The 67,500-nt window shown below is 39.3% G+C and overlaps 7 protein-coding genes across 7 annotated transcripts; all 7 read left to right on the top strand.

Annotated features, from left to right (window-relative positions):
* Positions 1–3,459: 3,459 nt before the first annotated feature.
* LOC113051229 (uncharacterized) lies at positions 3,460–13,103 on the top strand. Its single transcript, XM_026214778.1, has 2 exons — positions 3,460–3,476; positions 11,106–13,103. The coding sequence occupies exon 2, from the start codon at positions 11,107–11,109 to the stop codon at positions 12,871–12,873; it is 1,767 nt and encodes a 588-aa protein (XP_026070563.1). The 5' UTR covers positions 3,460–3,476; position 11,106; the 3' UTR covers positions 12,874–13,103.
* A 4,329-nt stretch (positions 13,104–17,432) lies between these two features.
* LOC113052459 (stonustoxin subunit alpha-like) lies at positions 17,433–19,218 on the top strand. The gene is made up of 4 exons (XM_026216891.1): positions 17,433–17,583; positions 17,883–18,056; positions 18,330–18,376; positions 18,456–19,218. The coding sequence occupies exons 2-4, from the start codon at positions 17,884–17,886 to the stop codon at positions 19,076–19,078; spliced, it is 843 nt and encodes a 280-aa protein (XP_026072676.1). The 5' UTR covers positions 17,433–17,583; position 17,883; the 3' UTR covers positions 19,079–19,218.
* A 12,388-nt stretch (positions 19,219–31,606) lies between these two features.
* LOC113051235 (histone H1-like) lies at positions 31,607–32,727 on the top strand. Its single transcript, XM_026214789.1, has one exon. The coding sequence runs from the start codon at positions 31,660–31,662 to the stop codon at positions 32,272–32,274; it is 615 nt and encodes a 204-aa protein (XP_026070574.1). The 5' UTR covers positions 31,607–31,659; the 3' UTR covers positions 32,275–32,727.
* A 621-nt stretch (positions 32,728–33,348) lies between these two features.
* On the top strand, positions 33,349–33,933 carry LOC113051243 (histone H2A-like). Its single transcript, XM_026214797.1, has one exon. The coding sequence runs from the start codon at positions 33,377–33,379 to the stop codon at positions 33,761–33,763; it is 387 nt and encodes a 128-aa protein (XP_026070582.1). The 5' UTR covers positions 33,349–33,376; the 3' UTR covers positions 33,764–33,933.
* Positions 33,934–34,418: 485 nt separating this feature from the next.
* Positions 34,419–35,043, top strand: LOC113051240 (histone H3-like). Its single transcript, XM_026214794.1, has one exon. It carries the CDS (start codon positions 34,473–34,475, stop codon positions 34,881–34,883), a length of 411 nt encoding a protein of 136 aa, XP_026070579.1. The 5' UTR covers positions 34,419–34,472; the 3' UTR covers positions 34,884–35,043.
* A 2,808-nt stretch (positions 35,044–37,851) lies between these two features.
* On the top strand, positions 37,852–38,245 carry LOC113051251 (histone H4). Its single transcript, XM_026214805.1, has one exon. The coding sequence runs from the start codon at positions 37,892–37,894 to the stop codon at positions 38,201–38,203; it is 312 nt and encodes a 103-aa protein (XP_026070590.1). The 5' UTR covers positions 37,852–37,891; the 3' UTR covers positions 38,204–38,245.
* A 785-nt stretch (positions 38,246–39,030) lies between these two features.
* Positions 39,031–40,026, top strand: LOC113051236 (histone H2B-like). Its single transcript, XM_026214790.1, has one exon. It carries the CDS (start codon positions 39,046–39,048, stop codon positions 39,478–39,480), a length of 435 nt encoding a protein of 144 aa, XP_026070575.1. The 5' UTR covers positions 39,031–39,045; the 3' UTR covers positions 39,481–40,026.
* Positions 40,027–67,500: the final 27,474 nt, after the last annotated feature.

The raw sequence follows: 67,500 nt of genomic DNA on the forward strand, positions 1-67,500 counted from the left end.
CAAAGTTTACCTTCGCGTTAACCATCGAGCTCGCGCATCATTGCTCTGGAAAGAACCACGCTGAGGCCGCACAGACCGGACAATTTGAGCGCAGCTACGCACAAGAGCCAGATCAAAGCAAGTACTTTCTTATATCGCAACTAAAATTGCTGTTTAAGGTTGTCTAGGCTATTCCATGTTTGTGAAATCATTCAATGACTTGGGGTCTCTTGCAAAGTTAACTGTTTGAAATTGCCACGCTGAGATTGTTTCACTTTCACTTTCACTTTCTCTCCTCTCTCTTTCTCTCTCTCTCTCTCTCTCTCTCTCTTATCTCTCTCTCATTTATCTCATTATATATTCTTGTTCATTTACCTTGTTTAAATTGTATTTTCGTTTTGCTATATACTCATATTTACTCCGTGTGAATTGTAGTTATGTACTCTTTAGTCTGTTTTTATTAAATCCTATAATTTGCTTGAATTGAATTTTTTTGCTCATTGAGATCGAAGTCCCTGAATCGTGTGATCTACGCTACGAGCTTTGTTTTATATGAATTAATTTTCAGTAATCTTAGTAGTACAGACACAGAAAATATTGTTTTTTCCTGATCAGAAGATTAATATTTCTTGGAGTTTGTAAGAAGGGTATTTTTATTGAATTTTGATAAGGAAGTCTAGCTTCCAGTTCGCTGGACGAACAGATTGTCTAGAGTAACTTAAATTAATTCTAGTAAAGGTTACCTTTAAATGATTAAATATTCCCTCTTTGGGTAATTTAATATTTGTAAGCAATAAGCACGTTATATTCATAGACTCATGAATATTCACTTCATTTGAGTTAATTATTCCCCAGAAAGTGATTGTTGCTACATTAAATGGTGGAGTTAAATTTGGGCAGCGTTCAAACTTTGTTTTTGTGAGCAATATTCATTTTCATTTTCATGAGCATTTTTGGATGTTAATATTATGTATGCGCATTTTTGAATTGTGAGTTAAGTCGCGCTTCGAGCGAACTCATTTGGCACAAAGGCAACTGTTCAGCACAGCAGCCTAACAGTTTCTAAAAATACCTATAGTCACTGTTATTTTAATAAAAATAAACTGCAGTAAATGTTAAAAGTCTCCTGTCAAGAGAAGACCAACATTTTCATATGAATAATTAAAAGATGAAGAAATCTTTTATTAATTGTAATATGTAAATCTGAACCTGAGCGATGTTCCTCTGATTCAGTTAAAAAGGCCTTGCATATTAAGTATCGTTATTGAATTTCGTGGTGAGCCACAGTGATATTCAAAATTTAAACGATAAAAAACTGGTCTAAATTGGCTTAGCTACCCGATTTTAAACCTAAAACATTTAAATCATAAGTGCTGTTTTGTTAAATGTTTATGGGAGGTAAACAGATGGACAAAATCTGTTATTAACAGTCTTGTGTTGGTTAGAGAAAAGCTCCGGCCTCACGCGCTGTTTAATTTAGCACCTCAAGGGTCATAAAACCTTTGTCTGTTTGTGAGTTGCGATTTTGATGCAGAGAATCAGCGCTGATGAGCGCACAGAGATTAGATCATAGTGTAACTGACTGTCATTCCGCTATCTAAACACCAGAGGGAATTTTAGACGTTTCAAGTTGCCCTGTCTTCTGATTCCAGCTTGCATGAGTGCCATCTCTGGCCGTTTCAGATAAGGCTCTCGAATTACTAACCTCTATTTCTCTCTGTGATTTATTGAATTAGCTGTCTAAATTATCAATAATTATTTGCATTAACAGCTTTGCTCGTGCGAATATTATTTCAGCATTAGACAATTTTTGCCTGTTTTTGTTCACATTTACTTTGAATTTGGTTCAAACATGATTTGAATTAGAATTTAATTGTTTAATAGTGCAAATTAAGTGTCTCAGCCCAACCACTGATTAACCCATTTAGAAGGAAGTAAGCCATCTAGTGGCAGTAACCTGTTAAGTCAGTTCACAGCTTGCATCTCTCTGATCTCTTTCTTTCGGTTCTGTTTTTGAATTGCTTCATCTACTTTTACCCTTTCTGATTAATTTCATAATTATTAATGATACATTACTGTTATCGTTGGGTATTATAGGGCATTTATTCCGATTTTTCCAATAATTCTCTCACTTGCTTATTTTAAATTTAGATTTAAACCAGTTTTGAATTTTTTAATTTGAATTAAGTTTTCTGCCCACCAGGTTAAGCCACAGAGAGTGAATACGCCCTTTGTGGTGAAAACCAGCTTCTTCTTCTCCCGTGCTCATTCCTGTCTTTTGTTATTTATTTTTATTATTATTTATTTTTTTTTTATTATTATTATTATTATTTTTTTTTTTTATTATTTTTTTTTCCTCTTAATTTTTTTTTTATATTAATTTTATTATTATTATTATTTTTTTTTTATAGTTTTATTCAACTTTTTATTTTATTTTATTCTATATAGCCCTTTTGTTGTTTATCTTTCCTCTCTCTTTTTGCTTAGATATTTTGATAATTACCATCATTATCATAAGCTTTTGGTTTTTGTTTTATCATCATTAGGTAAAGCTGTTTACCTCTCATTTTACATATATATTTACTCAGTTGATGATTAAACAAACCAAACCTTAATTCACTTTAAGCTTCCTTTGTTCATCCTTTGTGTATTTGATTGTAGAACTCCTTTGGTGATAGGACAGTCATCTCAGGTTTCCAGTGAGCAAGGGGGCCAACCGGCGTTGCCAACACTGGCCGTGAGTGAAACTCGGTCCCTCTTATCTCTGTTCGTTTGCGCCACGCAGTGGAAGACATCAGCCAATTTGCACTCCAACGGTTGATCAATCAGTCCAGCTGACACACGACGCAATCTCTGGGAACCAGTACCTAAAACCGGGGGCTAAATCGGGGCCCACTTTCTTTTCTAAAGAGAGGGTTCTGGGGAACAGCCCAATTTTGTAGTGCTGTCTGGCGGTTGACATCTTGGTGTTGCCGGTTGTGTTAAAAGTCACAAGCTGTTGAGAGGGCGCAACGTCAGAGTAACGAGGGCCAGGGACACTGCGGTTTGAGTGTTTGGGAGCGCCAGGGAGGCTGACCGTGCCGCTGGATTCCACCAGGTGAACCAAAAGTGATAAAACCTATCCACTTATTATAAGGCGCAGGAATATTAGATATTCCCCCTGATATTTATGTTAAGTGTTTGGTCCATTTTCCTCTGTAAGCCACACCCTTTTCCTAGGTCTCTTACTCCCCTAGCCGCACGTGCTGTAGGCCCCTAGCAGAAACTCTTGTGAAAACAGCAGGCTTAATTTTTTTTTTTATCTCTACCTAACACTTCTAGCGTTCTTATTCATTCCATTTTCATTGCAGACCAATTTATTTGGTGTTTTTGTTTTCACGGTGCTCTTTCCTATCTTCACCTTTTGCATCTGTTGTGATTCTGTTTCTTGCAGTTCACCGAGAGACCCCAAGGAGAGCTAAGTAGTAGAGCGACAACCGAGCAGCCGGTGTCACCAGGTGACCCACGAGGCTATCCCCTGTCAAGTCTCTATTTTTGGGCCGACCCTAATTGGACCCGCCTCCCTGTCTAACTGTCTGCATCAGTTAGCCCAAAATTCCTTAGAGACGGCATAGCCGTACGATAGCTCGTTAACCAGAGAACGAACTTGCATTGGCGCTCTTTGTGTGTGTGTTGTGCTTCTCTTGTCCGCAGTGAGCCAAGATGTCGCGGTGCATCCAGTCCCGCAGTCCCTTGGGAATCAAGCTAGCGACATGGCTGGAGACGATGACGACCTCCTTCCTGCCAAAGGACACCAGTGACCTGCAGCACTTGAGCCAGGGACAACTGGATACTGAGATGGACCAGCTGATGGCGAACGATCCGACGCAGAGTTACACCCCACAAAAGAACTTGCCAGGATCACAGGGACCCTAGCTCACCTCCTCATCGCCCAGGCAAGGATCAGCGAAAGAGAGCAACCACGACTTGGAGCAGGAAGCCGCGGCTCTGAGACTTCGAGTGGAGGAAGCCCTACAGCATCAGGCCCACACCCAGAGTCGTCTAGATAAGCTACTTCTCGAGACCCAAGACCAGCACGAGAAAGAGAACGCTACAGATCCAGAACTACAGAAAGAAGTGGAAAGACTTCAAAATGCCCTGGAGAATCTTCGTCTGGACACAGACCAAAGAGAACATTTGGAGAGAGAAACCCGAGAGAGACTCGAGGCAAAGCTCCGACAAGGTGACGCTCTCCTTGAAAGGGCTGAAATCGAACTGAAAGAAAGAGATGCTAAAGTGAAGGCCTATGAAAATCACCTGGAAATGGCCCGAGCTGAAATCCACGACCTTACACAGCGTAAGACTCTCTAATAGATGAACTTGACATGGTTCACAGAGAACTGAAACATTCTTATAGCCTGCAACGTGAACAGAAAGAGGAAAACACACTCCACAGAGTTTCCCCTGGCCAGTGAACCCCAGCGTGTCAGCCAAGAACTTCGAGCTGGAAAGGGGGTGAAAGCCTGCTTTTCAAAATGTCACCAGCCAGCCTCCACGAACCCCTGTCAGCAGTGGGGGAAGGAAAACCCTTCCAGAAAGTCCGGGTCACCAGCCACGGACACATAACTCCAAAAGAACTGGACAAGCTGGCTAGAAACATCCCTACGTTCAACCCAGATCCTGCAGGAGGCCACGACATTCACGCTTATTTACAAGATATAGACTTTCACTTGCAAACTGTCACCAACGTAACCACTTGGGACAAATTGTACCTGCTCAGAATTACGTCCAGTCGTGAGGTACGCAGTTTCTTAGACCGTCAACCAGAGACTGTCAAAATGGACTACCAGCAACTGCGAAAAGCTTTGGTGCGTGAATTCTCTGATCCAGAATCAGACCAAGGGCTAGTAACCGCAATGGACCTCAAGCAAGGTCGACTTGAAACCCCACCAAATTTCTACAACCGACTGCGACGTGCCTACTTCGGAGCAAGGAATGAACCAGGCATGGAGGAAGACGTCAACTTCCGAACTTTGTTTCTGCGAAACCTCCATCCTACTGTCAGCCACCATTTGGGAGTGTTAGCGTGCCCGCGTAGCATGTCAACGCAACAGTTACGTGATTTAGCACATAAGGCCTACACCAAACAAAAGACTGTGTCAGAAAAGACTGTAAAACACCCAACTATTTGCTCTGTCTCTGAGTCCCATTCAGAGTTGACCCTAGAGGGCGCCCAACAGTACCCCAGTTATACACCCATCAACCGAGAGAAAAGACCGTTCCAAGCCAGCAGAGGGCAGCGCGGTCGCGGTGGTGGTGCCCGTCCGAAGCACCAGAACGACCGCTCTGGAATATCCTGGGACCGGCCTCGCCCTCCCATAACCAAAAGGGGGGGCCACCTGGGAAGCCGGCCGGCGACCCAGAACTAGCCAACCTCCAGCCTCCAGAACACCAAGCCCAGGGAGGCGGGAGGGGGAACACTCTCGACGTGATACTTGGAAACTCAAGGCTGAGCCCACATCTAAAAAGGAAAGTGCAGCCACATCTGAAGCTGCAGAACTTCTGAGAATACTGAGAGAGTTCCTTCAACAGAAACCTCACAAGGAGGACAAGAAGGATAAACCAGACACCGCATGACTAAACCTTATGCCTGAAACCAGCACCACTCCCAACGTCTCCACAACTGAACCAAGCACACAGAACACTGTTTGTCAACCACGAACTATTGAACTAGCTGTTGCCTCATCAAACAATAGCAACACCCACTCAGTCCAGCGGACGTCTGCACCTCCTGACCAAGAAAGCATCATCCCACACACTGAGGTGCCAGAAAGTGCTGTTTTGGTTATCTGTACCCACAACGAAACACACAAAACATACCCTAACTGCTTATCGATCAACACACAAGCCCCAACACCAAAACTCCTGGGGAACCTGATCGAGAAGGGAGTGGCTCGGGAAACTCTACCTAACCATCACTTTAGAAAAGGAAATGAGACTCGAAGCCCTTGTGGACACAGGCTCAGACCTCACGTTGATTTCGGCTCAACTATTTGATAAGCTCAAATTTGAAGCTCAGAGACAGAATCGAACTCTAAATTTTCACACTTGCAAGCTGAATGTGCAGTCATACAGCCAAAATGACATCCAGCTCAGAAATGTAGCTCCCATCCACCTGACGATCGGACCTATGAGCCTAGTACATCCTATTTATGTCTCACCAATGAACAATTATTCATTTCTCATCGGGAAAGACCTGCTTGATCGCCTTGAGCCTTTACTAGATTTCAAACAGCTGAAAGTCTGGGCTCAAGTGCGAGAACCTCTTCCCTCCAACCACACAGGTCGCCGGTGCCAGACGTCAGGTCACAGAGGTCACGAGAATTCCCACGGTGCCAGACGGTCAGGTCACAGAGGTCACGAGAATTCCCACAGAGCCAGACTGTCAGGGTCACAGAGGTCACGGGAACCCCAGCAGCCAGCCATAGGTATCCAGCCTCAACAACAAACCAAGGCTCAAGTTCGATCCTCTGTACCTTCAAGGCCACTAAATACTCTGATACCTACTGCCCCAAGGTCAAAACCGAACTGCAGCTGCATGATATAACAACAACGGACAGTATTCTGGCCATATGGGCAGACAACTCAGCCATTAGTCTGTCACTGTACAATGCAATCACTGAGAAGACACCTGACCTCCCTTATGCCAGCAAGCGCACTCGTTTCCCTTTGAACTCACACCCATCCTCAATGGTTTCTGCTAGAGGAATCTGCGCTTTGCATGTGAAATGGAATTATCGGTGCCTGACTCATTATTTCCTGGTCCTTCCGGACCTGCCACACGATGTTTACATTGGAGCAGACCTCTTGATTCGCCTCAAGGCTCATGTGGACACTTTTAATGAAGTTGTATGGGCCCCATTGACTTTGCAGCCACACGTTTCCATCAACCATGACAACCTCATATCAGGGCAGACCATCCCAGAAGTCTGCACTTTAGTCAACGAACAGGAAACGGTGGTACCAGCTTACACCAAAGGGGTCGCTATTCGGCTCAACATGCGATGGGGTCAAACCTTAAACCACACCCTGGGTTTCTTCCAACCCCTCACCTGAATGTGTGGAACTCGGACTCACACTGGAAGCCACACCCCTCACTGAAGTATCATCTCGTGTAGTCTACATCCTGTTCAACAACTGCACGGCAACTGACATCAACATTCCCAAGGCCTACCGGCTGGGATGGCTAGTAAGCCATGACTTTCATGATTTTGAACTTGTACTACCTGTCATTGGTCCCATTCCACCCGCACTGATACCCGAAGGGAGTACAGACAGTACATTGTTCACTGCACCCTTCAAACTCATTGCCATCACATCTGTTATGTCGGTGCCTAAAGACCAAGTGTGCAGAACGGAGCTGACCGAGGACGAACACCTCACAATATACACAGTCTCCCACAAGAACGTCGATGAGGCTCATGAACCTACTACACCTCTCAATGCCAACCCGACTGATGACACACCGATGGAGGAGCCTTACCCAGGTTTTGAATCTCAAGTGCAGCAAATTCTACAAGACGCTAATGCACTTCAAAGCGATACGGATCGTCAAGGACTCAGACAAGTTCTGTATAAGTTCAAGGAATCCTTTGCCAAAGACTCTCTAGACTGTGGTCTCACCAACCTCCACACGGTGCGCATCCCTACGCACCCTGATGCTCCTCCCACTTTTGTCAGACAGTACAAGATTCCCATCGCCTCACACGAACCAGTGCAGGAGATCATCGAATCTATGCTTGAAAAGGGGGTCATCCGTCCATGCAACAGCACCTACTCAGCCCCCATCTGGCCCGTCCTCAAACCTAACGGCAAATGGCGACCCACCATTGACTACAGGAAGCTGAATAAACAGGTGCCGCTGTCACGATGGCCCATGACCCAGCTAGAACAAGAACTACCCCGAATCAGAGGAGCCACAATCTTCTCTACACTTGATGTGGCCTCTGGATTCTGGACCATTCCGGTGCACCCGGAAGACCAACACAAGTTGGCATTCACATTTGGCAACAGACAGTTCACCTTCAACAGGTGTCCGTTCGGCTACGCCAACTCACCAGCTGAATTCAACATCTTTCTGAACAAAGCCTGCCCAGACGCTAGAATGAGAGGCAACCTGATCTATGTAGACGATGTTCTCATGAAGAGCACAACGGTGGCCGACCACCTGAAAGAAATAGACTATGTTTGAACCAACTATCCACCGCCGGAGCCAAGATCGCCCTCCACAAAGGACAGTGGTGCCGAACTAAGGTTAACTACGTGGGCCTGCTCATCGGATCCCAAGGCATTGAACCTCAGTCAAACCGCATTCATGCCATTCAAAACATCAAGCCTCCCACCAACGTCTCTGAGCTGCGGAGTTTTCTAGGGGTATGCAATTACTCTCGACAGTTCATCGAAAACTACTCGGACATTGCCAGACCTCTGACAGCTCTGCTAAAAAAGGACTGCCCTTTCGTCTGGTCAGAGGCTCAAGAACACGCCATGAAAGAACTAAAAAGACATTTATGCACAGCTCCGTGTCTTGCTTACCCCGATCCACAAAAGGAATTCTACCTGGAAGCTGGGTTCTCCAACCAATGTCTCAGTGCTGGCCTGTACCAACGGCATGATCAAGACAAGAAAGTAGTTGCCTATGCCAGCAAGACACTGCTTCCACCAGAGTGTAAGTTCTCAGACTGTGAAAAAGCTCTGCTCTGCACTGTATGGGCCATTCAGCGATTCTCCAATTACATTGGGGCACAGAAAGTTATCATAGAGACTTGCCACCAGCCAGTAATGTTCCTCAACAGCCAGCGAATCCGAGATGGCGTGGTCACCAATTCACGCATAGCCACATGGTTAATGGCTCTCCAAGGACGCAATGTTGAGGCACGGTATGCACAGAATCACAAGTCTGCCCTGGGCAATGGACTGGCCGCATGCCAAAACTGTTCTGATAACATATCTGCAGAAGAAATGGGCGTGCAAGAACCCCAACAGCAACAACCGACCTGTCACAGGTACTTTGAAGAGAATGCGTGTCAGGGCATGCTCACAGCCTACGTCGATGGATGCTCCTACAACCACGATGGCATCCTCAAGGCAGGTGCAGGAGTGCTGTGGGTCAACGACCAGCCATGTTCCCCACAACACTTCAAGTTAGGTCCCCAGTCATCACAATATGCAGAAATAGCAGCCATTCTCATAACTCTGCAGATCGCATCAGCCCATGACATCAGAGAAATCCTCATCTGTACAGACTCTAACTATGCCAGACTCAGTTTTGTGTGCCACCTTACCGGCTGGAAACAGAATGGTTTCAAAACGGCAAACAACAAGCCAGTCAAACACCAACACCTGTTCCAAGAATGTGATAACATCACCGAAATGCACAATATGACTGTGTACTGGAAGAAGGTAAAAGGACACTCTAAGCTACCAGGGCTGGACAAAGACTTAAATGATAAAACCGACGCCCTCGCCAAAACAGGCGCACTACACGGGGAGGTGTGGTCACCCCCAGAACCCACACCCAGCCCCGATATTGCAGTATTAACCCGCAGCAAACGACCTTCACCTGTGGCAGTGCCCGCCTCACAGTCGCTATCGCTAACTCCGCAGATCTCCAACAACGACATTGCGGATATGCAAGCCTCTGACACTGCCATAAAGACAATTCTTAACCACCTCTCTGACCCCTCCAACCACCCTATCACTGAAGCTGAGCTCAATGATGACTCGTGCCTCCGACACCTGTATAACACCAGACACATGCTACGTGTACAAGACGACATTCTGTGGTTTGCACCTGATGACAGCACATCGCCACGGCTCGTGGTGCCACGATGCCAAAAGGGGGTAATGCTAATGTACGCCCACGACACACCATGTGCTGGACACCACGGTGCCAGAGCCACGTATGACACACTGAGACAGGTGGCATTCTGGCCCGGCATGCAACAAGATGTGGCAGAGTACGTCAGAGAATGTCTTGTGTGCTGCCAGTTCACACCAGCAAACCCAAACCACAGAGCCCCACTGCAACGCAGAGGGATCACGTTCCCGTGGTCAGACCTCCAAATCGACTGGGTAGGGCCCCTGCCCAGATCAACAAGAGGCAACAAGTACTTCCTCACGGTGGTGTGCCAGTTTACCAAGTGGGTAGAGTGTCTGCCAGCACCCAATGACACTGCCCAAACCACTGCATACCTCCTGATGAACCATATCTTCTCCCGGTTCGGATTGCCACTGAGAGTCAACTCAGACAGAGGTACTCACTTCACGGCCGAGATCATGCAACAGATCTGGAAATGCCTAGGGGTACAAGCTAAACTACACATCAGCCACCATCCAATTGCATCCGGCCAGGTAGAGAGATCGAACAGAGCGGTGGTCGCCATGCTGAAAAAGTATGTGTCTGCTAATCAGAAAGACTGGGATGTGAAACTACCCCTTGTGTTGATGGCCATCAGAGCCACCCCACAGGAATCAACACGGGTGTCCCCTTTTGAACTCATGACTGGGCGGCAGATGACCCTGCCACTACACTTGCTGTATCAACCAGGAGACTCCAACCTTGTCACTGCTTACACCACATTCCAGTACCTTGACGAGCTCCATAGACACTTGAAAACAACGTTTGCTTTTGCCCAGCAACACCTGCAAAAAAGCGCTGAAGGCCAGAAAGCATACTATGATCGGAAAGCGTCACACCAGGAACTGAATGTGGGCGACAGGGTCTTGTATTACCGCTTCACCCCGCCAACTCAGACAGGCCCCCAGCGGCTGTCAAAGAAATTCCTGCCACACTGGACGGGACCTCATGAGATTATGAACAAACTCTCCCCAGTTGCGTACCAAATCCAGCTAAGTCGGGGATCGAGAGAACCAGTTCTCAAATGGGTCCACCGTAACCAGATTAAGAGACATGTGGCCACTAGCAGAGAAAGACAGGGAGGGGCCAATGCAAGCTAAACACCAACCGCCGCCATCGAAGCGAAAAGACTGTCCCATCCAACCCGGGACAAACCTCACTGACCTGTTCCCTCTCTCTCTTTTCCCTTTTCCTCCCCATCTCTCTCTCTCTCTCTGGCCTGTAACAGGATGCTGCTGTGGATTCTCATCCTGTGCTTCCAGTCAACCAGAGGCCAGCCGTCATCAGACATTATCACACCGGGTCCTGCCTCGGGCATTGTATTGAGAGAGCAACCGGGACTCCTGATCACGAATTGTCGGACGTACACCCAGAAAGTATACGTTCGACTCGACCCCCGCAACGTCTACAGAGCACACTACCCCCGCGCAGTAGCCCAGTACAGCTGGGCCGGTGCCCGTTGGACAGAGGATTCCCTCCAGCACGCCGAGGCCGATGTCAAGCACATGCTCAACCAACTTGAGAAGATGACTGTTACCCAGGCGGAACTAGGTGGACACAACCGCCGCCCCAAACGTTTCCTGGGAGCGCTGCTCGGAGCCGCCGCTGCTGTTGGAACTCTGTTCAACATCGGTATGTCCAGTGTCAATGCAGTAAATATAGCCACTGTGAGACGGCATGTGGCTGAAATTCAGACTGAACTTCCACAGCTAAAAGAGCAACTCACTACACAGAGTGCATCCTTGCAAACCATTGGAAAGACTTTGAAAGGAACGGTGGTCATTCTCAACACCCACAGCGTGCTTTTGAACCAGACCATGAACTCCATGAAACAGCTGTTCACTGTGTTCCAGAATGACTTTGCCCAAACGCAGCTGGTCACAGCATTAATGACTGACATGCTACGGGAAGTGAGTTCTTCCATCGACAGTCTAGCCATGGGAAGAATTCCACCATACCTGATACCCCTAAGCTTGGTGCAAAATGTGCTGGCTTCCGCCATCACCACACCCACTGATCCTATGCAAATCCACCTTGCCTACTCTCTAGGTAGTGCTATTCCCCTTTACGTGGATCCTGAGCAGAAGGAGATGAGTTTCCTCCTGAACTTACCCATCATAGAGTCAAGCCGAATCTACAGACTCAAAGACATTGTTAATGTGGGGTTCTGGAAGGATAACACTCATATCAAGATACGTACCCCTGAGGTGGTGGCGTACCATGACAGCAACACCCAGCTGTACTTAGCCCCAAACCTGCACATGTGCACCCTAACTAAAGACATTCACTACCTCTGCCCCAGCAAGCCATTTCTCAGAGACAATACTGATGGAATCTGCGGGTTGCAACCCATGATCAGCGACACGCGTTGCCCTGCCGATGCCCAGCCTCGCAGCCACGTCACCGAGACGCAAGCTGAGATTGTAGGTGATAGATGGCTCGTTAACACTCCAGTACGTACCGCTACACTGACCTACGACCAGCATGACACAGCCACCCGTGTCAATCTGCTCGACCAGAGCATGTGGATTCAAGTCCCACGAGGGGCCATCCTCCACCTCGACGATCTGGCCTTATACCATCTTCCGAGTGAAGAGTACCAATCAGAACTAGAAATCCCATCCTTCTTCAAGAACTACAACTTCACCCTAGGTCCGGAGTTGGAACTGTGGATTGAAAAAGGCGGGCCTCAGCTCATTGACATTGCTCCCGTCGACGCAGCCCTCCAAGCCTTGTCTCGATTACCCATCCTGAACACCTCACCTGTTGTCCAAGCCTGGACTGCAGCTGACACAGCACTGTGCATCTCCATGGTCGTCGGCCACACCCTGACCCTTGGCGTGGCCTTAGTCCTATACAGGAAACTCAACGAGATGCGAATCTCTGCAGCTAAACTCAAGACAACTAGGATTGGAAGTCTCCGATGGAAACCCCGAAGGGAAGGTAACACACCAGAGACGGATAAGGACCTCATCGAGTTGAGTCCTCAGCCCTAACAAACACCTGCTACCCGACTGTCAGGATTCACCTGCCATCCGACCATGGTGGTGGGTGTTGTCCGATAATGACCACAGGGCATCATCCGACCACAAAGGGGGAATGTAACACCAATGAGCGGATGGTATTCAACCATCTGTTCCATGTTAATGAACCCTGACCCCTTTTGACACATTCTACACTCAAAGACCAGAACGTGAGTTAAAGAAAAAACAAGGACTTTCGTTTTACAACCCTCTTACAACATAACTCACCACCCTGGGCGCCGCCATGACGGCAATGTCCTGGCGGGGATGAGAGTTATAACACCTTGGAGACTATCCAGAGATGCGATATCGAACTTCAAAAGGGAAGACAAACAACCCCCCTTCTTGATCGCACATTCCAGTGAAACAGACGCACATACACTCAAAAACAGGCACAAGCATTTTTGCTGGCCCATGGACCTTATTTTACTTAAACTACCTCTAAATGTATTTTAATGTCTCCCTTTTTGTGCTCAAATGTATGTATGCGGCATAATGGAATATATGAATGTTACTGTGTGTTTAATGCAAACTTTAGATGCATTTAGTTAATAGTAAGTCTGTATCTTTTGATACGGGACTGGTAAAAGCCTAGTTCTTAGTGTCTGGATAATCGTAAAAACACGACTTTAACGAATCTTGATAGTAAATTACAAAAAGATGCATTGTGTCAGAGGAACGATCTTGCTTAAGAAAAGTGTTTAACTTTGACATCGCCATAAATTAGACCAGTGGGCGGAGATCAGCAAACAAAGAAGATTTTTCCCGCCTTAGTTTGTTTACACTTCATTGGCTCATACTAAAAAAATAGGTGTAAACCTAGATTTACTTAAAAGCTCAGGGAAACCTGTATTCTGGGCATTCCGCCAGAGAGAAAAGAGGATTCCCAGCTTTGCAACCGGACTTCAAGAAGTTCTCCGTTATTCTTCTTTACTTTTCGTTTCATTCTAGTTTTTCTTTATTGTCTGCTGATATTTGACTTCGTTCAATTGCCTTCACGAGCCAAACGAACTTAAGTCTAGTCATCTTTTGGCAAAGTTTACCTTCGCGTTAACCATCGAGCTCGCGTATCATCTGCTCTGGAAAGAACCACGCTGAGGCCGCACAGACCGGACAATTTGAGCGCAGCTACGCACAAGAGCCAAATCAAAGCAAGTACTTTCTTATATCGCAACTAAAATTGCTGTTTAAGGTTGTCTAGGCTATTCCATGTTTGTGAAATCATTCAATGACTTGGGGTCTCTTGCAAAGTTAACTGTTTGAAATTGCCACGCTGAGATTGCTTTCACTTTCACTTTCCCTCTCTCTCTCTCTCTCTCTCTCTCTCTCTCTCTCTCTCTCTCTCTCTTTATCTCTATCTCTCATTTATCTCATTATTATTCTTGTTCATTTACCTTGTTTAAATTGTATTTTCGTTTTGCTATATACTCATATTTACTCCGTGTGAATTGTAGTTATGTACTCTTTAGTCTGTTTTTATTAAATCCTATAATTTGCTTGAATTGAATTGTTTTATTGCTCATTGAGATCGAAGTCCCTGAATCGTGTGATCTACGCTACGAGCTTTGTTTTATATGAATTAATTTCAGTAATCTTAGTAGTACAGACACAGAAAATATTGTTTTTTCCTGATCAGAAGATTAATATTTCTTGGAGTTTGTAAGAAGGGTATTTTTATTGAATTTTGATAAGGAAGTCTAGCTTCCAGTTCGCTGGACGAACAGATTGTCTAGATTAACTTAAATTAATTCTAGTAAAGGTTACCTTTAAATGATTAAATATTCCCTCTTTGGGTAATTTAATATTTGTAAGCAATAAGCACGTTATATTCATAGACTCATGAATATTCACTTCATTTGAGTTAATTATTCCCCAGAAAGTGATTGTTGCTACACAGGTGTGTTTGTTTAGGGTCAGAGCTAAACTCTGCAGGAAAGTGGATCTCGAGGTGCAGATTTGGGGATCCCTGAACTAGGAAAAGATGGGACCCTGAGAACGCTACAGGCTAGCCCAGGGGTACCCAACCCTGCTCCTGGCGATTGACTGTCCTGCAAAGTTTAGCTCCAATCCTAATCAAACACACCTGAATCAACTAATTAAGGTCTTGGGATCACTTAAAAATGAAAGGCAGGTGTGTGTGATTAGGGTTGGAGCTAAACTTTGGTGGACAGATGATCACCAGGAGCAGGGCTGATCATCCCTGGGGTAGACAATACTGAGCAATCTGTGTGAGAGTGCAACCTTTATAGTACTTCTAATTGGAAACATGTGGAGACTGATAACATGTTCCTAGGCAGAGGGTTATGGGAAATGGAGTCTGGGGTTGAGTGGCATGAAAGGGAAAGGGATGAAGTGTACTCTAGCGGACCTCATGGAGACCCCATCTGGTGATCAACAACACTATGAATACAATAAAACTAGACCTAAATCTGTAGAATAACTTTCATCATCATTTATATCATTTCACCATGCTAAAACTTGCTCTACGGTAAAGCACTAAAGCACAAAAGCATTATCGATATAACAGTATGACTTTCTGTAAAGCTGCTTTAAAAAACATGAAACTGCTGTTCAGCCACCTGGAATGAGCTGGGCTGTAAATCAATTTAGCCAAGAGGACCCTGTCTCCCATCCAAAAATTTGTCTTCCTGGGGACAGTTATCATTTCGGCCCAGATGTTGGCCTGGATTACACCGTAACAATCTCCTCTCTGACACTTCAGTGGCTTGCAGCATCATTCAGATTTGGGACTTCTCATCCCCTCTGAGTTTTGCAGAGAATTATTAGCCAAAAACAACCTTGTTGATAAGTTCTTGAAGGGGAAGCTCGAAGATTGAATCCACCTCGTTCTCATACTATGGGCCCTATGAGGGCCTCCCTTTGAGCCCTTGTCACTTAAGACCACCCTCGTTTTGGCTTTAATGTTGGTCAAACAAGTGGACAAGATACAAGCACTGTTAGAAAGTGATGCATTTCCCGAGTCTAAAGTGTTCTCAGCTTAATTCAAAGCACAAGTTATCACCCTTCTAGCTCTTCCCAGAGGATGAGCAGGGTCCCAATTCACTATGCCCAGTTCAGGCTTTTAAGAGTGTATTTAAAGTGCTCTAACCACTTCTGGCATTCAGAGCAGCTCTTTGTTTGTTTCGGAGACCAGTCTAAAGGACTGCCAGTCACAACGCAGAGACTCTCTGAATAGTTGACACTATAACCCTGGCTTACACCTCAGTGGGCTTATAAAGTCCTATCAGAGTGAGGGCCCATTCCACCAGAGTAATAGCCTTATCCTGGGCTTTGTCTAGCTTAGTTTCTGCCAGTGATATCTGTGCGGCTGGTGGTTGGTCTACACGAAGGCCAGCCAGCAGTTTCACCAGGTTTTTATAACTTGGATGTCCCTGCCCTTAAAGGGATAGTTCACCCAAAAATGAAAATTCTGTAATTCATTTCTCACCGTAATGTTGTCTCAAACTCGTAAGATCTTAGTTAATCTTCGAAGCCCAAATTAAGATATTTTTGATGAAATCAGAGAGCTCTCCTACCCTCCATAGACTGCCACACAACTGTAATGTTACCAGGTCCAGAAACATAATAAAGAGATCAGTAAAACATTCCATGTTACATCAGCGACTCAACTTCAGTTTTGCGAAGCTACGAGAATGCTTTTTGTGCTCAAAGAAAACAAAAATAACATAATTTATTCAACAATTCTTCTCCGCCAAAATTTCGTCTGCTTCCATTTTGCAGAGTAGCCTATCCAAGAATGTATAAGACATAATCATTATTGTTTAAAGCTGCGGTAGGGAATTTTTGACGCTCTAGCGGTTAATAAACATAACTGCTTGTGTCTTGCGGAAGAACATCGTAGCACATAAATGTATGTTGGAAATGTGTGTACAAATCCATCCTGTAATAATAAAAATCTGTTCTGAGATTCCTGTCAGAATCACGTAGTTCTATACAGGCCCCTCCCACGATAGTTGATTGGCAGTTGCGTATCAGCACAGACTGGACTGGTGTCTTACATTAGACCTGCCCTGATTGAGCTGTCATCCGTCCACCATTGTGTCGATTATGGTGCAAGAATGTCTTCGATTAAGCGATTAAGGTGTTTGACATCTGATCCACTGAAGACGCAGAGGATTTATGTTACTTTCATTTTGAAATGAATTCACCGATTTCTCTGTTCAAGCGAATCATTTGTGATCCAGCTTCATCTACAGTAGTTTTTTTAATGAATCTTCGCAAATCAAATTTCATAATAACATGCTAGTTAGCAATGTTCCGTGGTTAAAGTAAACATCATGAGATAGTTTTCGCCTGTGCTGTTAGGAGATTACACACACCTGATTGTGTTGTTCATAATGGAAGTGTGCCGGCTGTCCCTTAGTGTGAGTGTCCGATGAATCACCATGTCATTACATATCATATAAACACTGATGAGATGGGAAGTGAGCTGAGAATGTCTACGGCTGAAAAAGACACCTAACAATGTAATGTAATCACATTTTTTTTTTTTTTTTTTTGTCTCAGTCGAATACAGGTTGATTCTCTTGTAACTCTGGCTTCAGTTCTTGGATGTTGCAGCCTCAGATCTCTGGATCTCAGCACGTGTGGTCTGACAGATTCTTCTGTTGAGCTGCTCTCTGCTGGACTGAGTAACCCTGGCTGTAAACTGGAGATACTCAGGTGTGTCTAAACATGAAAAGATGAAAATAGACTAGAATAATAACTGTTTTCATTAAAACCTTTTTACTTATCTTAAATATTTCACATATACAAGATTTACAAGATAGATCATGGAACGACACAAGGGAGAGACAACTCGTTTATCAAAGTGGATACACAGATATCAGTGAATGCTAGTATTCTCAATATTATTGAAACGTTAATGGCAAATTGACTAATTGACATCTTATAACTAATACATATAACTTATTTAAAACCGATAACAGTATTTAATCATTATAAGCTCCTTTTCCCTGAAGGATGACACACTGCAAAATCACAGAAGTAGGAGCTGCTTGTTTGGCGAGGGCTCTCTCTTCCAACCCATCACACATGCGGGAAATAGACTTGAGCATCAATCCTGTTAAAGGCCCAGGATTTGACCAGCTCAGATCCGTTTTGGAAGATCCAGCAACCCGATTAGAGAAATTAATGTGAGTCTAGCAAAATAATAGATATGTGTTTTTTTTTTTTTTTTTTTTTTTTTTCTGTTCATAATATTAATGGACCTGAGCTAACATGAACAGTTGCATTTTATTAACTAAGAGTAAAAAATAGTAAAAAATAATGTAACAAATGTATTGTTCATTAATATAAGCTGGTGCATTAACTAACATTAATCAATGAGACTTTATTATAAAGTGTTACCACATTTATTTTATGAATTAATTTCTCTTCGAATTTGACTCTTCAACATTTATCGACAGTGTGGACGGCCTAGAGGAGCAGCATGACATGGAAACTCTTCAGCAATGTTAGTCAGCCGTTTTCATCTGAAATTTGATATTATGAAATCATATAGTGCGTTCATAACACTTTATTTAAATTTTTAGATACGTGCAAGCTGACTTGGGATAGAAACACCGCTTCTTCAAGTGTGCAGGTGTCAGAGGAAGATGAGGCTCTTGTGAAACGTCGCAGAAACCCAGAACCTGATTCGCATCATCCAGAAAGTTTCAAAAATCAAAACCAAATCATGAGTCGGGAAGGTCTGATCAGCCGTCATTTCTTCCAGCTGGAGTGGTTTGGCAGGTGGGCCACTATTGGAATGGCTTATAAAGATATAAGCAGGAAGGGAAGTTCTACAGCCTGTAAGATTGGACTTAATAATAAATCCTGGGGCATTTTGGTGAGTAACCCCTCTTCTCTCTGTAATGCTCTTCATGGAGGAGTAGAAATCCGTCTTCCTAACTGCTCACCCTGGAGAGTTGGAGTCTATCTAGACTGGCCGGCAGGAACTCTGTCCTTTTACAACACCACACGTGACAAGGCTGAGCTCATCCACACCTTCCATGCTAAGTTCACCAAGCCTCTCTTTCTGCTGGTCAGTATTAGTGCTGGAGTGAAGATCTTACCAGACGTGCCTCCTCCTGTCTGTGTCCATGACCACGATCCTTGGGATGTGTTCAGGGGCTACAAGGAATGTAAGGGATGTAACGGATCAAAGGCTTGCTAGATAAACCAATGTGCTCTCCTTTTGTGAAATATCTGATGGTAGTGTTTTTATCCATGATCATTTGGATTTCAAGGACATATCAGGAAAGGATTCATTAAAGGGTTAGTTCATCGAAAAATCAAAATTATGTCATTAATGACTCGCCCTCATGTCGTTCCAAACCCGTGAGACCTCCGTTCATCTTCTGAACACAGTTTAAGATATTTTAGATTTAGTCCGAGAGCTCTCAGTCCCTCCATTGGAGCTGTGTGTACGGTATACTGTCCATGTCCAGAAAGGTAAGAAAATCATCATCAAAGTAGTCCATGTGACATCAGAGGGTCCGTTAGAATATTTTAAAAAATCGAAAATACATTTTGGTAAAAAAAATAGCAAAAAACTACAACTTTATTCATCATTGTCTTCTCTTCCGTGTCTGTTGTGAGAGAGTTCAAAACAAAGTGTAGGGGAATTTACAGTTAAAACCCAAGGACCAGATATGTCGCAATGAAGACCAGGAGTCAGAGATGAGTTCAATTAATAATAATAATTTTACTTGAAGAAAATAGTTTGCAATTTCATCAGCAGAAGTCAGCTTCAACACTCTCGAAGGAGTTCACAGGCCGCCCCCAGTACAATACAAAATCAACCACAGTTATACCCTGACAGAGGATACTAATTGCGTCAATACATGAGTCAACAAAATTCTGATCGGTTCCAAAACCTAGATGAACTCTCCAAAGACGTATATCTGATATGCTGGACACTGGCAGTTGATCGTTTGTCCTGGGACTGTCTGAGCTTCTCCCTGTACAGACAGATACTAACACACGTACACAGATAACTTATCTAAAATTCAAGGCTTTCTAGCACTGGCGAGTGTCTTATCATTACGGTTATATACACACACATAATATGTGGACATTAATCTTGAGGAAAATAAATACAGCACACATAAGGTTACACATTTCACTCTTGCTATAACTTGATTAATAGTCAAACAAGAAATCATGTAATAAAATAATTAATATCAGTATGAAGGATATGGCAAATCGGCATCCACTCCTTCAGTCCCCCGTTTTAGATCAATGTGGGGTCTAATACCCCACATCTGGTCTAATAAATGAGGTCAGGTGTAGTTGTGATGCATGGTAAGAATGCAGACTGTTGGTCAACTTAAACATGTGCATACTTAAAATCTCTGGTACTGGCTGACATTTCTAGTAATAAACACATTATTCTGTACAAAATACTTCCCATATACATTCTTATTTAATCTACTTACTTAATCCCACAATATCGGCACTTGCACTAGTCTTTCTTCACATAATGTCTTTTCCAGTGAATCATTCTGTGTGTCCCTCAACCTGGAAAAGTGTCCTCACTATCATCAACATATCTTTGTAAATACCTCTCTTCCTACTACAGCTACTTCACACTTACCCTCTAAAACCAAACATTTATCCAACAGCCTTAAGACTAAATTTGCATATTCATTAACCAGATTTAACAAATCATTAAAGAAAAACGCATACACTATAACCAATTCAAAAAAAAAAAAAAAAAAAAAAAAAAAAAACCCATAAGAAGGATATTTGTCTTATTTGTTTTCTTTTAACATATCTTATACAACTATGATGAATTTTAGTTAATTTGGTCATATAGTAAAATAAACTCATTACAATAAACGTATATATATTATTCTCTGGAAGCCGGGCTAAATGAATAACCACTGTTATTGCATTCCTGACATATGTCAGACCCTCAGTCACCTCACAGATACCAAATACAGACATTGCTTATAACCTAAATCCCAGTAGAGATACCCTTATTTTATGAAAATCTATCATTTTCCCGATCAATGGTACAATTATAGAGATTGATTATCTATTTTACCCTTTCATTCCAAACTTGGTGTTAAAAACACAAAAATAAACAAACCAAAAATAAGTAAGATTAATATTGAGCCATCTTTAAAAATAAAAATAATCATAATCATTATTTCCTCGAAAACCTAGAGCAGTTCCTAGTTTATTACTTAATAGCCCTTTTATTAAGCTTTACTTTCACCGCAAATCCATTTGCAGTCATCATAGTTCACATGCTGTTTACACATACATGAACCATAAACCTTGTCATTGTTAACACATTTGGTTAAAATTACATTTTAAGTATCGAAGTGTCTAACTTTTAAAATACAACTAACCGATCCACTTATTGTCATGCATGTATTTATTTTATACCATGACATTACTGTTAACCATACTCATTGCCTTATTATTACCTTTTTTTTAAATGCAAATCTTGTCAATTATCATACCATATTACTGTACTCAGACTATATTAGCGACACATTCAGAAGCAAATCCTCAATACTTAGTATAAAGTCAATTTAGTTCTCACTGTTTTGTCAGTGATAAATGCTTACAGGTCAGCTACTTGATCAATGTCTTAAAATCCCTCGTTCATGTTTGTCATTTGGCAGTGATATTAATTTACTCAAAATTATTATAAACTAAAAAAAAGAGCACACAGATTTCCCAATACTATTACTAAATGAACAATACTATTACTTAGTTCTAAACGCCCAAATATTTATTAAAGAGACATCCTCAGTTTCTGTAAATCTGTATTGAAACAGTATACATTATCAAAAAGCCCTGTCAGTGTTCACAATATTAATTTGATTTGACCTGACAGGTGTTCATAAGCAGCTCCATAGAGCATATTACAATTGTTTTGTTCAAACAAAATTTATTATTATTATTTTTTTTGCTGTGCTATTTCAATTAATTCAAACCTCTTGTCATGGATTTGCTCCATTAAGGGGCTATCCACACGTTTTTGTTCAACTTATCTCTGTTCTACATAAACCACTACATAAAGCTTTGCACTATATTACACAAGCAGGATTCACTGCTTTGTTTTCCCACCAGGCTTCTTTATGTGAGGGTGCTCTCTGGATAATTTGGTTAGTGACGTAGCCAATCTGTCACTGTTTTTCTGCCATCAAGTCTAAAATATTTACCTTCACCATTCAAACAACAAAGTGTTAACTTGTTAAAATTTAGACCCTCATTTAAATTTAGGCATGGATTTTAAACCCATTTTGGACGGCAAACTTAAATTTCACAAATCCAATCATATAAACACTCTTTAACATATTAATCCAGAGAGTGATTTAAATCAGTGTTATAAAAGACAAAACAAGTCATTATTACCAGTAGCAGACAGAGCTGGATAACCAATCCTCTTAAAGCTCGTCCCATGTTTGGCATTGTCTTTTCATTAGTTTTACTCAGAATTATCGACTTCTGTAAAGTAATTTCACTTAACACATCTGTAATGATAAAACACTCATTCCAGAGGTTAGTGACTCAATTGAAACAAAACAGGAACAGAATTGTCCCCCAATAATATATATATAGCCATCCTCATGCATGCACATACTTAACACATTTATATTTTAACAGCTCATATTTAAGGTTTTCCTTTTGGTATTAAATCGGAAGGATTTAAACTCAAACATTGTCTGTGCATTTTACCAAGTTTGTACCTAATCTCTTATCTAATCTCAAAGTTTGCCTGTTCATTAATGATTTTTATTTTGAGAAAAATCAGCTGGGTTGTTTTGGTCTTAAAATTATTGCTCTGTTTTGGTTACTCTTTCTTAGCAGGCCAATAATAGAAGAAGAGCACTATCCCTGCCTCCACTCAAGCACTCTCTCTCTCTCTCTCTTACTGTGCAAAATATTATTTATTTATTTATTTTGACAATTTTTGCCAAACTTTAACTTAGACTATAATATAAAATTCATTACAACATATAACCCTAAATTATTCAAATAAGTTAAAAATGTCAAAGTTTCTAGATCTAAAATCTCAGTTTAAACTGTTTAAAATACATAATGCTAGGAACATTTCTTTAAAATTATTTTTACCTTACATGCTTAATTCCCTTAACCTTTGTTATCTAAACCATCTCTTGATTAAGCAGAAGCAGTCTTCATTTTTAGCCACCACCATATCTTGTTATCATCTTGTGTCATGCCTAATGACCTGCATGAGTAAAGACTATGATATAGACATATTAGTTCAATATCATTTTAGCCTCATAAGAAATTTTTGTCTCAAAATAATGGCTGTCATCACATGGTCTCAGATGGTTCTTGAAAGCCCATTGCCACTAACTTTTTATAAATAAGCTCCTTGTCCTCAGGGTGTGATCCCCTGGCATAGTTGCATCAAGTTGTGGACGCTTGTCACAACAATCAGTCAAGGAATGCGGTTGCTGGTGATCAAGTCTGGAGGAGCTCACATTTTGAGGCAGATTGCTGTACTTCCTACAGTTCCTCTCTTAATGATGCTCTAGGCCTATCAAGCATCCGCTCAACTCCACTACCATCTCACATATAACACCTCCCTTCAGGGCAGGTGCCCAGTGGCGGTGACCCCCTGCCTTAGGTTGTCCCCTATTGGCCAGAAGAGGATCTTACCCGTCATTGAGAAATCACCTCATGCACACTGGTAACCACTCTTTCCCGTTGCAACATCCTCGACAGTCTTCTTCCAGAATCCAGTATTTCCTGCAGCTTAGGAAAGGTGCACTCAAGAACCATGAGAGCCATTGACAGCACCTACTAGTGTTAAAACATTGAAAAAGGTTAATCAAACTAATATTTAATCGCTAAACTCAATTGGATACCTCCAAACTATCATGCTGAGATTACTCAGTGAATTTATTTTTCACACCCGTCCATTCATTGTAATTTTCTGTTGCTTCTGTAGCTGCAGCCATCAGGCCCTGTATGATGGTGGAGACTAAAAATAAGACAGATAAGTTACTGGTCATAGAACAAATAGCAATACAACTGTTTAACTATTCAAAATTATTACATCTATAGCTCAGGGTCTGTATAATGATTTTAAAGACCTCATGTCTCTTCAACAATTGCTTATTGTTATTCATTATTTTTATAATCTCTTATTTCTTACATGCATTGGGCAGTTGAACATTTAACTACCAATTGCCCTCTTAATGCATTAAATCTGAACTCTTTTTAGCATGTCCTTTAGCATCTCTGCCTATGATTTGACTGAAACACTGTGCTGTACTATAAATATCTTATCACTTAAGCTTACTTTGAATGGGAGAGAGAGAACTCTGAGGGATTCAGGACTCGTAACAATGCATTTTCATTCATTTTTAACATAATTTCATCGTACTATCATTTTACTCTAGCCCAGTTTAAAACTTGTCAGAAATTATATGCATTTTAAAAATAAACATCTTTATATTTGTATTTTTACTTTATTTTCGCAACTCAAATGTTTCTCAAAGTTCTTTGCAGTCATTGTCATTACTTTTACATCAACTTGTATTTATCCATTCACTTAATTCTGGCCATGGCTTCTGAATTTCAACATTGGTTTTAAATCTGTCAGAGGTTATCTGACCCAGGTATATTACTTTGGGTCTTGCTAGCATGCTGTCTTCAAAGTTACTTTGAAACCCCCGTTTATGTTACTTGTTTATAACTTTATCATCTCATAAACAAAAAATAATTTTCTTTTCTCTTCTTTTTTCTTTTTTTTTTTATGATGCTGCGTAACTATAATTTTGCAATCCAACAATAAAATTACTCTTTTGGCCAAACATTAGTAAGTATAGGAATTACATTTTGTTTTTTGTTTTTTACTCAGAACATGTCTCTGGTACTTTCAAAGCTTAAGCCAGAATCATGGTGGGGGCCAGCATGAGATAAAACAACGGCTTCATTGTAGTCAAAGTAATTTTATCTTTTTTAACAGAACATAAGCTTCTAAATTTTTCCAAAATGCCACTGCCAATTCGTGTGCCTACAGTTTTTTTTTTTTCACTAACCCAGAATTCTGTTCAGTATTCCTTGTCAGGACTTTCAACAATTATATAGGAACTGGAACAGGTCTTATGATATTATTCTTTGTCATTTAAACCTTCTATGCACAGAGAATCAGATTAAATCATCACTCAGTTACTTCTGGGATTATTTTTAACAAATCGGCACATACATTTATAAATGTTTATTTCTCAGGTTCTTTCTAAGTTTAAAGCCAATCAAGTTTTTGTTTTAACATTACAATCAGAATTAAAGCTCAGACTGATCATTCTTTAAATGAATTCAGAGAATATATATATATTTTTAAAGTCAGAGCTTCAGAGCCAAACTGTTTACAGCATTTGCTCTCTTCTGTTTCATTATTTCTATCAGGGCTGACCAGGTTACCTAATTTGTCAGTCATATTTCTATCATAAACCAAAAACATATTGAGGCAGCGATCTTACCAACAGCACTTGACTTCTGCGTGATGAAATTGCAAAGTATATTCCAGAATTTCCATATACTGGTCCAATCCAATCAGGGTCATGAAAACTACATTTTAGCTCTTTTGGGGTTGTTCCTGAGGCATCCCAGATCAATCAATACTTTCCCTTTGCATATATCCCTATATTTTTATAGGTGCACATATGAATTATCACTATTTATTTTTAAACACTAATTTTGGACACTCTTTTCCCTAACCACTGACCTGGCCTATTTCTAAGCTCGGGGCGCCCCTGTCTGTAATGGTGGGTGATCGAGAGTTGGAAGAGCGAGATACGACTAGAACCCCCGTCTAGCGTCTTACATTCTTCTCGGGATTTCCCATACCCCTACTTTGGCTTCCCTGGCCGTAAATGCACTGCCCTTTATGGCCTCTCGTGCTTTTCGGCTCTCTGTGCTTTGACCCAGCACTGCCCTTTACGGGTTCACATGCCTGTTAAGAATGCGTTTTTGTCCCCCCCTGGACTGTGCACACCTAGAAACAAATTTTTACGTCTCTCTCTAAGACCTATAGGTGTGCACCTGTTCCCTCTGTAACTGTACACATCTCTAAATATCTTATATCAAGACCTACCGATGTGTACTTGTACCCCTTATACTCACAAGGTTACTTATTTACAGGTATATTGTGACACCAATTTACCTTACTCCACCCTGGAGCTGGTGTCTACCCCCTCACGTCTGAGTGAGTCTATCGTTCCTCCTTCTCTCGACCCCCTCCACTTACAGACAGTTCCTAACCAATAATATTAAATCTAAAATCTTTCCTACCTTGGTTTGATGATTGATCAGGGATGTCACCAAAGAACTATTGCCCGCCGATCCTCCACCATTAACTGTAGGGGAATATACAGTTAAAACCCAAGGACCAGATATGTCGCAATGAAGACCAGGAGTCAGAGATGAGTTCAATTAATAATAATAATTTTACTTGAAGAAAATAGTTTGCAATTTCATCAGCAGAAGTCAGCTTCAACACTCTCGAAGGAGTTCACAGGCCGCCCCCAGTACAATACAAAATCAACCACAGTTATACCCTGACAGAGGATACTAATTGCGTCAATACATGAGTCAACAAAATTCTGATCGGTTCCAAAACCTAGATGAACTCTCCAAAGACGTATATCTGATATGCTGGACACTGGCAGTTGATCGTTTGTCCTGGGACTGTCTGAGCTTCTCCCTGTACAGACAGATACTAACACACGTACACAGAGAACTTATCTAAAATTCAAGGCTTTCTAGCACTGGCGAGTGTCTTATCATTACGGTTATATACACACACATAATATGTGGACATTAATCTTGAGGAAAATAAATACAGCACACATAAGGTTACACATTTCACTCTTGCTATAACTTGATTAATAGTCAAACAAGAAATCATGTAATAAAATAATTAATATCAGTATGAAGGATATGGCAAATCGGCATCCACTCCTTCAAAAGCACTGGATATCCGGTTCACGAACGAATCATTCGATGTAACCGGATCTTTTTGAACCAGTTGAACCAACTGAATCGTTTTAAACGGTTCTCATCTCCAATGCGAATTAATCCACAAATTACTTCAGCTGTTAACTTTTTTAATGTGGCTGACACTCCCTCTGAGTTCAAACAAACCAATATCCCCGAGTAATGCATGCACTCAAACAGTACACTGACTGAACTGCTGTGAAGAGAGAACTGAAGATGAACACTGAGCTGAGCCAGATAACGAACAAAACATTGACTCGTTCACGAGTCAAGAACCGGTTGCATCGGTTTTCGGATCACCAGTAGTTCTTTCGGAAAGTTCAAATCAATAAACTGGTTGAAGAAAAATGTTCACCAGTTCTTTTGTGCTCAACATAATGGTGTTGACGCGCTGAACAACGTAACATGCTCATAACATTAGCACAGAATCAGTTCAGAATCAATCACCAAAAGAATCAGTTCAGTTCAGACGCTCTGTGTGTCGGTCTGCTTCACACTGAATCACACATGCGCAGTATCATCGGCTCCTCGGTTCTTGAATCAGACGCGTCTGACAGAAACGGTTCTTGACTCAAGAACGATTTGGTGAACTGGTTCAAGTAGATCCGGTTACATCGAATGATTCGTTTGTGAACCGGATATCACAAACTGCTTTGTTTTGAACTCTCTCACAACAGACACGGAAGAGAAGACAATGCTAAATAAAGTCGTAGTTTTTGCTATTTTTGGACCAAAAATGTATTTTCGATGCTTAAAAAAAATCTAACTGACCCTCTGATGTCACATGGACTACTTTGATGATGTTTTTCTTACCTTTCTGGACATGGCCAGTAGACCGTACACACATCTTCAATGGAGGGACTGAGTCTTAAACTGTGTTCAGAAGATGTACGGAGGTCTTATGGGTTTGAAACAACACAAGGGTGAGTTATTAATGACGTAATTTAGATTTTTCTATGAACTAACCCTTTAAATGTTCTTTGACAGAGAGAGAGAGAGCAGTTGATACACAAGAGCGAGACATTCTCTCATAAAAGCTGATCTTAAAAGAAAATGATCATTTTGCCATCATTACTCCCCCTTGTGTCGTTCCAGACCTGTATGACTGGCTTTCTTCTGTGGAACACAAAAGAAGAAATGGTCCAGAATACCAACCGTTTTGGTTCCCACTGACTTCCACTTTCTAGACAAAATACACTTTGAAAGTCAAAGGGAACCAGAACTGTTTTGTTCCCGACATTCTTCAAAATGTCGTCTTCTGTGTTTCACGGAAAAAAAGTAAGACATACAGGTTTAAAACGACGTGAGGATGAGTAAATGATGACCGAATGATCATTTTTGGGTGAACTATCGCTTTAAGATCAACATTATTCAAAAAATCTTTTGCACATATAGTCAGTTAAACAGGTTTGCAATAACATGAGGAAATTATGACAGACTTTCATTTTCATTCATCAACTGTCTCTTTCAGTACAGTGAGGTGGTTTTTACCAAAGTGATCTAAAATGTATATTTAAATTTTTTACTGGATAGGTCACATTGATAACTCCAACTGACAACATATTTGCTGAATGAAATCCAATGCTACTTTCTAACATTTTTTTTTTTTTTTGTATGTGAATGATTCTGAAAATATTATTTAATGCCTGATCCTGATTTCCACGTTTCCACTACTTTGTAGATTGTAAGGTAAATTACACCATTTTGAATCCTTCATTTTGTCATTAAAACTGAAACTTCTGTCCCTTTGTTATTTCATTATTTTGACTTGAAGATTTAAGCACACCGACAGTGACTATATATAAATATATACAAAAAAAAGAGTTTCATTATTGTAGAAGTATTATACATGAACTGCAGCTGCTGTATAGAAAACTGCTCAACTACAGTGAAGCCTGTTTAATTTAATTTCATGAATCCTCATTTCACTGAGGATGTGTTGCCTGTTCTTAAAGATGTGTCCTTCCACTTCTCCAGAGATAGTATTCATGCTTACGGTTGTTTCTCACTGAAGGAAGGTAATTGTAATAGATCACTGGGCTCATTACAGACACTAGTGTGACCTTGTGAAACAGCACAGATCCACTGCCAGCAGGGACACTAAACCTCAGTTACATGTGGTCAAGATGTCATCTAGGATACATTGGAGATGAAGCTTGTTATTTTAAGCAATAGAAATATGGATGTTCCCCGTGAGATGTCTGTGTGTTGCCCACCTAGGAGGACATGTTAGACCACACATCACTCAAAGCAAAGGCCAGCAGTATCTACAGGGGCTCGTTCTGACAAACAGGTGATCACATGACACTGAATGATCATATTTATAATTAATGTTGCTTTTCAAGTGTCGTCCTCTGAATCACTTCTCTGGTCTCCCTAACTCCTCCTCGCATCTTTTCTTTGTCTTACTCCTAAAAGGAGGAAGAGCGCAAGATGCAACGATCACCTCCTGGCACCTGGCCCAGTCCTCAGCCCTGGACGAACCTGGCCCTGCTTTTCCCTTTCTTCCCAATGTCAGCCTGGTTCATCCACAATGTCTCTCAATGGCCATCATCACTGCCATCTGTGGTGTGGTGGAGCTCAGCGCAAACACAGGGGACAGACTCTGACCCTGATCCAGTTTTTTTGCAGATCAGCCTGTATACCTGTAACAGAGCCATCTTGTGTAAGGCGCCACTGGTCTGACAAACTGCTACATATGTCCTGCCATTCAAACAGGATCTTATCCGTGCTCACATATTCCTTGTACATTCACATAATTTGTGCGAGAAAACAAATTAATGGGGCCCAAATATGGTTAATCTCTCCACTCCAGACTCGGGGTAACAGGGTTGTTATGTCCAGACAGAAAGACCTGACCAGAGACCAGAGTGCTGTCTGCTGGATCGGAAGACGTCAAAGAAAGAAACAAGGCTAATGGCGTACTTCAGGCACGCTTTTAAACTGACGGTCACACCGGTACTGACACCATGGACTGATGCTGACCAATGACACTTGATTTAAACACATACTTCAGACACAAGCAAGTTCCCATTCAAAATTTATTTTTTTGTGTTTATTTTGTTTACAGTAATAATAATTTATTGAGAACAGTGGGAATGACTAAAAAGACTATATATATATATATATATATATATATATATATATATATATATATATATATATATATATATATATATATATATATATATATATAAATGTAAGAGAAGTTGGGATGAAATGAGCATGAAGTCACACTGTAAATAATAGTAGGTCTTTAAAGGGTTAGTTCAACCAGATAGCAAAATTATGTCATTAATAACTTACCCTCATTCGGTCCAAACCCGTAAGACCTCCGTTCATCTTCAGAACACAGTTTAAGATATTTTAGATTTAGTCCGATATATGCAATATATATATATATATATATATATATATATATATATATATATATATATATATATATATATATATATATATATATATATATATATTAATGCATTAGTTAATTATCTTTTCAGCATAAACTGTTTTAATAATTATTATTATTAGTAGTAGTAGTAGTAGTAGTAGTAGTAGTAGTAGTATAACAATATTTTGTTAAAATGTTCAATTTTGTTTTTGATTTATTTATTTTGAAGTTACATTAAAACAAATGCAGATCTAAAGCAGACACACACTGATGAAGTGAGTCTGTGACTCTGGAAAGATCAATCACTCGAGTTTTAATTTAAAGTTTAATTTACCTTACATCATTAAAACAGCGGCAGCTGGCCAATGTACTTTACAGCATCGGATCAAATATAAATACAAGCAAAAATAAAATAAAAATCACAGATACAATAAAAAATAAACTATTGGCAGGATATCGAAAGAAAAACAGTACAAGAACATAAATCAACTAAAAATCAATCATCATTGAAAGAGCAATGGAAAATAGAGCTGGTGAAGGGTTATGTGGAGATAGAAGCTCAGATAGATAAGAGGGGTTCAGATGTTTAGGGGCTTAAAAATAAAAACTTGGGGTTTGAACTCTGAACCGGACAGAGAACAATCAGCACGAAGTGAGACCAGGTCTGTTATGATGAAGTCCTCGTTGATTGAAGTGACACATGAGTAATACCACAGGATTATAAGTATTTCTGATCAAAATACAATGAGCATTGTTAATCCAAATATAACAAAAACACAATAAGTGACGTTATCTACATGATGTAACAAATCCACAGATGATGTGATGATGACAAGCTCCAGACACAGACTCCGGGAGGAGCGGACAGACTGTGCTTCAATCAGGACAAAACAGGGAATGAAGGAAACACTGCACACGTCCCTCAGTGATGAGCATCGACCTAAACTGACGTTCAGACTGTTTGCTGGACACACAGATGAAGATTTCAGTCTGTATCAACCTTTTCACCTAAACATGGCATCGAATTTACACGAGACTTTTCCTACGTGACTGCTGCTCGCGTTTGATTCGTTCTGACGGAGACAAAATAAACATTTCCTTGTCGAGTCTTTTAGTGTCCAAAGAAAGCCAAGAACCTCTGCTTGGTGTTCACTATATTTTTACTGCCTTAAACCACTTCACCAATCCAGTTTTGACCAAAATGTAAGAGAAGAAAACACAAGCGCGAGGCGCTTCTGGAGGCGCACAGTCGCAGAGCGATCAGGTTGAGTCTATAAGGTTCTCATGTCCTGTTTAAGAGCGCGAGCGGAGCGCGAAAGTCTATCATTACTGAACCAAGCGTTCGGAAGACTACAAATCCATTACTAGAGATGGCAGAAACCGCCCCAGCTGCAGCCGCCCCGCCGGCCAAAGCGCCCAAGAAGAAGTCCGCCGCTAAAGCCAAGAAAGCAGGTCCATCTGTCGGCGATCTGATCGTTAAAACCGTGTCCGCATCCAAGGAGAGGAGCGGCGTGTCTCTCGCTGCTCTGAAGAAAGCTCTCGCCGCCGGCGGCTACGACGTGGAGAAGAAAAACTCCCGCATCAAGCTCGCCATCAAGAGCCTGGTGACTAAAGGCATCCTGCTGCAGGTCAAAGGAACCGGCGCCTCTGGATCCTTCAAGATCAGCAAGAAGGAGACAGAGACCAAGAAGAAGCCGGCGAAGAAAGCGGCTCCTAAAGCCAAGAAGCCCGCGGCCAAGAAACCCGCTGCTGCCAAGAAGCCCAAGAGCGCAGCGGCAAAGAAGCCCGCCGCTAAGAAATCCCCCAAGAAGGCCAAGAAACCCGCTGCCGCCGCCAAGAAGGCCACGAAGAGCCCCAAGAAGGCGAAGAAGCCCGCGGCGCCCAAGAAAGCAGCCAAGAGCCCCAAAAAGACCAAGGCCGCCAAACCCAAGACAGCGAAGCCTAAAGCTGCCAAGCCTAAAAAGGCAGCTCCCAAGAAGAAGTAAAAACCTGCTGTTTTATTCCCCAACGGCTCTTTTCAGAGCCACCCACAAACTCGAAAGAAAGAGCAAAACTATCTGTCTGCACTTTGTGGAAAGTGAATTATGAGAAGTGTATGTGAGGTTTCCTTGACTCACAAATCTTTACACCTCGACTGCATTTAGAAAAGCCAGAGTTTTTATGGTTATTATATTAAAAGCTTTAATGAATCATTGATCTTAACTTAGTTATGTTACAAAAGCATTTATTAGAGGTTTTTGCCTTGACATTTTTTTCTAAATATTTTATAACACACTGACTGTCGTCGGTCATGTTGCTTCCAGAGCTGCCCACTAATTTTCAATAACTTTTTATATATGGTAATTTAGATCTGTTTGCAAAATAATATGCATAAAGTAATATTAAAATATAAATACAATATTTGAAAATTCGTTTATTGTTGAACAATAAACATTTTTGAAAGATTACAATTAAGGTATTTTTTTAATAGCTAGTTATCTAGTAGTTATACACCTTCCCAACAATTATGCTTTAAGTAGTGTATAAATAGTGTGCTACACTTCAAAATAAATCTGTCTATGTTACAAAATACAATCTACTATGTTAATATATAAAAAAAAATCCGTATTTATATATTAATTTTACCTTCATTTTAAATAACGCCCTGTGTTTTCGGGTTACAAGGAATAATAGCATTTCACCGTTCATCTTTGGTTTCCTCTTTTTGTGTAATTTGGATGAGTGGATGTGATATTTTATTGTCTGAATCACTTCTCAAAACGTGCTTAAAGTTGCAAAATAAGTTTTAAAAATTGCTAAATTTGTTGATAGCTGCTTTTGGGGAAAAAAACTTTCTAGGGTAGTCTGGAAAGTTGCTAAATTTAGCAACGAAATTGCTAAATTGGCAACACAACGCTGCACAATCCGCGCGCCGGCTGTGGAGGCGTGGCTTTGGGGTTTGGTGTTGGAGGGAAGTTCAGTGATTGGATTGAAATCTTACAGACTGTAAACCAATGAGCGACTCGCATTCTCTTTTAAATACAGCAGAGCGGGGCTCGTGTAGACATTATTTCTACATTTTTACTGTGGAGAATCACATCTTCGAAAATGAGTGGAAGAGGCAAAACCGGCGGTAAGGCGAGAGCGAAGGCCAAGACTCGCTCCTCCAGAGCAGGGCTGCAGTTCCCCGTCGGTCGTGTTCACAGACTTCTCCGCAAAGGAAACTACGCCGAGCGCGTCGGTGCCGGAGCTCCCGTCTATCTGGCGGCTGTGCTCGAGTATCTGACCGCTGAGATCCTGGAGTTGGCTGGAAACGCCGCGAGAGACAACAAGAAGACCCGCATCATTCCCCGTCACCTGCAGCTGGCGGTGCGCAATGACGAGGAGCTCAACAAACTCCTGGGTCGAGTGACCATCGCTCAGGGCGGCGTGCTGCCCAACATCCAGGCCGTGCTGCTGCCCAAGAAGACCGAGAAACCCGCCAAAGCCAAGTAAACCGACTCCGCTCTGTTTCTGAAACAAAGGCTCTTTTAAGAGCCACCCATTTTATCTGATGGAGAGAGCTTTTTTCTTATTTAACCAGTAGTGTCATGTTCTCGCTTAATAGGTTACATTATCATATACACATTAAATATTCATATAGAATAAATATAAGTAAACATGAAGTACAGCCAACTGTGGAGTAATATGTTATTCTTTGGAGGATGTCACAAAGCCTCTTTTAAGAGTCACCCATTTCAAGTTTATTTAATCCGTAGAGTCACGTCGTTTAATAACACACATCATTAAATGTCAAATGTTCATGAATAACTACATTGAAATAAAAATAAAAAAAATAGGCGCTAGCTGTGGCACATTGCATTTGTAAAATATATTTTTCTTTGGATGGTGTCTTTTTTTGGTTGTGATTGTGTACAAATAGTAAGGAAATTCAGCAAATACAACGTAAATACGAAGTCTAAGTAAAGTGTGCTTGTGATGCTGAAGTAGCAAACCAGAACTATGCATTTTGAGCGGGAAACAAAAGGTTGTTTGAAAACAGGAGGTGTACATTCATTGGCTAGCGCAGATGTCACACATCAGCCAATCACAGACCTCAGCACCTTTATGACGCCAGAAGCTGTGGTTGTACACGGCTTTAAAAGCAAGCGCGTAACATAGAGCAGCATTTCTACTTACTCAGAAAAAGAAGTATATCTCAGCGATGGCAAGAACCAAGCAGACCGCTCGTAAATCCACCGGTGGTAAAGCCCCGAGGAAGCAGCTCGCTACTAAAGCCGCTCGGAAGAGCGCCCCAGCCACCGGCGGCGTCAAGAAGCCCCACCGTTACAGGCCCGGGACCGTGGCTCTCCGAGAGATCCGCCGCTATCAGAAGTCCACCGAGCTGCTGATCCGCAAACTGCCTTTCCAGCGTCTGGTGCGAGAGATCGCTCAGGATTTCAAGACGGACCTGCGCTTCCAGAGCTCCGCTGTCATGGCCCTGCAGGAGTCCAGCGAGGCTTATCTGGTCGGCCTGTTCGAGGACACCAACCTGTGCGCCATCCACGCCAAGAGAGTCACCATCATGCCCAAAGACATCCAGCTGGCCCGCCGCATCCGCGGAGAGCGCGCTTAAACCCGCCGCTGCCAAACACCCCAAAGGCTCTTTTAAGAGCCACCTACATCACTCTGAATGAGACCGTTTCCATTTTAACTCCTTACATGAAGCATCGAAAATAACAATACCTTAACATCTGAAGAATATTCTGCTTCGCATTAAACTTTACGTGTTTGAAGCTTTAGATCATCGTTACTTTTAAGAATAATCACAGCGAAACGGCAGGTTGTGTTAACAATTTTTAACCCTGTTGTGTAAGGGGTAGTTCTCTAAACAAATTATAAGAAGTAAATACCTTATGCTTGTGATTGTGTAATGTATAGGTAAAGATAATTCTGTTATATATGGGGGAGTTTAGCCGTACCGATTTGTTTTCATGTGAAACCCTCCGTTGACTTTAAGACACATTCCTGCAGCTCAAGACAACCAAAGCATGACTGGACCTCTACAAGTGAGATCGTTAGGAAGATGAAAACTTGAAAATAGATGGGTATAATAACCGTGATCCTGTGAATTTACTTTAAAATACACTCTAAACCGCAGTGGTTATGTTACCCCCAACTTGAAGTGAAGTGACATTCAGCCAAGTATGGTGACCCATACCCGGAATTTGTGCTCTGCATTTAACCCATCCGAAGTGCACACACACAGAGCAGTGAACACCCACACACACTGTGAGCACACACCCGGAGCAGTGGGCAGCCATTTGTGCTGCGGCGCCCGGGGAGCAGTTGGGGGGTCGATGCCTTGCTCAAGGGCACCTAAGTCATGGTATTGAAGGTGGAGAGAGAACTGTACACCCCCACCCACAATTCCTGCCGGCCCGGGACTCGAACTCACAACCTTTCAATTGGGAGTCTGACTCTCTAACCATTAGGCCATTAGGCCCAGCTTGAATATATATTACACATAAATACACATATTTGAAAATGATTAACATTATAGATGGTAAGAACCTGAAGTTTATGAAATAAAGAGCAAGATGAAGTATATTTTGATCACAAAGCAATCCTAACAAAACGCTGCTGAAGAATAAAGATTTTTTTCAAGAGTAGGAAAAGTACTTGTCCAAACTATATGACAATATGAAAGACACGGATAGATTAAACTGTACTATAGTAAAGTGTAAAAAGTAACATAATGCCTAACACTTCCTATTCTGTAGATTTATTTATTGTCTGCTTACGCAATCGACTTGTTCCCGCCAACTCAAAAGTCTCATCAACAAGAACAACCAAGAATTTTGTTGTTGAGGTTTGAGTCACCCCAGTAGACTCAATAGTAATTTTGATAAGTCCTTAGGGTATAATTTTATACCACTAAAAATAAATAAAAATTAAGCTTATTTGTTTAAACCACCAATTAGCATAAACAGTTAGACCAACATTTGCATTCTTAATCAATTAATTCAAATACGAGTGAGAGAGAACTACGTTTGTGTCGTCAGCAAACATCACTGGAGTAAAAATATGTGAAACATGCAACAATTCATTTACATAAATAAGAAATAGCAATGGTACAGGTATGGAGCCCGGAGGAACCCCACAGTGTAGACTTGATTTGCACTTAAAACAAACAAACTGCCCTCTATTACAAATGTAATTCTTCAACCATTTATATGTAAAATCATAAAAAAAAATACATATTCATGCAACTTTCAAATAAAATGTAATGCTTAAATGTATCAAAAGCTTTTGACAGGTCTAAAAAACAATACAAATAAATGTTTGATTTTCAAGTCCAAGGGTAACCTTGTCAACCAGGTGACGCAAAGCCATATAAGTACTTTTTTGTGTTTTGTTGGATCATTGTTCTGTAGAAGTATTTCTGCTGCTTCAACAGCTTTCAGACTTCTTCTTCTTTTGTTTTTATGGCGGTTGTCAAACCAACTTAACGGTGCATTACCGCCACCGACTGGGCTGGAGATGTGAATCAGGAGCTATTGAGTTTTCAGACTTGCCCCACAGCAACATTTTCATCTGATGTTGTTTGTAGCCATGGTTTGTTCAACAAGACCTGTTTGGCCCAAAGATCTCCTGAAGACGAAACCTACACAAAGTACAAATAAGTCTGCAATTTTAACATGGTGAAGATTATCTTAAAAATGCTTTAAAACACTGATTTTAATATGAAACACAGGGCAGACATCGTTAGACCAGGGTTTGGATTAAACCCCATCGTTTCCTGCTCTACTAGTGAAGAGGGGGGCGTCATGTGACGCGCGCTGGTTTCAGTCAGGTCCTGTAAGCAGATGTAAAAGTCCTCCCTGCAGCATTCGTCTCCTACAGTGTTGCCAACTTAGCGGATTTGTCGCTAGATTTAGCGACTTTTCAATCCCCCATAGCGACTTTTTTCCAAAAAAGCGACTAGCGACAAATCTAGCGACTTTTTTTTGACAGACCTTATTTATTCTCTGAGACTCTCCAGTACTGCCGAACGAGCACAAGCGCTCGCGCTCTCTCTCTCTCTCTCTCTCTCTCTCTCTCCCCCCCCACAGGCAGCGCGCGCACACGCATCTCTATCTGCCCTGTTCAGCGAGCAGAGAGGAGCAGCACTTTCAGTTAAAAAAAGATATTCTGTTGCTTCAAACTCTATTTTACATACAAGTACAGTCGAAATCACAGTTCAACCATTGTCTTAATCTTATGTGTATGTTATTTCATAGTCGTGAATAGGATTTTAGTGCACAGATTAACATCTTTGAGAGCTGGTATGTAGTCTTAATGGACCGCGTTTCAGTCATTATAATATTAATTCCGTTGTCTGACAACAGAAACATTAAAATATAATAATAAAAAACGTTTTATTGAGAATTTTTGCAGCATTAAAATGCAGTACATGAGCACAGAAAGGGCGAGATAATATGACGCACCTACGTCATGAATATGGTAATTACCATATGACGTCATCTAGCGACATTTAGCGACTTTTCAGGCAGGGTTTAGCTACTTTCCATTGAAAGAAGTTGGCAACACTGGTCTCCTATTCGTTTTCGTCGTTCGACTGAAACAGGAAACTTCATCATCATGTCTGGAAGAGGCAAAGGCGGTAAAGGACTCGGAAAAGGAGGCGCTAAGCGTCACCGTAAAGTGCTTCGCGATAACATCCAGGGAATCACCAAACCCGCCATTCGTCGTCTGGCTCGCCGCGGCGGAGTCAAGCGCATCTCCGGTCTGATCTACGAGGAGACCCGCGGTGTGCTGAAGGTGTTCCTGGAGAACGTGATCCGCGACGCCGTCACCTACACCGAGCACGCCAAGAGAAAGACCGTCACCGCCATGGACGTTGTGTACGCGCTCAAACGACAGGGACGCACCTTGTACGGCTTCGGAGGATAAAAGACGACAACCACAAACCCAACGGCTCTTTTAAGAGCCACACAAACTCTCACTTAAAGAGACAAAGCAGTGTTTAAGTTAACGGTTTAATGTAGAAGCTATAATTTCTAGGCTTGGGTAAATTGTAAGTAGAAATAGAGAACAATGATAAACAAGTTACCCAAAAGTATTGGCTTAAACACAATACACGTATCGAGGGTGTTTATGCTGCTCTTGAGGTGTGCTCCTCTCTATTTCATCTGAGTGCTTAACCATCTTCAAGAATCTCTTCCATCTTTATTTGACCCTCTAACTTTAACACTCAATTTTCTATTCTTAAAAAAAAAATAAAAACATAACTACTTTTCTAATTTGTTTGTGTTCTATTTTCTTTTATTATACAATTACAAAAAAAAAAAAAAAAAAACTTACACCAGCTTTGCTCTATTCTTTTTCTATTCTGTTTATTTTTCTATTATTCAAAAGCCCTTGTTATCTGTACTGTGTTTAAGCTAACAGACTTGTTATAGCACTTATATATCATTGCTCTTTGGTTGTTTGTAGGTCGCTTTGGATAAAAGCATCTGATGAATTACTAAATGTAAATGTTTTTTTTTCCAAATTCTCTTTGGTTTGAGTATTTTGGTTTATTATAGGTTTTAAACATTATACTGTTTGATGTTGAATCTGTGTGATATTTTAGACCCATTTCATTGAATAGAATAAAACGAACAAAAAGAGCGGGAAATGAAACTAAGGGGGCTGTCGGTCAAAGATGGAGCGGTGGGTGGGGCTAAAACTACCGCCTTGATTGGCCCTTGAGGTGGCCGTCTCTCTGGTAATTAGCATAGACCAGTCAATAAATGCCTCTGTCCCGCTCTCTCTCGTCATTGTCTCGTGAGGTTTTGATCTCCAGAAGCATCATGCCTGAACCAGCGAAGTCCGCGCCCAAGAAAGGCTCCAAGAAGGCCGTCACTAAGAGCGCCGCGAAAGGAGGAAAGAAGCGCAGAAAGTCCAGGAAGGAGAGCTACGCCATCTACGTGTACAAAGTGCTGAAGCAGGTTCATCCTGACACCGGGATCTCTTCGAAGGCGATGGGCATCATGAACTCTTTCGTCAACGACATCTTCGAGCGCATCGCCGGTGAGTCGTCTCGTCTCGCTCACTACAACAAGCGCTCCACCATCACTTCCCGAGAGATCCAGACCGCCGTGCGTCTGCTGCTGCCCGGGGAGCTGGCCAAACACGCCGTGTCCGAGGGCACCAAGGCCGTCACCAAGTACACCAGCTCCAAGTAGAGCTCCGCTGCAGCTCCACACACAAAGGCTCTTTTAAGAGCCACACAACTTTTCGGTCTAAGAGCTTTTGGGAGTTGTGTGGAAAACTCACGCTGTGAATGGTTTAATAAGGTCCCTGGATCTTTGTGTTTTCAATCTGCAAGTATAGTGCGATAACACACAGCTCGAATATAATTGGTTTCTTACTCAAAGCGACATTAGGGTAAAATGTTTACGTATATTTAAGTTAACACAAACAAAAAAATAAACTTTTACATCAAATACAGTTCAATCAGTTTACACCTCAAACTGCTCATTCATTGAATGCACTGTATGTGTTTTAGGCACATAACTAATGTTTTATTATTTTTATTGTTGGCTAATAAAACCTATGCTTCAGGGACCATATTCATATAACATCTAAGTCAAATGTAGCTCTTGACTGGTTGAGTTAGAAGGTGAGTAACACTAAACAACAGAAAATCAGTATTTCTCCCCAGCTGGAAATGTCATTGGCTGTTAAAGTCTTGTGTTTCTTATAATAAATTGACATGTTGCTAACACTTATTCTTTCATAATGCTCTCAGTTATGTTGATGCACACTGTATGCATTAGTGAGTGTGGTGGTGCTTATGGGGTAATGGTCACTCATGCCTTATATGAACTGTTTCAAATGCAAGACGTTGATTGCATGAGATTAAGTTTGAATATCGCAGCCTGTGCCTTTTTGTAGTGTGTACATCTACTATTTATCATCAAATTGTGTTAACTGACTAAATTCAGTATATATACGTCTGCCATATGTTGCCACCCCTCAAAAATTCCTGCCCCCTTATCGCCACCCCATCAATATTTAAGGACACCTCAGTCGTGGTATTGCTGGCCCAAGACTCGAACCCACAAACCCTAAGGTTAAGAGTCAAACTCACCAAAAGCAGTTCAGTTCTATTAAGATCTAAAAACCAACACTATCTGTTAGAACCTGCTCTCTCTCTCTCTCTATATATATTTATTTTTTTTTTTTTTTATTTATTTTTTTTTCTAAACAATATATAATGTTTGTAACTAATGGATTTGATTACAATTAAAGATATAGATGAAGAAGAAGAAGAAGAATTATACACACTCCTCCTTGTAGATCCTCTCCAGTTCTGTCAGGTTCTCACTGGCCGGAGAGAGATTCAAAAGCAATATCAGTCAATTTGGGGGGTTACATTTTCTCGTAAAATTGAAACACACAGCTTGTATCAAATGCTAAATTAGCTCAAGGTGTGTTTTACAGCTAATCTCTGCACAGTGGGATAAAAACAGAGATTAACTGAGTTTTTTCGAGTATGGGTCTGTGTGACGTTAGATGGAGAGGAATTTCCTTATATGGGTCCTGAGGCACTTCTGCCGAAAGAGCGCGCTCCCGTATAGCAGAGCACTGAGAGCACAACAGACTTCACTGATCAGAGCGAGAGCGTCACCAAATGTCACAAAAGGAGTGTGTTTTTGGTTGCCAGGGCAAGACAACCCTGCACAGATTACCAAAAGAGAAACAGCATTAAGGGACCAGTGGATGGAGTTTATTTTTACAGAGCATCAACGGAGTTGTGCAAGTGTTTGTGTTTGTTCCCTGCATTTCGAAGATGCTTGTTTTACAAACAAGGCCCAGTTTGACGACGGATTTGCACATCGTTTATTTCTTAAGGATGATGCAATCCCAACGAAAAAGGGTCACGATCGTGTGTTGGAACCGCAGGCGGTGAGTAAAACTGCTTCAAATATCTCTGTGTTGTTAACTTAGCTATCGGCGCGTAAGCACATCAAGTAAACCTTGTACACCTTTAAAGGAAAAAAAAAAGACGACATAAAGTGGAACTTAATCATTTTCCAAAACCGCTAAGCAAATATATACAGTTTCAATACATATCACATAGAGACGTTGTTGCTGCTGCTGCTCTCGTTCAGTTTCAGCCTCTGGACAACCTGGTCTCACAGAATTCCGTGAAATGTCCACGGGTCCTTAACTCAAAATCCGTGAAGCCATCACGGAATTGCCCCAAATTCCGTGACCCGGCCACGGATATTTCTCCAACGCAAGTCAATGACACTGACCTCCCGTGATCCACACACGGATACCCGTTTCAATGAAGGAGTACAGAACTCGCTGAACGGACGTGCTTTCTCATTTGGAAACGCAACATTTGAAGTATTTGTTTCTTTTCCAATATCAAATGCCATAATGACATTAACCAGACAGCTGTTGTAGTTATTGCATTGTCCTGTCATCATAAAAATTACGTTTGTTTCAGTTACAAAAGTCCCGTGATGGCACGGACCTCCACAACCTGACCTCACTCACTTGTTTAGGAACTTACAAGCTTTTCGTCGACACTGTTGCAATGACATGTAATTAACTTGCCATTTTTTCTCGTCCTGTCATCATAAAATCCAGTTTGATGGCGTTTTACACACATTTTGTCTATAGTCAGAACTAAAATCTGTGATAGGAGCACGGAGTGAGTCTGTGCTTAGATCACGGATAACTCTAACGCAAGTCAATGACACTCATCTTCCGTGGTCCGTACACGGATCGTTTCAGTGATGGAGTACAGACCTCACTCAATGGACGTGCTATCTCATCCAGAAACGCAACATTTGAAGTATTTATTTTTTTCAACACCAAATACCATGACCAACCTGACTGTTATTGTAACTATTGCATTGTCCTGCCATCATACAGATTCACTTTGATTCTGTTAGCCTAACTAAAATCTGTGATACGAGCACGGAGTGAGTCTGTGCTGAGATCACGGATAACTCTAACGCAAGTCAATGACACTCATCTTCCGTGGTCCACACACGGAAACCCAGTCTCACGGCAGTTCGTGATTTTGTCACGTAATTTAATCTATTTATTCGTGGCAGGCACACGTTTATTTCCTTATTTTCATGATTGCAGCACGTTTTTTTAAACTAATGCATTTCAACTGGAGGCATCTTTCGTGCATCAGCACAATATTTTCTGATTAATTATTATTATTATTATTTATTTTTTTCACAGGACAACAGAAGAAACTCACTGAAACTTGAAAAAAAAAAATCGGAGCTTAACTTACTGTACAAAACTGAGCAACATACTGTATTGCTGGTGACAAAAACACATTAAAACTTTTTTAGCTGTAAAATGCGCAATGGTTCTTTTTTTTACTTTTTCATTGATTTTTATTTTTTTCATAGGCCTAGATTTAATTTTTTTTAATTACAGAATTCAATATCAAGTCCTTGACACATAACTGTAACACATTTTCATATTAAGAAACAATTTAGTTTAAATAAAAAGAACAAAAAATATCTAAAAATAAATAAATTATTTATTAGCGATAGGCCTACAGATTTATTTTTTTTAATTTATTTTTTATTTTTTTACTTTAGACTCTAAAGTTAAAAGTTTTTATTAAGGCTATTGTAAAGGCTTCTTAAAAATGATGTCGCTGATGAGCCTCTGATCGCTGTCAGATTCTGTGATATGAATGTCCGCTAATGGGTTTAAGAAAATGTGCAAAGATGGCAAGTGTGGGTATTTGGACCGTACAACAGTTTAAGAAACAACAAAATGCTGTGCAAATGATAACAACAGGAATGTTTGATAAAAGGGACAAACTATCACAGACCAACCTGCCTCTGCAGCTTTCTGTCTTCTCCATTTCTGAAGGAATACCTCTCCACAAACACCACTGGGGTGACTGCTTACTTTACGTCTTTTCAGCTAAAAAATTAATACAAGGGGAAAGAAAATAAAACAGAATTATATACAGAATGTTAATAGTGATCTGTGAGCAAAATATTTAAGATATAAACAAATATGAATTGAACTGCAAGATGGGAAAAATGTTTTTTTTTTTTTACATTAAAAAGGTATTACAAGCATGGTACAGTAAATGTGATTACTGTGAAATAAGTCATATAAAAGCACATTAAAACACTACCATTACAGTGGTACAACTATAGTTAATTTGGTGATTAATGTGCTATTACTATACTACAGTAAAGCTACAGTTACTGTGGTAAAAACAAAAACAAAACAAAAAACATGGTAAATGTCTTGTTTACTGGGTTTTACCTACTTTTGTAGGTGTCATGGTTACCATGTTTTTACTACAAATACAACTTACATCTTTGAACCTGAAATGAATATAAAACGGATCCCAGGTCTGTGGCACGTCACGTGACCGATAGAGTTTAACCAGTTAGCAGCTGTGCTCATTTAGTTAAACACAATGAAACTCAAAGACAGCCTCGGATGACCGATGTAATACAGAGAGTAAACATAAGGCGCTCATCTGATTAATAAAGAAGACAGAATACGTTTTAGGACAGGCATTAAAATAGCATATTTACTACTACTCACCATAGACTGTATAACTCACCCAACCTGCGGCTCTTGCAAACTGATGGAAAGTATCGCGATGTGTGCTGAATGAGACTTCTTGAACGTGATTTCAAAGCGATAAACATCTCATGTCAGTGACGCTAGAGGCGCTTGACCACGCTTCAGTTTTTGACGCTTTGGGGTTGACGCACAGCGCGTGATGCGCGTAGTGGGAGGGGCGGCGCTGTTTATTAATTATGTATTATTATTATTTAGGTCTTTCTGTGTTGATTTGCTGTTTATTAATATTTTTAAAACTATAACGCTAAATCTATCAACATTTATTTAGATGTTATCATGTATTCATTCATTTCTTTATTTTAATTATATTATTTCGGTCTTATTACAGGTGAAATATTACAGTAAGCCAGAACACGGGCCGAGCGGGGCTCATTCTAAACCCATTAGCGGACATTCATATCACAGAATCTGACAGCGATCAGAGGCTCATCAGCGACATCATTTTTAAGAAGCCTTTACAATAGCCTTAATAAAAACTTTTAACTTTAGAGTCTAAAGTAAAAAAATAAAATAAAAATAAAAATAAATAAATCTGTAGGCCTATCGCTAATAAATAATTTATTTATTTTTAGATATTTATTGTTCTTTTTATTTAAACTAAATTGTTTCTTAATGTGAAAATGTGTTACAGTTATGTGTCAAGGACTTGATATTGAATTCTGTAATTAAAAAAAAATTAAATCTAGGCCTATGAAAAAAATAAAAATCAATGAAAAAGTAAAAAAAGAACCATTGCGCATTTTACAGCTAAAAAAGTTTTAATGTGTTTTTGTCACCAGCAATACAGTATGTTGCTCAGTTTTGTACAGTAAGTTAAGCTCCGATTTTTTTTTCAAGTTTCAGTGAGTTTCTTCTGTTGTCCTGTGAAAAATTAAATAATAATAATAATAATTAATCAGAAAATATTGTGCTGATGCACGAAAGATGCCTCCAGTTGAAATGCATTAGTTTAAAAAAACGTGCTGCAATCATGAAAATAAGGAAATAAACGTGTGCCTGCCACGAATAAATAGATTAAATTACGTGACAAAATCACGAACTGCCGTGAGACTGGGTTTCCGTGTGTGGACCACGGAAGATGAGTGTCATTGACTTGCGTTAGAGTTATCCGTGATCTCAGCACAGACTCACTCCGTGCTCGTATCACAGATTTTAGTTAGGCTAACAGAATCAAAGTGAATCTGTATGATGGCAGGACAATGCAATACTTACAATAACAGTCAGGTTGGTCATGGTATTTGGTGTTGAAAAAAATAAATACTTCAAATGTTGCGTTTCTGGATGAGATAGCACGTCCATTGAGTGAGGTCTGTACTCCATCACTGAAACGATCCGTGTACGGACCACGGAAGATGAGTGTCATTGACTTGCGTTAGAGTTATCCGTGATCTAAGCACAGACTCACTCCGTGCTCCTATCACAGATTTTAGTTCTGACTATAGACAAAATGTGTGTAAAACGCCATCAAACTGGATTTTATGATGACAGGACGAGAAAAAATGGCAAGTTAATTACATGTCATTGCAACAGTGTCCACGAAAAGCTTGTAAGTTCCTAAACAAGTGAGTGAGGTCAGGTTGTGGAGGTCCGTGCCATCACGGGACTTTTGTAACTGAAACAAACGTAATTTTTATGATGACAGGACAATGCAATAACTACAACAGCTGTCTGGTTAATGTCATTATGGCATTTGATATTGGAAAAGAAACAAATACGTCAAATGTTGCGTTTCCAAATGAGAAAGCACGTCCGTTCAGCGAGTTCTGTACTCCTTCATTGAAACGGGTATCCGTGTGTGGATCACGGGAGGTCAGTGTCATTGACTTGCGTTGGAGAAATATCCGTGGCCAGGTCACGGAATTTGGGGCAATTCCGTGATGGCTTCACGGATTTTGAGTTAAGGACCCGTGGACATTTCACGGAATTCTGTGAGACCAGGTTGCTCTGGATCTGATTCTGGATCATAAATAAACGCTGAATCTGATTGTAAGCCATGGTTTGTTTTGGATGTTTTTTTCCTCACGGTAATGTAACAACTTCCAAACGCTCTCAACGCAAAAGCCTACTCGCGTTCGTGATTCTTTAGCTCCGCCCACACGTCACGCCTCCAGACACTGGTGTTTTTCCGAAAATAAATTGGCACAGACTATTTTTCTCTTATAAATATAATAAAACTAAAGACTTTTTGGAGATATGAAGGATGCAGTACTACTCTATAGGTACTCAAGATTAACAGGATATTGAGTGAAAATGAGAATTTCTCCCCCCCCCTTGGGAACTTGGCTAGCACTAACATTAACAGTAAAAGTTAACTTCCAACTTTGAAGAAACACCACAAACGCTGATTAAAAATTCAAATACTTTACCTTTGAATTTACTTCTCTCCTCTTCAGTGACCACTATCCGAAAATTAAATAACTCCGAGATTAAATCCTCCGTGGACAAATGTCGAAGCGCCATCCTCCCACCTTTGATCGACACTGACAGAGACTGACAGTTGGATCACTGTCGATTCACTCATGTATCCTTCCGCGCTGCAATATTTATGCTTCCGCCGAGTCAAACTCTGGTTAGCCTGTAGCTAGATCCTTTCAATAGAACACAACTTAAAGCGTTAACAATTATTTGTCTGTTTTATTCTAATATAAATAGGGTAAAGGGTTTGAAAATCAAATTCTTCAATACTGTTTGTGAATATAAATGATTACATAATCCCCATTAACATGATTATAAATTATTCAAAGGGATACTTCACAAAAAAAAAAAAAAAAAAAAAACATTCTGATTTATTTTGCCCATATCTCAAAACTTTATGGTTAATTTAGTTTGACAATTATTGAGATTGATAGTATAGGTTAACTTGTGTTTCTATAGAGAGATGACAATTTCAGCATCCACTAATTCCTGCCATTTTATATTTAAACATTAAAGTACAAATATGTAAGGGACAAATATGTACCTTACACCTCAAAAAGCTCACAATGTACAATTAAAGGTGCATAATTGGTCCTTAAAGGTGCACAATTGTACCTTAAAGATACATTTTTGTACTTTAAAGGTTACATATGCAAAGTTTGGACCTGTATTGTACCTCTTTTTCTAACAGTGTAGGTTTTGGCTAAACCCCGAATGTTTACATCGTCTGGCTCCGCCCCTGCACATCATAATGCTGCCACCACCATGCTTCACTGTTGGGACTGTATTGGACAGGTGATGAGCAGTGCCTGGTTTTCTCCACACATACCGCTTAGAATTAAGGCCACAAAGTTCTATCTTGGTCTCATCAAGCCAGAGTCCTTCAGGTGTTTTTTAACAAACTCCATGGGGGCTTTCATGTGTCGTGCACTGAGGAGAGGCTTCCATTGGGCCACTCTGCCATAAAGCCCTGACTGGTGGAGGGCTGCAGTGATGGGTGACTCTCTACAACTTTCTCCCACCTCCCGACTGCATCTCTGGAGCTCAGCCACAGTGATCTTTGGGTTCTTCTTTACCTCTCTCACCAAGGCTCTTCTCCCCCGATAGCTCAGTTAGGCAGGATGACCAGCTCTAGGAAGGTTTCTGGTCATCCCAAACGTTAAGGATTATGGAGGACACTGTGCTCTTAGGAACCTTAAGTGCAGCAGAAATGTTTATGTAACCTTGGCCAGATCTGTGCCTTGCCACAATTCTGTCTCTGAGCTCTTCAGGCAGTTCCTTTGACCTCATGATTCTCATTTGCTCTGACATGCACTGTGAGCTGTAAGGTCTTATATAGACAGCTGTGTGGCTTTCCTAATCAAGTCCAATCAGTATAATCAAACACAGCCGGACTCAAATGAAGGTGTAGAACCATCTCAAGGATGATCTGAAGAAATGGACAGCACCTGATTTAAATATATGAGTGTCACAACAAAAGGGTCTGAATACTTAGGACCATGTGATATTTCAATTTTTCTTTTTTAATCAATCTGCAAAAATTTAAACAATTCTGTGTTTTTCTGTCAACATGGGGTGCTGTGTGTACATTAATGAGGAAAATAATTGAACTTGATTTTAGCAAATGGCTGCAATATAACAAAGAGTGAAAAATTTAAGGGGGTCTGAATACTTTCCGTACCCACTGTGTGTATATCTGTAGCCTATCTAGTAGCCTTTGACTGATGACCAAAATCAACATTTATGTTGCCTTCTTCACCATTTCCTAAAGATATTGGCCCAGTCGGGGGTTGATCTGAAAACCATATATTTGCCCCATTATTGGGGATTCTTACATTATTATATATGTATAGTAAGTTAAATATTACATTAACATTACATTTACATTTATTCATTTATCAGACGCTTTTATCCAAAGCGAATTACAGATGAGGACAGTGGAAGCAATCAAAAACAACAAAAAGAGCAAATAAGTGCTATAACAAGTCTCAGTTAGGTTAACACAGTACACGTAGCATGGGGTTTTAAATAATTTTAGAAAACAGATAGGATACAAAAAAAGAATAGAGCAAGCTAGTGTTAGAGATCTTTTCACACACACACACACATACACACACACACACACACACACACACACACTTTTGCTGCCGCGTTCTGGATTAATTGTAAAGGTTTGATAGAACTGGCTGGAAGACCTGCAGAGAGAGCATTACAATAGTCAAGCCCGGACAGAACAAGAGCTTGAACAAGAAGTTGTGCAGCATGTTCAGAAAGAAAGGGCTTGATCTTCTTGATGTTGAATAAAGCAAATCTGCAGGATCGGACAGTTTTAGCAATGTGGTCTGAGAAAATCAGCTGATCATCAATCATAACTCCAAGACTTCTAGCTGTTTTTGAAGGAGTTATAGTTGATGTGCCTAAATTGATGGTGAAATTGTGATGAAACGATGGGTTTGCTGGAATCACAAGCAGTTCTGTCTTGGCAAGGTTGAGTTGAAGGTGATGGTCCATCATCCAGGAAGAAATGTCTGTTAGACAAGCTGAGATGCGAATAGCTACCGTCGGATCATCAGGATGGAATGAGAGTAGAGTTGAGTGTCATCAGCATAGCAGTGATATAAAAAGCCATGTTTCTGAATGACAGAACCTAATGATGCCATGTAGACAGAGAAGAGAAGTGGTCCAAGAACTGAGCCCTGAGGCACCCCAGTAGTTAGATGTTGAGACTTGGACACATCACCTCTCCAAGATACTTTGAAGGACCTATCTGATAGGTAAGACTCAAACCATTGAAGTGTGGTTCCTGAGATGCCCTTTGCCAGTAGGGTTGACAGGAGGATCTGGTGGTTAACCGTGTCAAAAGCAACGGAGAGATCAAGCAGGATAAGTACTGAAGATTTGGATTCTGCTCTTGCCAGTCTTAGAGCTTCAACAACTGAGAGCAAGGCCGTCTTATATTACATAGTCGAACATCACATTCAGAGCTCAAAATACATTGTTCATAATATTCTTGATTTTAGTTTTCTCTCATTGACAAAATGTGGTCTTACATGGGTCATAAAGTCAAAATGCCAGCTTAAGCTCTTGAATGAGTTCAAATCTATCAAGATATGACCTTCATTCATTCATTCTTCCATTCATTTATAGGTGTAGATGTATTTAGATCAAACATGCTTTAAGATGTAAATTCAGGCAGTCAAATACTCCAAATGATCATAAAATAATTCCTGGTATCTGCCTGGTTTCATAGAGAGGAACATAAACTTTAAAGCAAAATGGTAGTGTTTAAGGACTCTTAGATCATATGATTCATTACATGAGGCTAATCCAGCAATCAAAGTTAATTTAGGAAAGTTGGACAACTGAATGGGCAAGACCAGGCAGTGTTTGTTTCATTGGTAATTATCATCTTTATTGTATTATGTTTCAATATACTCATTATCACTAGGTTAATAAGTTGATTATGAACAATCATTATGAACAGCTCGTGTTATTACTTATTTTGGGCATGCTGTAATAAAGCTTGCAGAGGGAAAGTGTTTTTGTAATATTACTTTCTTTAGTATTCAGACAAAACTAATAACACTACTACAGATAATAAATACATTACTAAAAATGAAAGTTTCCAACATTGTTCATTTTCACTGCATTACAGATGATTAGAAGGTTAAAACTGTTTAAAATAAATTTAATTTGCAGTATATTTGAGTTGATAGCTTGTTTTGGTCCCACAGTCTCCTAGTCGAGGAGTGAAATCATGCAGTATAATTCACATATAACCAAACTGAATATTATCATATAAACATGATTTGGTAAAGGTTGTCTTGTTCTTGTGCAGTCTTGCTTACACATCTAGCTGAGAAGAAAGAGGAAAGTTTTGAGCATTCCCAGTGTCACTGGAGGATCGTCATTTAGCTTATTTTATACTCTGAATGACACCATTCAGTAATCCATGATCTCTGCAGAGAAAAGAGAATTAAATCTTACACTGACAATAAACTACAGCTGAAGCATTACATCTGTACCTTCTAAATTTTAAACACAATCAAACTTAACTACTGACAAATGCTTGGCAATTATGAAACTTGTGTTTTATGACTCTGAGTTATAAAGTATTGCTGTACTTACAGTTGTTATTATATCTGATGTTGTAGGCGACTGGTCCTCTGATGGTGAAGCCCAGGTAGAAAGACACCTGGCCTGGTTTGCACACACTGGATGGATTGTGAGGAGTGACTGGAATCTGTTTTCCATCTTGAACAGCAAATACTCTGTGATTCTTGACCTTCCCGTTGATACGTTGAAGACATCCGACTTCCACATTTTTGTCTCCTTCAGTGAGGAGCTCCAGAACAGTTTGATGTAGTTTTGAGTGAACTAGTCTCAAACCGTTATCACTTCTTATAATTCAAGGAAAAATATTATCTGGCCATGAAAACATTATCCTATCATGAAATAGGATGTACAAGACATAATGGAATCCAAATGAGGGAGGGAGAGAGAGAGAGAGAGAGAGAGAGAGAGAGAGAGAGAGAGAGAGAGTGAGAGAGAGAGAGAGAGAATGAGTGAGAGAGGATGAGAGAGAGAGGTGAGAGAATTAGGCGCAATCACAGAATAAGCTCAGTTGTGCTCAGTTTTGTTAGGTCATAAACTCGCAGAGAGTAACCCTTGAAAGAATCAAATCACCTAAAAAAGGTAATAGACAAACTTTAAGCAGCATTTAAATCTCCATAGAGAATGATAATTGCATGTTGTCTCTTTGTGACTCGACAGACCAGCGTGCGTTGAACATTTTTCTTAAGAAAGATTGTATTTCTGAAACGATGCATCTTTTATTTGTCGTTGACACAGTCAAATTTTTACGATTATAAAGATACCATAAATGGCATATATATATATATATATATATATATATATATATATATATATATATATATATATATATATATATATATATATATATATAAACATGACATTACATTCATATGCAGAATTACACACATTTAAAGTCTGATTAACACATGATAAAACTGCAGATACTCCCATTTATATGGGGAAACATCTACTGCACAAAAAGGCAATCCTCAATACATTTAGAACACATTGAGAAAATAAAAGGGTACTATTCTCTTTTCTAAGAGTTAGCTTTCCTGTCCCGTTTGTTAGGTCATAAAGTTTTACGACCTGGTCAGGGGGTAGGGTTACAACTCATGATTCAATTTGAGAACATTAAAATTAGGAGAAACATTTCCAATTTACAAGTCAGCAACCTCGCATAACAAGGATTAACCATTTCATGCAACACACAAACCTATTCAAAATACATATTATTAAGGACTTACATAAAGAGCGTAAAGAAAAGTTTGTTTGTGTGTGTGTGTTGTGTGTGTGTGTGTGTTGTGGAATGTGTTTCGTTTCTCCTTTGAGGCTGCTCAGGTGACTGTGGAATTTCTCGTCCAGAGTGTCATAAATAATTTAAATTTGGGATGCACCGAATCCAGATTTTTTGGGTTCGGCCGAATACTGAATCCACTGTTTAAGATTCAGCCGAATCCGAAACCGAATCCTACTCGCATCCTCATTCCATTAACACAGTAAATCACATTAATGAAGTAAATAACATCCACCGAAGTGTATTTTTCATTTTATTAAAAAAAAAAAAAAAAAAAAAAAAAAGATTAGCAAACATTATACCAGGATGAGAAAAGTGGGAAAAATTATTTTGACAATTACCATAAACCTAGGCTTACCCAGGTACAAGCCAAAACCTTTCAATAAATGTGCAACAATGCAAAGAAGAGTGTTATTCTTTTCTTTTTTAAACCAGAATATGTTTGGTGACAATATGGTGTTATTGAACATTTACTCAATAAACATGGATAGTAGGCAGTTTTTCGTTTATAACAGTAGGCTAGGCTTCGATTAGAACAGTAGCCAAATATTATGAAAAATATTACGGAAGAACACACACATGTCCTGCATCATAATTAAATTAATGTAAAACCTCTAACCTTTCACATGAAATTTCCTTTAAAAAAAAAAAACAAGACGCTCTGCATTAACAGGTGTCAGCCGGTTGCGAGTGTGGGAACGAATGTCCCCAGCAGTACTGAAAAGTCTCTCACTTGGCACAGATGTTGGTGGCACACAGTGGAAATCGCTGCCGGTTTGTCTTCCCCCACTGAAAAGGCATCAAAGTGCCAGTGTCATTGGATGAACATTGCTTAACTTGTTTTATACTCTGAATGACACCATTCAGTAATCCATGATCTCTGCAGAGAAAAGAGAATGTAATCTTACACTGACAATAAAATACAGCTGAAGCTTTACATTTGTACCTTCTACATTTTAAACACAATCAAACCTAACTACTAACAAATGCTTGGCAATTATGAAACTTGTGTTTTATGACTCTGAAGTATAAAGTACCCACATGGAAAGAACCTATATGAGGATATATACGCATATATATGCTGCAAATATGCACATATATGATAATATATATGCTGCATATATGCGTATATATGCCACATATAGGCAAAATTGAGGTGCATATATGTGCATATACAGGAAATATAGGTCTCTTGTATTGCTTCTTCATATCCACATATAAGCCCTATACAAACAAGATATGTCTTCTAATGGCAGTATCTGGTCATTTTGTAGCTCATATCCTATTTTTGACTGTCATACATGATGCCTAGCTCATATTTTCTATTATCAAGGCAAAAACTAAGAATTAACAAAAAAAAAATTATGCAAGAACTTATGTATGTGCGAATACGTGAAATTGGTATCACATGTAATTGGCATGTTATGGAATTTAACTATGGCAATATATTAACATGATATACTGAGCCGGAGAGTAACGGAGTACATTTACTTGAGTAAAGTACTTAAGTACAATTTTGAGGGATCTGTACTTTACTCGAGTATCTTTTTTGCGGAGTACTGAGTATTGTACTCTTTACTCTGCTACATTTCTATCCATAACCGTAAGTACCCATTACTTCTTTGGCCCCGTCCACACGGAGACTGATCTTTTTTTTCCCTTGTCTCAAGAAATATCCATGTCCACACAAAACCGATGTAGAATACATGCCAGACCAGCATGTGGCGCTGTAATTCTGCCACAGAGTCCGTGTTAATGTTAACGTTCAGTGTCTGTTCATGTTTTTGTTGCTGTTACGTGATGTAGTGGTGTTTGACTAGGGGCGAGACGTGGGCTAATGACTCCATATTTTCAGAAAATTTACGGATTCGCCGTCCAGACGAAACGCTAAAGCGGCGTTTTCAAATATATCCACTCTGGGACCCGGTTTCAAAACATCGGTTTCACTCTTCCAAAACGCCAGATCCGTGTGGATGAAAATGCCTATCCGCAAAAAAAATAGTGCGGCGAAAAGAAAAAGAGGAAAAAATAAAAATCTCGGACACCCTATAAAAACGACACTGGATAGTGCAGAAAGGAAGAGGAGGAGGATGAGGCGCGTCATGACAGACCTTCAAAGAATAATATAGATTTATATATTTTTTTCTGTTCAGGTTTTTGTCTTATTTTTGTTCTTGTACTATTTCATTGTTCTTGTAAATACATTTTTTTTTTTTATTTATGTTGCCTAGCAGTTTTTTTTTTTTTGTCTTATTTTTGTTCGTGTACTATATTTTTTGTGTTATACTATTTGATTGATCTTGAGTAAGTAAATAATGTACATTTCTACATTTTTGGACTTTTATTTATGTTGCCTAGCAGCTATGGATTTTAATTTGACTATTATAGGTGAACATATAGGTACATATATACGTGCATATAGGTTTATGTAGGCAACATATATATGTGTGCATATATGTACATATAATATAGGAAAACGGCCAATTTTATATTTGTCACATATATTAAAAACCTATATTGAAACATATATGTTTATATAGGTTTTCTTCCATGTGGGTATTGCTCTACTTACAGTTGTTATTATATCTGATGTTGTAGGCGACTGGTCCTCTGATGGTGAAGCCCAGGTAGAAAGACACCTGGCCTGGTTTGCACACACTGGACGGATTGTGAGGAGTGACTGGAATCTGTTGTCCATCTTTAACAGCAAACACTTTGTGATTCTTGACCTTCCCGTTGATACGCTGAAGACATTCCACATTTTCATCTCCTTCAGTGAGGAGCTCCAGATCAATTTGATTTAGTTTTGAGTGAACCAGTCTCAAACCTTTTTTAAGGGGTTTTAAGGCATGAACCAGTCTCTGCAGACCTCTTTCTTTCCCAAAGAAGAACATAGGCACCAGACAGCGACCGCGGAGGAATTGTCCATACGTGCTCTCATATGACTCGCTCAGATATTGGACACAGATTTCTAGATCTGGAGGGTTTGCATTTGCTTTCTGTGCTTCTTCAGGCCAAAAGAGCAAAAGGACCAAGAGGTAAAACTCTGGGCTTCTGCCTTGAGCTTTTGTTGTCCAAAGTTTCTGTAACCTGGACTGAAGACTTTCAGTTTTTTCAGATGATACTCCGGACAAACTCAAGATGATGTTGGCAAGAATGCAGAGAATGATTTGTGTTTCATTTTCTGACCAGGGTTTTTCAATTCCACTCAAATTTTGTTTACACTCATTGATGTCTGATTTTAAGAAATGGAGAAGTCCTCCAAAAGACTTCTTTTTTTTCTCATTCAGGGTCGTTTCTTCAGTCTGAGTGTCCTGTGTAAAATACCGCTTATAGCAATCTTCAACATCTCTACGGAAGTAGTCTGGTTCCTCCTCTTTGAAGCTCGGTTTGGAGTATGCAAGATACCATTCAAAGAAATCATATTTCTGCTCAACACCTTCTCTGAGATGATTGATGAAGTCAATGTTTGGCATCAAATCAATAATGTCCTTGCAGACCTGTAGAAAACCGAAGAGGGCCCTGTTGTTGAATGTGGTGTTAGGGGTTTCTAACTCTTCTTTAGCTGCTTTCTCTTCGGCTTGAAATGCATCGATGGCATCGTTTGCAATGTCCAAACGTGTCTTTATATCTGTGCATGGTTTTCCCGCTTTCTTCCACCCTCTTTGAGTCCAGATCCGTGACAGGTGGTTTTTGTGAACTTGCCCCAGTGTGTCCCTAATATGAGAATTTATTTGGTCTCTATCAATCGCCTCAGTTGCCCAATTTGTTGCCTCTTTATATTTGTTTTCTCCATTCATCTCAATGTAATACAAACGTGCCAGTGCTTGAGGATAGAAAGAGTCTGTTGAGAACAATTTTGAAGCAAACTTCAATAAACTAATGCATTGGTTAGGTTTATTTTCCCTAATGATGTCAAGAATAAGTTTGGAAAACTTTTCCTTTTCTATCAGAGCCTTAGGCCTTGTGATGAACATGCTCTTGCAAATTTGTCCATAATTACTCTCGTTTCCTTTCACCATGCTGTTCAAGAAGTCAAAAGCGATGTCATATCTTGTCAGTTTGTGCTCAGTGAGCATTTTTAGACAGGCATCAGCAATCAGTGGATGTGCCAGACGAATGCAGTATGCTTTCTGTTCTCCTAATGAGAAAATGACCAAGAGATCCTTGAAAGGCTTTATTATTCTTTCCAGAGAATGTTTTCCCTCATCAGTGGACCATTCTTCTTCTTTAATGAAATCCTCACAGAAAATCTTCAACAAGTGTGAACCTGGGACATATGAGTTTATCAAAGCCAGAAAACTGAGAAGTCTTGTGCTGCTTGACTTCGTGTCTTTTTCAATATGTTCCACCATTTTTTCTGTGATCAGTTTCTCTGCATCTTCTTTCTTGAAACCTCCCTGAATGATGTTAAAGGCATGAAACTTCGGTGACATTTTCTTGTATTTCTTTTTAATCTCCTGCCTTTTCTGAGCAAACTTGTCCTTCTCCTCTGGTAAGAGCTCCATTTTCAGCTTCACGTCGCCTGGCGCTCGAACAGCGCTCTTGCTAACAGCATTGATGATGATGAATGCAGGATGGTCACTTTGATCAGTGTATTCAAGCTCTGACAGCAGGCTCTTTATGAAGTATCGTAGGGGCTTATTGTCTTCATTATTCAACAGAAGCAGCACAGGATCCTTTTGCCTCACATATTCTCTGTGCAATTCATTTACCATACTTTCAATCTCTGTCTCAAATACTTTATCTTTATTTTCTGCAGTCTCTGTTTTGAATGATTTTGTCAGGGAATGACATGTGAACTCTTCACTCAAGTCTCTCAGTACTTCACTGGCTAGTGTTAATCCATCGCTGGCTTCATGGTACAACAGATCTGTGATTGCGACTCTCCTTAGGCCTTTTCCCTGTAGTCGGATCTGTTGCAGAAGCTTTTCTTTGAATTGTGTTATATCCCCTTCAGGGAGTCTTGGAGGAAGAATCATTGTGTCTTTTAGAGTGAAGTCTGTAGGGATGCAGTTTAGAATGATCACCGCTGGAGTTTTCGTATTGATGTCCCTCTCATGGATTTCTTCAATCAGGTCTTCCCAGAGAACATTCTTGATAGGCAGATCATTTATCTTTTCTCTGGTGTCCAGTAACAGCAGCACAGTTCTCCGATTTGTTTTTGGGTGTTGTTCATTAGACAGCAGAAAGAGGTCCAGCACTTGTTTGGACAGCTCTTTGGTGTCTAGATCTGAATCGATCACTTTGGCACATCTGAGATCTTTCCGGAAATGCCAAAGCACCTGCATGGAGAGAGTTGAGCCTCCACTCCCGGGCTGGTATCGCAAAGAAATATCAGTGATGAGACAGCGTTTTCCTTTTCTTTTCTCAATTAACTCTATTAAATCATTAAAGCCATCCCTTTCAACCAACGGTACGTTCTCTGGGTAAAAATTCAGCCACTTTTGTTGAGCTCCTCTAAGAAACTGAGCCTGATGCTGTCTAGGTCGATCAGGGTGAACGTCTTCAGTCTCGAACATATTGGACCATACAATGTCAAGGCATGACAGGGACTCTCCAAATGTAGCTTCAACGGGGATCTTTTCACTGGGATTATATGAAGGTAAGTGGTACATCATCAGTCCTGTTTTATTTGGTCTTTTTACTGGCTAGAGTAGAGATCTTTGTGTGAGATGTCACTCAAAAATGTTATTAAATTCCTGTGTGTCCTTATTCCAGAATAAAGACAAGTAATGGCTGAATAAAAACAAAAGAACAATGATGAATGATCAATAGAAGGTTTGCTGAGTGAGAACAAAAGAAAAATGCATGTCACATACATTGGGCAATACATATAAAAAAAAAGAGATGCCTAATTTATAGTTGTAGAGAAAACATCATCAGTATTAAAATGAATCATGATCAGACGTGTGAGTTCAGCTTTATTGTGTTTCTGCATATTTTTTTTTCACCACAGCCACACGTTTTATTCATGCAGGAACTATATCATGTATATATTAACTCAAAAGGGAAATATAATTAATAACAATGAATCGTAATTAGGACTGTCAGTTTAATGAGTTAGATTAATTAGGTATGAAAAATAATGTGAATATGATACTTTAACACAGTTAACGCGCCGCCCCCGGACCTGCAACATCTTATATTTCATACATTTGACTGTTGACAAATATAGGCAACAGCTCCATAAATGCAGTTATGTCCTTAAAATCAAGATATTGGTCTAATATTTAACAAGCGATATCACACGAGTGCTGTTTTTGTCACACATAGCACAAGTACAAATGTGATTTTATACAACAGTTAATATTGTGTTATATTTTGAACACAATATTGTGTGTTTTTGCATATTACCTACGCAGCCACTGCAGAGCTTGTATGTGTCTGTGAGCAACATTGCAGTGTTTCGTTTCTGAATGAATCCTTGATTTAAATCAATCGTGTGAACCAATGATTCAAAGGTCCATTCATAAAAAGCCATTTACTTAATTCTTGAATTAATCAGCTGTTTGAACAAATTAAATGAATGAATGGCTATAGTAAGTAAGAAGGATGAATAATAATAATAATAATAATAATAATAATAATAATAATAAGTAAAATATTAAAGTAATAGTTCAAAAAAAATAAAATTAAAAAAAATAATAATATGTCATAATTTAGAGGAAAGCAGGCATTTGGATCAAAGCACTGTGAGCCAAGGAGGGGAGACTCAAAATGTTTCTAAACTTAAAATGCATGTTTGCCCCGTTTGTGTTGTTTTATTACTTAAACAATTATTTAACCTATAAAACATTTTTATTTATAATACACAGGTGGTTATTAATCATAATTTTAGGGGGGGGGCAAGCCACAGCACAAAATACACGAAATAGGCTAAAGCTTGCCGCAAAACATCACCAAAAGTAATTACCATAAATGTGTCAGGGGGAAATAGTAAGGACATATTCTAATTATTTACTAATAAACTAGTGTTTTCTGAGTCAGTGTCACAAGGAAAGAATTTGTCGATGGACACGCCTTTAGAGAGAAGTGCATCTTTACAGATTATGATTATAATGAAAGAGTTTTTGTTTTTGATTTGTTTTATTTCATTAAGTAGTAATTTAAAGCTTTCTAAAGACATATTTGATTGATATACATGTCTGTGAGACATGTTATCACTGAGTTTCGGTTCAGTTTTGTAATCCTGTTAAAGACTAAACGCAGAAAGCGCATCATGTTTTGTTTTCTTTATTTTATAAAAGCACAACGTTTTGTTGATATTGTGAGTGCACACAAATAAAAGTAGAACAAATTATAACTATAACCGTTATGAGCAAAAATAACACATACGGTTGTCAGTCCTGTATTAGTATGGTTATGATCACACAGTATGAATACAACCACATTCTCAGTAAACACATGCTGTCTGAACGAAACCGAACCAGACAGAGACTGTTGACCTCAACATCATGTTTGGATGCTGCTAGAATTATCTGTTAACCCTTCAGAGCCTTTAGAACTGATGTCAGTATGACTGTTATATATTGTTTATAAGCTATTATTACTATTGTTTCTGTACTTTAAGTTAGTTTGAGTCAGGCTCCTCTCACTTTGGAAGTGTCTTCAGTAAACTTTCTGTCCACCGACTCAACTATAAATGTGACTCCTGCTCTTCATTGAGCTCATCGGTCTCTCGGATGTGATTCCTCTGCACTATGGACCCTTTACAGATTTCCACACTTCTCAAAAGATAACAATCATAATGTTATAAATGTAAATAATTATTTTTGTTAGATTTATAATGTTAATGTAAGTGGAAACATGTCATCACTATCTGTGAAAATGGTCCACTGAAAGGACACTTTATCTTACCTGCAATTAAGTGATAAATATATGTTTTTATAAGAGAGAGAAGTGTGTGAGTTATCTTAGCGTTCTGCTGACACTCAGCTGTTGTTTCATATTCAACAGCAGATAAGCAGCTCCAAACCTTTTTGTATTTTCAGAAATTAGTGAAATTTCACACCCCTTTCATGTCATAAACCTGTTACACCTGAAGTGGAGCTGTGATTCACCCTGTTACACACATACATGCATGACTAATTGATTTATTTATGATTTAGTATATTCAAATGCATGTGGGTCATTCCTCAGTGTGGTGGATTTTGAACTGAACAGGTTTATGTCTATGGGTTTATATATATATATATATATATATATATATATATATATATATTATTGCAGTTTTCCATTCCAAACATATTTTATGTATTTACACATATAAATTATTAATGATTGTTCAAAGCAAAAGAAACCAGTTTGTTCCTGTAAAATGAAAGTGAACCTTACCTGATTCTGTGAAGTTAATACTGAAAGTAAATAATACCAGGAAACTCTCAAAGACTCTCACTCGAGACTTTGATTGATTTTTCATTTCATTGTGCTGGTTTGGTCTGGTCAGAGGAGAACTGACCCCCAACTGAGCATGGTTTCTCCCAAAGATTTCTCCATTGGATACAAATCTGTGTTTGAAACAATCTGTATTTAATTAAGAACTTAACAAATAAAGGTGACTTGACCAAACATAAGTGTTTTTCACAAACGATACCTTCACATGGAATATAAATTAATGTGAGAAATTTAAACAATGTCCAATACAATATTTGTTACAGCTGCTGATGTGTAATGAAGGCGCACAATGAAGACAATATGCAAAAGGGGTTCTTTTAATGACACAATACCATACATCACTACATTAATCACGGACAAGGAGGTACTAAAAAGATACACTATTTAAGCATGATGGAAGAAATCAGGTGAATGGAGACAGGTGGGGATTTATCAATTAACCAAAAAAAGAACAGGAAAATGACCAAATAAAGGAAACTCAATGTCCATGAATGTAACAATATTGTAATTGTTTTGAGTTGCCATTATTTACAGTTTAACATTTTAATGTTAATGATAAAACATTTTTATTTGTATTTTAATTATAATTATTATTATCAATTTTTTTTTTTTTACACAATATTTCCAATTTCAGATGAAACCATTTCAAACCAGTAGAGGAAGATTTTACCTGAAAATGATAGTGAAGACATATGTGCACTGATTCAGTCTGGGATACAGAACTAGGTTCATTAGAACAAGTATATACTAATTACTTTTCACTTTACCTGTTACTTAATTAATGCTTAAATAAATATATAATGAAACCCAGAGTTATGAAAAGCACCGTGTAGGCTAAATTAATGTATTGGATATACTGGGTAAGTTGTGGCCTAGTTGTTAGAGAGTTTGACTCCTAATCCGTAGTTTGATTAGTTCCCAGGTGTGTCTAGTTTTCTTCCCCATGTGTTCCATGTCCCTGCTAATTAAGTTATTCCATGCATTTGTCTGCTCTTCGACATCCTGTCTTTAGAAGCCTTGTCCTTTTAGTTCAGTTTTGTTGGGTCTACAAACCACATACGTGTGTTTCCATGTTCCCTGTTGGATATACCCTGTGGTGGATTATTAAAATCTTATTCATTTATCCTTGGCTCCGTGTTCCTTCTGGCAGCGTATCGAGACAGTTGTTAACTTTTTACCATGCGGTATTAACCTCTTACAACACACCGCTGTTTATCAATTTGAACTGGCTTCCAATAGCTGCTCGCATAAAATTCAAGGCATTGATGTTTGCCTACAAAACCATCACTGGCTCTGCACCCATTTTCCTAAATTCATCAAACTTATGTGCCTCTAGAAGCTTGTGTTCTGCAAGTGAATGTCACTTGAATGTTCATCCCAACTCAATCTGAGCAGCTGAGTCCTTATCCATCTTCAAGAATCGGCTTAAAACAGATCTCTTCCATCTTTATTTGACCCTCTAACTTTAATACTATATATATATATATATATATATATATATATATATATATATATATATATATATATATATATATATAACTGACTTTCTAATCTGTTTGTATTATGTTTTCTTTTCATGTTTTATACAATTCTAAAATTAATACAAATAAACATATAAAACTAGCTTGCTCTATTCTTTTTCTATTCTTTGTTTTTTATTTTATTTATTATATTATTTAAAAGTGCTTACTATGTGTACTGTGTTTATGCTAACAGATGTTATATCACTTATATCATTGCTCTTTTTGTTGTTTTTGATTGCTTTCACTGTCCTCATTTGTAAGTTGCTTTGGATAAAAGCGTCTGCTAAATGACTAAATGTCTAAATCTAATCACATTCACTTGATCTAAAGGTTCCCCATATAGCTTTAATGTAATATTAGGACTTTCTCTCTTTTTTGAAAAACAAAATACCTGTGTTTTCGACACTGATAAATGAGGTCCCCATTTATCTGTCCATTTCTCACTCCATTAACTGCATTTCTGTATACCTTTAACCACATCTTGAACATACCTCTCATCCACAGAGCTCGGTCTTCTGCAAACAGATCATTTTCAACTCCTAAACTAACCTGGGAAAACATTTCATTGATCATTAAATTAGATGGGACTACACACACTTCCTTGGAAAGGAGAAAACTATCCTTTACTTTTACTTTCCAACACATGATTTAGTCTAAAAATTACCATTCTGTCCATGATTTTACAGAGATTTGACATTAAGGCTATAGGTCTGTAACTAGTAACCACAAAATGATCCTCTCCTGGTTTTGCAATAGGAATAATAATCCCATGTTTCCATGTAGTCAGTAAACTCTCTTTTCCCCATACTTTATTAAAAAGACGTAACAGTATATAAAAAGACTTATCTGAAAGGTGCTTCACCATTTCATAACACACATCATCATTTCTAGGAGAAGTTAGCTTAGACCCAAATATAGGCCTTTTTAGCTCATATAAGGACACGGATCTAAAGTAACAATTAGCAATACTGCCAGACAGAGTGGCACTAGACAATGGGCACTAGGTGTGTGTGTGTGTGTGTGTGTGTGTGTGTGTGAGTGGGTGGGTGAAACAGGTGTGAGGAGAGAAGGCAAATGAGTGGCTTCCTTCCATTGACAGACAGGCATATGACACACATGCACCATTTTTCCCACAGTCCACTTCAGTGCAAACTCTGCCCCACAACTGATTCTGAACTTTTTATTGGTTGTGTCAGTTAAAGTGTTTCTTAAAATATGCAGCAAAAAATGGTAACACCTGTCATGGAGTCAAAAGCGCTGCAGAATCTGAATATTTCAGCTGCCTGAGATTCTTTGAGAGTTTGCTGGCATTATTGATCAGCTGCGGTTAACTTTCATTTCACAGGAAAGAAAAGTAAACAGTTTGTCCTTTGAACAGACATTATTCATTTCCATCTCAAATGTGTATTTCTTTAACAACATGGGGAAAAAAATGCATAAATATACACTATACCGCAGCTCCTGTCCTAGTGCACATTAATTTAAATGCATCTGCAAATAATCATCTGCACTTATTAATTATTTTGTATGATAAAATAATATCTACTAACTCCTTTACTAGGGATGCTGATGTGTGTTATTCAGTCCATTCATTAGAACTAGATTCTAGCAGAATATTGTATTGTAATCTGCTGCATCCAGAGCAGAAACTATTACGTCCTAACTTTCATTTTCAAAGAAATTAAACCATTTGAGAATTTTGCTTCCTGGAATCGACCTCTTTCCAGTAGATGCCACTCCTATGCTTGTTATACATTTTCTACATTTTAACATACTTGTGTGTGTTTGCTTGCTAATAACTGTTTGATAAATGTATCAAATTGACAAATGTATTGATGTGTTACAGATACATGATAAATGATAATGATTTAAAGGGCAAACATAAATATCAGTTTCTCTTTCATTTCATCACACACCCACACACACACACACACACACACACACACACACAACTTCAGGTGCAACAGGTTTTTGACACAAAGAAGGTGGTATTTAAAGGCTGGCCTCATCATCTATTGAACACTGAACTACAGCTGACTGTCAGCAGAGGAAAGACAATTAATGCATTTCACTGAAAAATATATATGATGTTTTTTATTATTATTATTATCTTTTAGGCATAATTTCTCAGCCAAATTTGTGATCAATTTGATAAAATCGATTAATTAATCCTGGCATCATATAGGCAAAAAATGTAATTGAAAATTTGAATCATAAAAAAATCTAAAATTACGAGGTTATAATATCGGGGGAAAAAAATATTTACAAAGTTGAAAGAGAATAAAGCTTAAACTGTACGAAATTAAACTCAAAATAATTTGAGAATAAAGTCAAAATATTATGAGAATAAAGTAGAAATATTATGAAATTAATATTGAAATATCTCGAGAATAGCTACAGTCAAAACATTACGAGAATGCATTTTCACATATATTTGGAATTTTCACAAAGAAAACAGTTTATTTAATGAATTGTTTCACAAAAATACAGCGATATCAATACCTGATTATTAAAGAAACACATCATTGTAAGACACAGAATTTGTGTTCCACTATAAAATTTATTTTAAAAGCTGAGACATTAAAAGTAGGTCTATCAAAGGCATGAATCTTATTGCTATTGGGTGGCTGGCTCACTACAAATAACGAATGCAATAGAATATATGAAATATTATTTCCAAGCATACTGTCCCTGCGAGTATGACACATAGTATGATGTCTGCTAATAATCCCACATACGGTATATTTGTAGCATATTAAAATTGTTAAATAAGAGAGCTACAGTGCTCCCGAAGGAATGTTGATTGGGTGTGTGAGCTGATGTTAAGATAAAAAGTTGTTCCTGTTCCGTCTGTTAATAAAAGTCATATTATTGATATGTTTCCACGAGTCCTTAAAACGGATATATATACAGTAGTCAACATTTGAAGTGTATCAAAAACTTTCATCAAAGTTGTCCTAAAACCAAAATGCGTTCATGTCTAAGGACAACTTTGACAGAGTTTTTTAATCCACTTCAAATGATGACTAATATAGCCCTATAGCTCAAATATACATACACTACGTCGTGGGGAAGTCGTGGCCTAATGGTTAGAGAGTTTGACTCTTAACCCTCTAGTCTACGTCATCTCACTTTTTATACAGCTGCTGACAAACATGATGCTGGACCACAACTGATGTAGCCTATATAAAATGCAGTTATATGCCCTTACAATTTAAGATACTGAAAAAAAAAACAGCAGCAAGGAACCGAAACTCCATCGGTGACAGAATGGAGAAAAAAACCTTGGGAGAAACCAGGCTCAGTTGGGGGGTCAGTTCTCCTCTGACCAGACGAAACCAGTAGTTCAATTCCAGGCTGCAGCAAAGTCAGATTGTGCAGAAGAATCATCTGTTTCCTGTGGTCTTGTCCTGGTGCTCCTCTGAGACAAGGTCTTTACAGGGGATCTGTATCTGGGCTCTAGTTGTCCTGGTCTCCGCTGTCTTTCAGGGCAGTACGTAGAGGTCCTTTCTAGGAGTAGTTCTTATACTATAGCTTCTGTCAAGATGATTTATGACTTTGACCTTTGACCTTTTGACAGGTTGAACTTCCGGTGACCTTATGATGGATGGGCGGAACTTTCCGACTTCAAGGGTTAACCTATGACCTTTCCAAGCATCGATCATGCGGTTTTTACAGAAGTTGTTTGAAGTTGTGTCAGTTAGCTTGTTTGAAGTGTGTCCCAGATAGCTTGTTTGAACTCTGTGTCAGTTAGCTTGTTTGAAGTTTATCACAGTTATACGGTTATGTGTGTGTGTGTGTGTGTGTGTGTGTGTGTGTGTGTGGTTATACGGCTTCTCCCCCTCCCATTACATTTATGAGCGGTGTATAAATGGGGTCGGTGTGTTCTACATTTTTTATATATATATATAAAACATCCTATAATTTATATATATAAAACAATTAAAGATTGAAAACATTTCAGTTATATAATTTATATAATCTAAAACACATTTTAATTATTTCACATTTATATATATAAAACATTATATAATTTATATAATCTAAAACACATTTTAGTTATTTAACATTTATATATAAAACATTATATAATTTATATAATCTAAAACACATTTTAATTATTTCACATTTATATATATAAAACATTATATAGTTTATATAATATACATAATCTAAAAACAATTTAACTAAGGTAGAAAAAACATTCCGTTCTTTTAAAAAAAAGGTTATAAATTAAACCGTATAAAAAAATATACTGAAACCGACTGTTTCAGATAAAACAAGATCTTTTTTTTTCTTTTTCTTTTTTTAGAGAGCAGGAAAGAGATGTTTTCACACACCTTTGATCCTGACCCTCTGTGTCCCCACTGTCTGCGTTTGCACGCCACAGTGCACACTCGTCCGAGTTTACTAACCAATCATAATATCTTCAAAGCCATTTTTTAATTAAAACCAAACGTATCTCATGCGGGAGTAGCATGTTTTTGACAGTTTTCTGACGGGTGCATCTATGAATTACGGTGGGCGAGCGGCTAGCATCTCTTTGTACCTCTCTCTCTCCCCCTCTCTCCCTCTAATGCCTGTGTACACACATTCGTCTCCAAATCTCATTTTCTTCTTTTAATGAATATAAACACATTATACATTCGCAAACAGTATAAAACAAAACATTTGCATTAGTTTTGTTCATCACTAAAAATATACATTTTACCAGGATCGGGGAAAAAATATATAATTGAACAGAATGAAGAATATGGTCTATTGAGGAACCCGGACGTGTCATTGACACAATTCAGTTAAATTCATTTCACATTATTTGTTGCAAGACATTTTCTATATTATATTTAAAACCTTTTATATCCATCTTTATATCATATCTTTTTCAAAAAGCTTTTTCACGGCGCTATACAAATTTGTATTCTGATAAACCATATAAACAAGCGGACATAGGTGTGGACATATCAAGTTAAAAAGAGACTTATCTCTATTTTAAACAATATTAAATTATATATGACGGCATGTTACTAAACCGGAACATACATTTTAAACAAGTATTCATCGTTTTTATAAAACACATCGCAGTAACAGACATGTTACTAAACCAAAACAAATAATTTTATCATACATTTTTATTTAATCATGTATTCAATCAATACTTATACAACATATACAAACACATTTTAAACATATTTTAAACAAAAACTAATCATAAACGCAGCCTTCTCAAAATTACAGACATGTACAATCATGCTGATCACATATTATGGGATATTCAGACTTTTAGCCACTAATACGTTTTAGGATAATGAAAAACACCAACGTCTGAGGGGTGTCAAAATATCTCCAGTCCCCAAAACCCACTCAGGGTTAAAGAATATGAAAATAAATAATTATATAATGACATCAGGCTACTAAAGCAATTCATTAAACAAAAAAAGGTAGTCAACATTTAAGTTAATCAAACTTATAAAACACGCCATACTCTTCTTTTTTTTTAAAAGATAACTTATTTTAAATGTGATAGCATAGTATATATACAATAAACATTTCTGATGATACATATAAAAAATTACCCCTTACATTTTTAGACCGGTGAGAGATGTCCGAACATGAATGAAATATCCCCAAAATAAAATAATACGACTTAAAAAATAAAATAAAAATGATTAAATCATAAACAGAATCTCACAGGTCTTCGTAGTGAAATGTATGTGAGACCTGAGGGGCTGCTTCACACACACACACCCCGTGCAGGCGAGGGTGGAGTTTCAGACCGCATGATCTAAGTCAATGGTGTACATTATTTCAAAGATAACATTAATGTAATTTTTTTTAATAATCAGTACCCCCAGTACATCTGATGTCCGTTGATTCTT

The sequence above is a fragment of the Carassius auratus genome, chromosome 32 (genome assembly GCF_003368295.1).
Source record: "Carassius auratus strain Wakin chromosome 32, ASM336829v1, whole genome shotgun sequence".
Lineage (NCBI taxonomy): Eukaryota > Metazoa > Chordata > Actinopteri > Cypriniformes > Cyprinidae > Carassius > Carassius auratus.

What these genes read in the sequence shown, in the direction of transcription:
- LOC113051251 (XM_026214805.1), top strand. Translation starts at nt 37,892, where the DNA reads ATGTCTGGAAGAGGCAAAGGCGGTAAAGGACTCGGAAAAGGAGGCGCT.
- LOC113051243 (XM_026214797.1), top strand. Translation starts at nt 33,377, where the DNA reads ATGAGTGGAAGAGGCAAAACCGGCGGTAAGGCGAGAGCGAAGGCCAAG.
- LOC113051240 (XM_026214794.1), top strand. Translation starts at nt 34,473, where the DNA reads ATGGCAAGAACCAAGCAGACCGCTCGTAAATCCACCGGTGGTAAAGCC.
- LOC113051229 (XM_026214778.1), top strand. Translation starts at nt 11,107, where the DNA reads ATGCTGCTGTGGATTCTCATCCTGTGCTTCCAGTCAACCAGAGGCCAG.
- LOC113051235 (XM_026214789.1), top strand. Translation starts at nt 31,660, where the DNA reads ATGGCAGAAACCGCCCCAGCTGCAGCCGCCCCGCCGGCCAAAGCGCCC.
- LOC113051236 (XM_026214790.1), top strand. Translation starts at nt 39,046, where the DNA reads ATGCCTCTGTCCCGCTCTCTCTCGTCATTGTCTCGTGAGGTTTTGATC.
- LOC113052459 (XM_026216891.1), top strand. Translation starts at nt 17,884, where the DNA reads ATGACACACTGCAAAATCACAGAAGTAGGAGCTGCTTGTTTGGCGAGG. An exon ending in ACCCGATTAGAGAAATTAAT is followed by an intron (nt 18,057 to 18,329) that starts GTGAGTCTAGCA and finishes ATTTATCGACAG; the next exon opens with TGTGGACGGCCTAGAGGAGC. An exon ending in CATGGAAACTCTTCAGCAAT is followed by an intron (nt 18,377 to 18,455) that starts GTTAGTCAGCCG and finishes TTAAATTTTTAG; the next exon opens with ATACGTGCAAGCTGACTTGG.